This window comes from Brienomyrus brachyistius, chromosome 17, assembly GCF_023856365.1.
Source record: "Brienomyrus brachyistius isolate T26 chromosome 17, BBRACH_0.4, whole genome shotgun sequence".
NCBI lineage: Eukaryota > Metazoa > Chordata > Actinopteri > Osteoglossiformes > Mormyridae > Brienomyrus > Brienomyrus brachyistius.
This window is the reverse complement of record NC_064549.1, coordinates 2072110-2139254: the sequence shown is the minus strand read 5'-3', so window position 1 is coordinate 2139254 and position 67145 is coordinate 2072110. Positions and strand designations below refer to the sequence as shown.

Genomic DNA, 67145 nt, shown 5'->3' with positions numbered 1-67145 from the left:
ACGTGGAGTGGGGGCACGGGGAGAGGGGGGCACGGGGAGTGGGGGCACGGGGAGAGGGGGCACGGGGAGTGGGGGCACGGGGAGTGGGGGCACGTGGAGAGGGGGCACGGGGAGTGGGGGCACGGGGAGAGGGGGCACGGGGAGTGGGGGGCACGGGGAGAGGGGGCACGGGGAGTGGGGGGGCACGGGGGAGTGGGGCACGTGGAGAGGGGGCACGTGGAGTGGGGGGCACGGGGAGAGGGGGGCACGGGGAGTGGGGGCACGGGGAGAGGGGGGGCACGGGGAGTGGGGGCACGGGGGAGAGGGGGCACGGGGAGTGGGGGCACGGGGAGAGGGGGCACGGGGAGTGGGGGCACGGGGAGTGGGGGCACGGGGAGAGGGGGCACGGGGAGTGGGGGCACGGGGAGAGGGGGCCACGTGGAGAGGGGCCACGTGGAGAGGGGGCACGGGGAGAGGGGGCACGTGGAGAGGGGCCACGTGGAGAGGGGCCACGTGGAGAGGGGGCACGGGGGAGAGGGGGGCACGGGGAGTGGGGGGCACGTGGTGTGAGTGGGGGGTGGGGGGGGGGGCCATGGGGAGAGGGGGCACGGGGAGAGGGGGCACGTGGAGAGGGGCCATGTGGAGAGGGGGTACGGGGAGAGGGGGCACGTGGAGAGGGGCCATGGGGGAGAGGGGGCATGTGAGTGGGGGGTACGGGGAGAGGGGCCATGTGGAGAGGGGGCATGGGGAGAGGGGGCATGGGGAAGTGGGGGCATGTGGAGTGGGGGCACGGGGAGAGGGGCCATGTGGAGAGGGGGCATGGGGAGAGGGGGCATGGGGAGTGTGGGGGCATGTGGAGTGGGGGGCATGTGGAGAGGGGGTACGGGGAGAGGGGGCATGTGGAGAGGGGCCCATGGGGAGAGGGGGCATGTGGAGAGGGGCCATGGGGAGAGGGGGCACGTGGAGAGGGGCCATGTGGAGAGGGGGGTACGGGGAGAGGGGGGCATGTGGAGAGGGGCCATGGGGAGAGGGGCATGGGGAGAGGGGGCATGTGGAGTGGGGGTACGGGGAGAGGGGCCATGTGGAGAGGGGGGCATGGGGAGAGGGGGGCATGGGGAGTGGGGGCATGTGGAGTGGGGGCATGTGGAGAGGGGGGTACGGGGAGAGGGGGGCACGTGGAGAGGGGCCATGGGGAGAGGGGGCACGGGGGAGAGGGGGCACGTGGAGAGGGGCCATGTGGAGAGGGGGTACGGGGAGAGGGGGCATGTGGAGAGGGCCATGGGGAGAGGGGGCATGGGGAGAGGGGGGCATGTGGAGTGGGGGGCATGTGGAGAGGGGCCATGTGGAGAGGGGGGCATGGGGAGAGGGGGAATGGGGGAGAGGGCCATGGGGAGAGGGGGGGTACGGGGAGAGGGGGGCATGTGGAGGAGGGGGCATGGGGAGTGGGGGGTACGGGGAGAGGGGGCACGGGGAGTGGGGGGGCACGGGGGAGAGGGGGCACGGGGAGAGGGGGTACGGGGGAGTGGGGGCATGTGGAGAGGGGGGTACGGGGAGTGGGGGGCACGGAGAGAGGGGGTACGGGGAGTGGGGGCACGGGGGAGAGGGGGGCACGGGGGAGTGGGGGGCACGGGGAGAGGGGGGCACGGGGAGTGGGGGGCACGGGGAGAGGGGGCACGGGGAGTGTGGGGGCACGGGGGAGAGGGGGCACGGGGAGTGGGGGCACGGGGGAGAGGGGGCACGGGGAGTGGGGGCACGGGGAGAGGGGCCACGTGGAGAGGGGGGCACGTGGAGAGGGGGCACGGGGAGAGGGGGCACGGGGAGTGGGGGGTACGGGGGAGAGGGGCCATGTGGAGAGGGGGCATGGGGAGTGGGGGCATGTGGAGTGGGGGCATGTGGAGAGGGGGCACGGGGAGAGGGGGCATGGGGAGTGGGGGCATGTGGAGTGGGGGCATGTGGAGAGGGGGGTACGGGGAGAGGGGGCATGTGGAGAGGGGCCATGGGGGAGAGGGGGCATGGGGAGAGGGGGCATGTGGAGTGGGGGCATGTGGAGAGGGGCCATGTGGAGAGGGGGCATGGGGAGAGGGGGGAATGGGGAGAGGGGCCATGGGGAGAGGGGGCATGTGGAGAGGGGCCATGTGTGAGAGGGGGCATGTGGAGAGGGGCCATGGGGAGAGGGGCCATGGGGAGAGGGGGGGAATGGGGAGAGGGGCCATGGGGGAGAGGGGCCATGGGGAGAGGGGGCATGGGGATAGGGCTCACATTACAGCCCCCAGGGCTCATTTAGTATTATCATTATATCTGTTATCCCTCGATCTACCACATGGTGGCGCCCATGAGCAAATTACGTGACTCTGCTTAAGATGCAGCTTCCATGCAGCCCCCATAGCTCCTAACCAGGTGTAAATCAGATGCAATCCAGCCCCCAACCAGCATCCAACAGCTTGGAGCGTGATGTCAGGTCCTAATGGAGACACCGTCAATGCAGGTGTTGAGTGAAGTGAGGAGGTGGCAGTGTGTAGAGCTTAATCACCAGGGCTGGTTCACCGCCTCATCTGTCGGCCTGCCTGCCTGTCTCGCCTCGGCTCTCTCTGCCTGCCTCCCTCTCCTCACGGCTGTCTGCCAGCTGTTTACAAGACCCCCACCATCTTCATCGTCCTTCTGCTCACCTGTTGCACCGCCAGCTCCGCTCAGAGTGGGAGCACTGTGCCATTAAGTGACACCCGTTTCCATATTTATGCTTATGGAGTGACCGTGGTGCTTGATCACTTTACACTGTGGTTAAAAACCTCACTTAAGTGTTTTTTTTTTCTTTTTAACAAGCCCAGGTTAAGAGGAACCAGCCCAGCCTGCTCTGCCCAGGCAAGTCTCAGAAGGCGGGGGGGGGGCTGGCTGGCGGTGCGGGCAGGACAAGTTGCAACAGAGCCATGCAATGCGGTTAACGCAGCAGTTGCACGCTTCTGATGAATGGCGGCCTGGTGCTCAGGGTCTGGACGGTCAAGGAGTCAGCGGAGAAGGGGGTAGGCTGTTGGACTTTTGAGCTACATACTAAGGCCGTACCGCTCAGTGTACAGTGCAGCTGTATAAAATTTGGATCGAGGCGTCAGATGATCAGACAGACGATGACACACACAGACATGCACAAGCTACGTTTTCCTGGCCACACACAAATATCCGGGGGCGTCCCTGAAGTACACATCACTTCCTCCCCGTCACATGGGCAAACAAGATTATGGAAAACTGCCGGACTAAAGGGTCAGAGAGGAACAGGGGCTGTGACCTGTGGGCGCTCTATTGCACACCGACGTGTATATTTGGTAATATTTCACAGCAGTGGTAACAGTAGTGTCTAACTCCCAGTCTTCCGGTGCTGGGAAACCACACCATCAGCCCCAGCAACCCAAACAACCGGCAGGAACAAAAGTCGGCATTTTAAACGGGCCGTCGGATTTCACGTCTCTCTTCCCAACCCCAAAGAATGGCTGAAATCACAGCGAACGGGTCGGCATCAGTCCTCGTCCCCACTGACGATGACCCAGGATGTCAGTGTCCTACTCTAAACGTGCTTATTTAGCTAGAAGTATTTTTGTAATGTGTGCTTGATATGAACGTTTTGATGTCCGTTTGAATTGCTTGTTGACGATTTTTGATATCTGATGTTGCTCATAATATTTATGGGGGATTTAGTTTCATAATTAGTTACCTTACTTTAAGTAACGGTGAGGTGTCTTAAAGGCGTTGAGACGGCCGTTAAAGATGGTCTATGAAGTATCGATCGGAAAGAGCAGCTCTTCCTTTCATTGGTCCCATGTGAGCGACTATGTGACTAATGGATTATGGGTAAGGATTTCCACCACTGTGCCTATCAGTACGCAGCTCTGATGGTAAAAGGGGGGCAGTGGATGTGGCCATTTGCTGCTAGAGCGGTCTTACATCCAGGAACCGTGGCCACTTATCACACCAGAACCCCCTGCTGGAGGATTAGCATGACGCCACTGAGTCGTGGCCCTTGGTTCACCCGCTATCTCTACGTCACACATTTCAGCCACATTTCAAAGCGGTACGTAGGGACATGTTTACACTGTGCCTGTGATCGGAAGGTTGCCGGTTCAAATCCCAGGGTGGGCAGAGTGATGTCACTATTGGGCCCCTGAGCGAGGCTCTTAACCCCAAAGGGGACTGGCTGCCCTGGCAGAATAAATGAAATGCCGTAATGGAATCCTGATGGAGCCCTCAGCGTAGAATATAAGTAGACTAAGCGAGGAAAACTGAATTCAGTCAAAAGAAATAAGTAATATTACTTTCCGTGCGATAAAGGAGAGAACACAAATATTCCGATAACACTTCTGATGGGCGAAACGAGGGTTCTAGGATTCGAACCTTAAAGGTTTTTGCTCCTGGGAGGAGCGGCGTTCACCCTTGTCTGTTTTTCAGGTGGGGGGTGGTATGTCTTATGTTTAATGAATGGTATTAAAAGCATTTGCGATTTATTAAATTGTTAACTTCATTAAATATCAGAAAACAGTACTTATACGTGTTTAGAGGTGATTATATATTATACTTTAATGTTAATGTTAAGTAAATTACATTTGCCATGCTGCCTCGTGGGGCGGCATGGGTGGTGCAGTGGTTAGCACTGTTGCCTCACACCTCTGGGACCCGCCTGGGTCACATGTGTGTAGAGTTTGCATGTTGACGCCGTGGAGTTTCCTCCAGGTACTCCGGTTTCCCCCCACAGTACAAAAACATGCTGAGGCTAATTGGAGTCGCTAAATTGCCCATAGGTGTGCATGTGTGAGTGAATGGTGTGTGAGTGTGCCCTGCGATGGGTTGGCCCCCCCATCCTGGGTTGTTCCCTGCCTCGTGCCCATTGCTTCCGGGATACTGACTGGTTCTGACGTTTGTACGCAGCGTTGTCAATTGGCTGGCATGCGATTTTCAGTTCGAGATAAGTCTGCACACTCATTTACGTGCATGCAACAGTTTTATTACCTTTGTGTTTGGTCCTTAGATGTAGCTAATTTTAGGTTTTAAAATGGAATATTATAGATTTGCCGTAGGATTTCTTGCGCGAGCGTCACGCCAGATGCGTTGGAGTCGGCGGCCCGGGGCGCGTCACCTGTCGGTATATCGGCCGTGAACAAACTCAGCAAATGAGCTTATTGACCGAGATCATTTCCATCACTTGAGAGATTAATATAATTCTACTCACCTCCAGCATTCACACAAAACTTTCATCCACATATATAAAAACAGATGTAAAAAAAATAGTATGAGACCAAATGCACATTATTAATCACCTAACAGGCCAGTGAATTTACCATACGCGTCTGGGGAGGGAGACTGGATGAGACCACAGTTTTGCTAGGGAAATGCATTAGTGCAGTTTAATGGTCTCCTCAAATGTCTCCCCCACTTTAGAAATGCTGCACGACTGGTGTAAACGCATGGAAAATCAACCATTCGCTAATTATATGACATATCTAATCTAACGCACAATGCCAAAAATACTGGAATTCTTTACAAAACTGGACGTTTTATCGTAGACATTAAGCGTCAGTTTTCTTTTTCTAACCAACAATGCTTCGGTCACGGTCTCAATTCAGGTAAGGGTGACAGGGACTGCTTGGCACAGTTTTCATTCAGCGCGTTTTATCTCAGGCGTGGGTTATATTATGATAACCCAGCTACCTGCAAATTTATCCTTAAATCTCATGATAAATTTAAACATCGTCTAGTTGACTAATAAGAACAGGAATAAAAATCTTGGCCATTGAAAATTTTAACCTGATATTATTACATTCTTTCTTAAATGATTTTTCAAATAAACATTAATTAATTGTTTAATAAAAAATCTATTAAAATACATTGTGTACTATGTGCCAGCCAACCCCAATCCCAGCTGCACTCTGTGAGCTTCGGGATACCAAGTTGACATGACATCGCAGTCATTCAGATCTTAACACAAAATATAGCTAATCTCCATCTCTCTTTGGTACAATTAAATTATTGTCGATATTTCACGCAGATAGATACAAAAACACAAAGTGATAGCCACCTTAGCAGTGAACATGCCTCCCGATTTCTTGACAAGAGGGATGTGTGTAGTAGTTTATATGGACACCTCTTATAATGTTGTATTTCGTCGAAAACTCCCTCTACTAACTTAGAGATGATCGTCGTCCCAAACACCGGTCTCGCCAAAATATGACAGTGCCAGCAAACAACAAATGCCGCGTATAATTTCTTAAAAACGAATAAATGCAACTTTACCGTACTTTTCGATAAATGAGAACTGCGTCAAAATATGTTTTACTAGATTTTTTCAAAGGATTACGTTTATGCACGTTGCATTTTATTTGAAACGTTAGGCAATGTCACATTTTTATGCTTTAATGTGATAGGAAAGCTCCGAGTGATACTTTCAGTATTTCCTGCGACTTTTTGGCAAACTAGCAGCTCGATCATCCAGACATTTCCTTCTTGCACGCGATGTTAAGTCAGGCACATTCGGAATATGAAGCACCTGGATAAACCAGCACTTATACACGCATAAAACTTCACGTCCCAAACCGTCCTTCCCAGCGCTAGTGAGGGATCGCAGTGCGGCCGCATTAATACACTGTGATCGACAGCAAAGCTCGTTTTGAAACGATGCTGCCAAGTTTTCTACACAGCGATCGCGATCTCTACCTTACATTGAATATCTGCGCAACTTTAAGCAATAAGAAGCCCCTGACTTACCTCCGAGGTGGGTTATAAATAGCGAGCAGTGACACCGCGCCGCTTCTCTAGTCCTCGCTCCCCTTTTAAAGCAGGTGCCGCGCCACAAGTGAAACTGGAGCCAGGCGGGGAGCTTTAAAGGGGGAAAGTGCACATGGACGGAGCTGCCCCGATCTCCCAGACAGACGGCTGGCTGGAGCAGGGGAACATCCTGGGTGTGGACTGCAGGACCCACTGCTTAACCCAAACCCACATCGGCTGAAAGCCTTTACCTTGTGCCTGCGACGTAAAACATCACGCGCTGAGTCATTAGATAAACCCAATCAAAGAGCGAGTCTATGGGAACTATAATGTAATGCGTAATGAATGTATTTAGATGTACAAACGGAGTCGGAAGAGTAGCAATCGTACATTAGTATTTGATGGCCGGAGATGGTAAGGGCACAGAGGTCTAGAAAGTTCTCAGGACTGGGTTCTGCTCTCCAAGAAGGCCAACAAGCTGTGATTCTTACCCCCAACAACGCTGACAGTCCCTCATGCAATACTCACTGGAATATTATTTCTTTTATTTACTTTTTTTGTGAATAGCGTTTTAGACGAGAATCGCTAAAGCAGAAAACTTTTGTTTAAAAAACATTTAATTCACGTTCTTTTCTGGTTAACGTAAATGCAGAACCTTCGTATCCTAGGCGCGCGAAGGTACTTTGAGCTCAAGTTGGACTGAGCAATAGACGTTACTGAAGTTCTATTGGTAATATCAGTAACTGTCAGCAACAACAGCAATCTTTTTGGAGAAATAATCATGTTGCCTCTGAGCCATTGTGAGATAGTTAATATAACATTGTCTTAATTTGCTGAAGCACCTCGGCACCTCTACTTCCAGCGCTACTGCTTCAGAGAACTGTGAATATAGACATGTTTCAGCAGGGTTATTTAAGTGCCTGTGATGTGGAAAGACAAACACCGTAAGCCGAACCCTACTGATATGGTAGACAGACTTTTGCAAACACAGATCTGAATATGGTTGGTCCAGGTCAGTGACGGTGAGGAAAGTCAAGTGATGTGAATGATTATCTGACAGCAGCACTTTCAGGTTATGTTCAATATCTAACCGGAAAACCCAGATTATTTCACTTTCTATTTGAACAATTCCTCATGTGCTGGTAGATGTGAGAAATCCAGTGTCCGACTATACTGTAGGGCACACTCACACACCATTCGCTCACACATACACTCCTACGGGCAATTTAGCAACTCCAATTAGCCTCAGCATGTTTTTGGACTGTGGGGGGAAACCGGAGTACCTGGAGGAAACCCCACGACGACATGGGGAGAACATGCAAACTCCTCACACATGTGACCCAGGCGGAGACTCGAACCCGAGTCCCAGAGGTGTGAGGCAACAGTGCTAACCACTGCACCACCATGCTGCCCCCCTTAATTACCCAAGTCTGGATATGTATCACTACATACATTGTTTTGTATGTGTATAAACTTTGGTTTTATTTAGGTTGGTCTCTGTCAGTTTTGAGCAGTGATTGGTCTATGTTGTTTTATGCATCAAATAAATCTGTTTTGTTTACTTCTTGGTTGTCTGCACTTGCTAACACTGGTGAATTCCTAGATGGTGGCGTGACCAGAATTCCTGGTTATAATGGGTAAACAGCATTGCTGCCTTTCCTGATTAGTCGTTTGACTTGGTTATGTAGCATTATAGCCAAAGATAAGCTGGCATCTTGCCGCCGAGTTGAGTTTATCAGACATGCTACCATTACACTGGTCACTGGACTAACTAATCGACCATGCTGGTTATTACATTGTAGCCACTGAGTTAGTTCCTGAGCTGGTGAATCAAACATGGATTGTCATGGGCTTTCCTCTGGGTACTCTAGTTTCCTCCCCCCCCCCCCCCCCCCGAGTCCAAAAACAGGCTGAAATTACCTATTGGTGTGTGAGTGTGCCGTGATGGATTGGCACCCCATGCTGGGTTGTTCCCTGACTCGTGCCAATAGGCTGTGGATACCCGTGACCCTGAACAGGATGAATGGTTACAGAAAATGGATGTCCCACGGTGACCAGACATTCCGTCATGCTGTGCAACCCCTGAATTGTATCACTAATTCTAGGTAGTCCTAGAGCTAGATAGACCGAAAATGCCGATACAGGTTTTGCCCTAAAGTCTCTGAGAGGAGAGTAAGCCGATTTTACACTGTGGCTGAGGATATCGCTGCATCAGCCGGAAGTGGTTCCCACACTGAATTACTGCCCAGGCTGAATGGGGTTAGTCAAGTGTAGAGGGAGCCTAGAGTTATATTCCAACACAGTTCCTAAAACAAAAAGTGGAGCCTTTTGCATAATAGGGTAAGTGACGTGTCAGGAGCGCTGGGAAGGACCTACACTCATTCAGAGCCTTAAGCTGACCAGTTACATTCCATTGCAAGTAAGAGTTTGTTGCAGCAGCTCTGTGCTCGTCTGCAGTTTCTCTGGTTGCATCACTCGAAACCTTGAAGACGGTCCTCTGCGACGCTTCCAAAAATGAAGCCATTTCCCGCCACAGCGTTTGCAGAACGGAAACTATATTTGTGCAATTACCGCGTCTGTCCATCTCCGCTGCTCTCCTCTCCTCTTCTCTCGCTTCCCGTTTTCACTCGGTCTGTGCCTTCTGCACATGCAGAGAGTCGTAGCAGCATGGCCATGTCCTCCTCCACAGGCGAGCTCGCTTTCTCCTCAAAGGTCAGAATCCCGTGCACTCATGATGGAAATGACTGAACGTGATGTCATAAACTGCATGGACATCCCTTCTGGGGGACACCTTCGGAGGTTCGTGGCGGAGCAGTGGGACTCTGTGTGCCTCTGACTCCTACGTGGCCTTAAGATACGACGAGAAGACAAGAGCAGAACTTCCCTGATCAACAGGAAGCTCGTTTTTCATGGAAGGTGTTGAAGAAGTTCTGCTCTCTGCTGCTTTTTCTTCAAATGTATATAATATGTAGATTATAATGAGTAATAAATAATATACACCAATCAATGAACCAATGGGACGTGGGATAAAGTCTTTCTCCAATCACCGTTCTTCCTGTGGGATGGGAGCGTGCTACCATCAGTAAGAACAAAACCAGTTTGAGTTCAAAGCCTCCCCATCCCAAAGAATGGTGCTACAGGCCACTCCCTCCTCTCATATCAGGCTCATGAAGCATACCATCCCGAGGGAGTGACCTCATTACAGCCTCCACATCAGCCCTGCATTTCCCCCTCGCCGTGCGGTAAAATTACATCGGCGGTCCAGGATCCTTGCAGCAAGACATTATCCTGATAGCTCATGAAACGCAGGCAGTGTCTCCGGAGTACTGAGCAGCATTCGACCGTTTATGTGGCCCATCTGGCCGCAGAACACGGCGCCGTCAGACATGGGCTGGACCTGGCCTTTTGGCGTATGGTGCAAAAGGAATAAACATTTACAATTTACTCACCCAGCTGACAGCTTTTCCTCCCAGAATAGGCCATGAACTTTATCTGCATCCAGACCTTAAAAAGACAAATCTGGTGTTCTGCTAATAATTTGGATGACTTTGCAACGATGTCAGCGTGTTAACATCAGTTTGGGTTAGTATTGCTAGGAACCAAATATGCCCCGATTCCTCTGCCCCCCTAAACACACATGGTATATAGGACTATTCAGATCACGGTCATCAAGGTCCAAGCCTGGCTGATTTTCCAGCCTTCCTTTACCTGGGAACCAGGTATGAAGCCTCTCGCCAATCACAATCAGTAATTATTAACCTAACTACCTGGGAGAACTAAAAACAAGGTTTGGATTTGGAAACGAAGGCCAGATTTGAAGAGCTCTGTGGTTGACCCACAATACTGGTAGGGACGTGACCCTACCAACCACACCCAAATGTAGGCGCGTGTGGCAGTGTGGGTTAGGGTTAGGGACATTCGTGTGGCTCAGTTGGTTAGGATGGCTATGCTTGTTATGAGAAGCTTGCTGGTTCAAGTACCTGCATCACGGTTGGGCTCGTGATCGAGACCCTAACCCTCCACTTGCTACAGGATCTGTCTGACTCCGCCTTCCCAGTGGCACATTGCTTTGGATAAAAGCATCTGCTGAATAAATGAAATGCACATTGGATCAGGTTGGGGGTGAGCAGGTTACTTATCACACATCTACCGGATGTTTTTTTTTAGATCGTCTCGAGCCGGTTCCGCTTTCTCAGCGCAGAAATCCGAGGAACGCGAAGTGAAAGCCCCCCCCCCCCCCCCAAAGGACTTCTCCGTTCTTGGGCCACCTGCATGTGATCCACAGGATGCTCTGCTGCGTCTGACCACCCGCTTTCTTTTCAGGCAGCTGCGTGACACAAAAGCCATTTGCTACATGATGCTGTTCCATCTGTGGCATCTCCGCAGGAGAGGAGGAGTGCTGGGCTTCCCAGAAGCTATCCGTGGTTTGACCGTACGCGTCCCATCTGACTTTAGGAGCATGTTTAATGGAAACTCATTCTGCTTTAGAAAAGCATTTCTAGACTAGTGACTAGAGTTGGGCAATTCAGGTCCGGAGAGTATAAGTCCAGGCCAAAATTTAGTTTCAACCAACCAGTTGAGCATAAAGAGTCACAGTCACAGAGGACTCAGCTGGTTGGTTGACACAAAATCCCAGTCTGGACTTTTACTCTCTGAACCTGAATTACCCAACTCTGATAGTGACACATATTTAATACCCACATTTTGATTATTATTATTACTATTATTATGAATTTGACCGTGGTGCTGAGCTTTAGTGTCTGTGGGGAGAAGCATTCCAGTGTTAGACCACGGTGTGTGTAAAAATGGTGAAAATACGTGATCCAGGAACTACAAAGAGATGACAGGGATCCAGTGTGGCATCTGTGGGCTTCATGGTCTTGGGGGGGCTGGTTAAATCAGGCCTGAATTTTTACAGCTTTTTTTCACGCCTTACTCACACGCCCTGAGCGTCAGATAGTACCTGTGCAACACTAATCGCTGACGCTACAACTGGCCGATTTCCCATAACTAACATAAAGACTAAAAACAACAACAAAAAAAATCTTACTCTCACTTTAGCAGGACAGCATGCAGTGAAAACGGTAGTGAAACATGGTGGAAGTTTCAATTCTGACACAAGGGAAAATGGAAGTATTAACCAGGCACGAGTGACCACAGAGATAGACAGCCCTAGCCAAAGATACGCACCCGCACTGACCAGCCTCCCAGGGCCCCCCCGTTACACCAGACAGGAAGCTGGTCAGCATGCTGGGAGTGGCACCCAGTGCATGCTGGGATACCACATCCCTCAATGTTCTGCTCGCCATGAGACACCAGGCATAAGGAAATGGAAGAAGGTCAGCCAAAGCATTCTTTTTTTTTGGAAAGATTTTAATAGTTACTGAATGATCTACATCTTACAGTAAATATAATACAATTACAAACTTGGCTTAATTCTGTCACTGGGATCACTAACTGATCCTCCAAAATAATACGAAATGAAATGAAATAAAAAAAAACAAAACAATAAAAACAATTTCACTTCATGTCCACAAGCCTGACGCGGGTCTGTCATGGAATCTCAGGGCTCCCATCCAACACTTTAAAAACATCACAACAATATTGCTGTAACGGCGAGCTCGCAGCATCGCGCTGTCCACCGAAATGTTACAGGAATACCGTGCGAACGCTGGATGCTAGCTGGGTGTTAAGTCTCCATGTGTTGGTTCTGTGTGCTAAAAATCACGTTTGGAAGACGAGGAATATTACGCCATTATATTAGTGTTCGAATCATAACACAAACACAACAGGACAGAATTACAAGCTGCATTACCTGAAAAAACAAAATGTAAACCTATTAATTCCTTTACTCGCTGGGAATGAACCTCCCCCCAACCCCAGACAGCCCAAATGAGAACACACACCACACACGTTTGAGCATTTTGTGTGTGTGTGTGTGTGTGTGTGCAGACACAAACAAACACCTGTCCTTGTGTCTGTTCAGAGACACCTCACAGACAAGTGGAAAACTTTTTAACCAATAATTCTGAAGAAAATTCGGCCAATGGATGAGTCCGCTGTGACTGGGATATACCTCACTGCGTTACTACAGGGCTCATATTACTTCAGGGGGTTGAGATGACATGAGGGGGCGGAGGGGGGCATTCCCTCCGAGAGTGCTCTCCACTTTCCACACCATGCAGGGAACCTAGGTGACAGCACGCCATGACAGTATTCCACTGTAGGGATTAAATTCACCGACATCAAACTAAAACACGTAACAAACGGCTTAAGAGCAGTTTAGGGTGGATGTTACAGGTCTCTGAACTGGGCCTCGCTGCTCACAATGTGATTTTGGTACCCAGGGTTTTGAGAAGGCAAGAGTACTGTGGACGAGGACTTGAATGAGGGCGATGCCAAAATTCTGGACCAAAAGAAATCCCAAACATCACTTCCTTCTGGAAGGCGCTATTATAACAGAAGGGAATTTAAGGGGAATATGTACAAGGTAGCGCTAGTTATCCTGCTCTCTGAAGACCAGCCAGAAGTGTCTGCATTCTTGGCAGCCGTCCAGAGTGCTCTGCTCTTCTTGATCCCGAGCATGAAAGCTGACATAACAAAGTATTTCATTGGTGGAGCTCGAGCCAATGGGGAGGCAGCTTTCTAAACTATACTTTCTCTTGCGCCAATGTTGCATCTGACAACTAAAGACACATATATACTGATATAGAGATCATACAATAAATATCAGAAGATGAAATAAATGCAGTATTATGGTAAATCCATCAAAGGCTAAATTAACTGGAAAAGAGTCAGAACTCGAACTGTAAACACTGCAGAATTTGTTTTTGTAAACCATTCGCTTAGTAGAAGCTCGCTGAAGTCATCCGGTCGACAGTCTCACGCTTTGATATCTATTCTCACTGGTAGGATATAAAATTAGCAACAAGTAGTCTTCTGAAGTCTCACCCTGGGAAATTGCTTCAAGTGCCAAGTTCAGCTATTAAGTTCAAAGCACACAATGCCCCCTGCATGACGGAACCCAAAAGCACTGTGTGGCAGTCCGGGACAGGACCGACCCGAAAGCCTGCAGACTTGTGTTCTGAATTGCTCCCTGAGGAGCACAGGAGACTCCAGATCAGCCTGAACATAAAGATCTATGTAAGAATAATAAACATCGATCAGCAACACAACTTAAATAACACTTATGGTAAAAAGCACTTAAATTACATATCAGAAATGATCTTTTAAACCTAGCCATTTTAATTCATTTATTAAGCTTTTTTTAAAATTTTTTTTTTTTTTTTTTATTAATTTAAAATCCCGAGGGCTTCTACTCACACAGGCACTGCACCTCTGGAGTTACTGAACTCCGACAGTCCGGCCATGAATCTAACTCCGGTACCAGGCGCTGGACCTTGTGCACCAATTCATATGCATCGCATTACATTGCAATCAATTTTTTTTTGCAAGATATACAATAAAAGTGTGTTTAGAATTTGAGCAGCACTTGATGCTGTTTGTTCACTTGGGGAGTGGGATCACACCGCATATTACCCCGTATTAGTGCCCCCCCCCCCCACTTACACGGACAGGGACTCACACACCTGATGCTGATGTCAGACAAACAGCAGCCTGAGCTCATTACAAAGAAAAATGTCAGCCCTGCAGTGGAGGGGTGGGCGGGGCATAGTCCTGCTCTAACTACACTAGTGCCTGGCTGGTTCCGTCTGACACAGTATCAGCGAGACGTGGAGGGGTGGGCTGCCACTGCTCAGTTGACATGTTTCATTTTCCCGTAAATTCAACATCTGGACAGCAGAAGAGAGCCCCCTTCTACTGGACTGAATTACTGGCTGTACCATATCAAAGTCAGTGGCAGGTGCTGGGTGGCTGTGGACCTTGCAGTGCCTTCCATCGCCCCAGCATTGCCATGACGAGTTTTCACTATGGAAACCACGTGAGCAGGAACGTGTGGGGTGCAAGGCGGGCGGGCTGTAATGTAGCCAATCGGCATGCAGCAAACGCACGAGTAGGTGAGAGACGGCCCCCTGGGAAATGCGGGATTTAATACGCCGACCAACAGCGCACGGCCTAATGGTCTGTGGTGAGTGGCGCACTGTGGTAATGCAGTGCCCCCCCACTCCGTGCTTGTGGACATGACTTGAGGCTGCGTCAACGAGGCAGCGTGTGGGATCGTCTCCATATAAACATGCGCTAATTACTGAAACACTGATGGAGGCCATGAGGTACCATATAACAGGGGGTGGCTTGCCCACACGCAGTCCATCCAATGAGGGAGCAGCATGAGTGTTTACACAGAGCTCTCCGAAAGCAGCCATTAGTGAGGTCACCCTGTTGTGTGGTCACTCATTGACCACCATGGTGCAAACGGATCGCGTTACGCCCCCGCCCCCAAAGAATGCTGACGGAGGACCTGGATACCCGCACGTGCACGGGGGAGTTTTTTCGAGGAGTGTGAGAGTGGGTGTGGTCCTGCTCGCATATATCCGTGTGCTTCCATGTTCCCCGTTAATAGAGGGGATTAAAATCGCAGCTTCCAGATTTCGGGGGAGTGGGGGTCGGGGGGGGGGGGGGGCACTAAAAACAGAACTGGCAAAAAAAAAGGAGAGAACTTTCTGATTCCTTCCTCAGGACGTGATGGTTTTCCAGGCCATGGGCTGGTTGTTTACAAGAAGCTCCCCCCACTAAGTCTGGGGTGGGGGTAAAGGAAAAAGACAACACCTGCAACTCAAACCCCTCTAACGTCCCCCTTAAAATCTCACCTTCCACAACCATCTTTCCCCCTGACCCCCACCTCAACCTGGAACTACAAACAGGGCCGGTCCAGCCCCCTTTGGGGCCCTTAGTGATATCTGAATCGGGGCCCTAACACACCTCAGTCCTCAGTGTGTTTCTGGGACCCCGGACGCTGTTGGGGCCTTAGCAGCCATTCGGATTACTTATGCTTTTGGACCGGTGCTGACTGAAATTTATTCCCACAATAAATGGCAAGTGTTGGCAAGTGGCAAACGATCAGATTAAATTACCACTAAGAACTGATAAGTGCCTAGGGAAGAGCAGCCCTTCAGGACAGGCTCCTGAGAGGATTCTGCCCTCAGCCCGACGCTGCAGCATGGAGATTAACTGCTTCAGGAAGTGCAGAGCACGTGGGACTGGACCAAACTGGACTGGACTGGGCCAGAGCTATAAGGCTCATGTTACAGTTTCACCCCCCCAAGCCCCTGTATCACCCCTCTATCTTCTTGTACATCTATGTTTCATACTCACCCTCCTGCTCTATTCTGTTCCGTCTCCCCCCAACACTTACTGCTAACCTCAATGTCCCCTTAAGTTGTCGTCCTGTTCTTGAATGAGGCCCGGTGACACACCCCCACCCCCCCCACCAAATTGGCACGAGACAGATTACTTTCACATTTTGCTGCCGCACCCGGGCCCTAGTCAATGTGCAGTGCAGCACCCGACTGCTCGTGTGAGCGGTCGTGTGAACGTGCAAACACACCAACACACTCACACACACAACTATATACTCAAAATCTTATAATTGCTTACTATATCCTGATGAACAGGCTAATTAAGTAACTGACTTGACTTAAAATGTCTTCTACATATTGTGTAACTAAGATTATTGGAGCATCCTTCTCCTAGCAAAGGGAATACCACATTTATACTGTTAAACAGTGGATATATTCATTACAAGTCTATCTAAAACTGCTACAAGCTGGAAGACAACCTTTGTTACCAGTACTGGAAGGAATATTGAAAGGAAATCCATTAAAATAAAGTGTGAAATCCGAGGGACTTCGGAAATAATAACAAAACGAAAACAGAACCCGTCCTAATATCTAATCCTGTTACAAAATTTGGCAGCATAAGATGGAGGTGAGGGTGGAGATGAGGATGGAGTCGATGTCATGGTTCTGGTTCTGGCCTGGAAAATGGGCCCACACTAAGACAGAAGAGGATTCCTATCTAGTGTGGAATGTCAGTGTTATTCTGGAGTTTCTGTGAAAGTATTAATGGAAGGAAAAAACAGAGGAAAAACGAACGATGCAAAAAAAAACCCAAAAATGAACAAACAAACAATTACAAAGCAGCTTTTACAAAAACACTAGGAAATGCATAAAGTGACCTTTGCACTTTGCTTGTTCTTGCAAACAGACTCGGTGCTCCCACACTGAACATGGAGCTTCCGTGTAAGACTTGAGTAGTTGCATACGATGTTTAAACTCCAGATCTGAAAGGCAGGGGAGGACAGGGAGACAGACAGCAATGGCGTGAGGAAGGTGGGCGAGAGAGCGGGCCGGTCCAGCATCCCCTGCCAGGCCTGCCTGCACACGCCTGTCCTGACATTACTGACATGCCGCTGATTCGGGGATAAACGCCTGAAGAGGGGAATCGGCTACTTTCAAACAAAACACTGCTCTTCTAAATGAGACTCGGCACATTCCACTGCATTCCATCTCCATGGAGACAGACCACTTAAAGCTACACAGACAGGAAGTGACGTCAACAGGAAGTGATGCGGATGGCAGGTGAGTGCCCTGGGCCCCTGCCGGCAGACACGCCTCCCGGAGGCACAGCGAGTTGGGGCTGCATGCGAGACGCCCGGCAGGCTGTGAGTGTACGTGTGCATGCACGTGCAGACTTACATGAATCGGCCAGTGGGTTTACCAGTGAGGGGGCACGTAGCTGTATCCGGGTGTTCCTTGAGGCCTGTACGTCGGCACGGTAACTGGATGTGCCCCGATCGTGTGGTGCTGCGGTGTGGTCAGCAGGGTGCCTGTCAGGAGAGGAGGTACAAATTAATGCACTTAATAGAAATATTTGAATTATATTTATAGCCCTGAATCGGGGGCCCACTCTACACTCTCTGGAGGAGGGGGAGGGGCTCACCGGCAGACATGGCCATAGTGGTGCCTGCCACCATCCCCATGGCCATACCGTTGGAGCGCGGTGTGGGCACAGGCGCAGGATAGATGGCTGATGGGATGCTGTTGGGCTGCACCACCGTGGTATGGTGGATCACATGGGGCTGGGCAGCATACACCGGCTGTGTGTAGTACGCCCCCTGGTGGAGAAATCTGTGTCATTACATCTGTAATCGTCATCATTATTTTACATAGACGGAGAATGGTTCCTCCGGATTGGTACCTGGGCGTAGAGGTTCTGCTGGGGGTAGGCACTTCTGATCGGGTACATGGCCGTCTGGTAGGGGCTGGGAGATGGGGAGTAAGGCGGGGGGGCCCCGTTAGTCTGGGTGGGGGGCACTTTGTAGGGGGTCCCAGTGGTGTACCCTGCAGGACAAGAAGGTAGGGAGGGAGCGAGCAACATTTTAGCGACAGCTGAGACAGCAGCATGACAGGGGATCAATTTGGCATGGGGGGGGGGTGTGTGGGATGGAGGACGCCCCTGGCTGGGACGCCCCTGGACGGCCCCCTCTCTAGCCCACAGTGTCTGTGCAGGCACGTGCATCAGTGGGGTTGAACATGCCCCCCACTAGACTGTGACGAGGGACATCCCCGGAGAATCCGAAATAAAAATCTGAATAAACCTTCAAGTTATCAGCAGGTTCTTATAAAAAACGACGAGCAAGATGAGCATTTTCTGCTTATTCGTCCCTTTCTGCGAGTCGCACTTCTAAACGATGCCCTTATGAAGCACTTCATGGTTATACAGCGAGTCCCTCTAGGGGCCATATGACAGAACTACAGCCTTTATCAACACCAATGTCAAAGACAAGGTTATGGATGCATAGCTGCTGCTGGACGATATGAAGCACAGCAAACATGGACCATTTCATCTCTTCAAACAACAAAGGCAGCAGAACAACTGGGAAATGCACCACTAAAACCAGTGTGAGCCCAGGAGACACCGCTTTATGTCTTAAAACTGGGCACAGACCTCCTGCTGAAAATATGCTTTTTGCTTAACAGGACAGTTGACTTTGATAGAGCAAAAAAGGCCTTCAGCTGGACCTCATCTACGGTGCTGTGTGGGAGTCTGTGGGCATCCTGGGGGGCAGGGGAATGTGTGGGAGGGGCTGGGAGTGCATTGGGACGTACGGGGGAGGGGGGTCCGGCTGCCTGGATGTTAGAGGACGGCCATTCGCTTTAAGGGGAAGACCATTTTCTGCAGCTAAAACACGCTTTGCATTATTAGCTAAAAGCATAACTCCCCACAGCCTGGGGGAGAGACAATCACATAAAACATAATGCTAGAGGAAGCGGTGTGAATTCTCACTAATGACCTGACCCACCCCCCCAGAGACCTGCCTCATGAGAAATCTAAACAGACGCCGCATCCTCAGTTGTGCCTCCATTAGACCAACACGGCGGTGCGTCCCCCCCCCCCCCCCACCACCGCACTGCAGGACAATCTCGTTCTCTAGTCTGCTGGCAAACTGGCCTGCAGTATTGATCACGTCCTCATGCTAGAAACAAGCACGCCTCCGGAGGGGCGTAAAGGTGGGAAGCAAGGCGGCACCTGATGAAGCAGGAACCCGAGCGGTGCAGAGAGAACGGCTGAAGTGTAGCACATCTACCGAAGACGCATCTATCGGATGACTGCTAAACGCTAACTGCTATCCGTTAACTGCTAACTGCTGAAGTCACACGCAGGCTCTATTCTGTCCTCCGCTGTAAACGCTAGCGTGCTGAAGAGAGCTGTGCTCTCCTGTGGGTGGCAGAGCAAGGAAACAGTATAGCAGGAACCAGGGCACTGCAGAGTGAACCACTGAAGTGTCCATTCAATGATGACCAGGGCCACCAACTTTTATCACCTGGCTGGCGGGGGATTTTCAATTTGTGACAAATTTGCACACACATTTACATGCATGTTAAAGTTTTATTATCTTGTAAATAGTTGGTAGGGTTTGCAAACTACCCCAACCTTTTCCACGCAGCTAATTTTAGGTTTATAATGGAATAATCCAGATTTGCTGTAAGATTTCTTGCGTGAAAGTAGAAAGTATGAGTGTCACGCCAGATGTGGGACAGTTGGCAACCCTGTGATGAGTACTAACCGCTATCAGCTAACCGCTATCAGCTAACCGCTATCAGCTAACTGCTATGAGCTAACCGCTAATTGCGAACCTCTAACTTATTTGCCAAGAACTAAACACAAAGTGCTATCCGATAACGGATAACTATACACGTTTCTCTTTACCATTTGCACACTAACCCACAGTGCACCTGAAAATAATGATCAAAGTCAATGTGAAGGACATCACCTCACATTCTGGCATGTCTGTACGCCAGTACACACCCCCAACAGCTGCCATGTTGGCGCACTAACATGGTGACAGGCTGCAACTTGAACTTAAATGCGTGTGTCTGGAGAACATTTTCTGCCACTGGAATATTCCAGCACAAGCGCAACTGACCTCTAACAGAAATACACCTTGACGCTAAGGCACTTTCATGTTCAGGAAAGAACTTAATACCTCTTTGCTGTTCACTTCTTGCACAAATCTGGCCATAAACAGAAATACCACTAATCTTAAATGAACACATTTAAACATAAACACAGAAACACAGACACATACACACTGCATATCATCAAAACTTGCATATCAAAGCTGCATTTTTTGGCATCTTCATGGGGAACCAGACGCAGCGATGTCAGCCTGCTGGCACTTAAGCGTTTCTAACTGATGAATTGTTCCATGCTGCTACGTCACATGTTTACACCCTCCAGTGTGACTCCATGCCAGACAGCTAAATAAACAACATTTTCTCCAACTGCAAACTCCTCTTGTTTACTTTAAGGTTTTAAACAATGTATGAAAACCACGCATAGTTGGGGAGGGGAGGGACTTGACCCAACCCCTAATGCCAAAACCCGCCCACCAAAGATCTAACTTCCTCCTGCTAAGACCCGCCTCCTTTTCTGTATACCACTTCCTGTTTTTCCCTTGCATTAGAGACACGCCCCCCCAAACCCCGCAAGGTGCGCGTCAGAAGTGGGTGGGGTGTGGGGGTGGGGTTGCAAATGTCCAGAGAAGAGGAGGGATATTTACTGAAGGCTGCCGTCGGGGCCTGGTAAGCTCTGCCCTCTGACCCCGCGTCCACAGCCAGCTCATAGGACCCCTCCGCAGCCCCTGCCGTGGAGCTCTGTGGCCAGCCCTGCTTCAGCAACAGCACTGCCCCGGCAGAGAGGACAGAAGAGGGGGTGGGGTGTTATACAGACATACACACACACACACACGTTCATGCACACACACAACGATCCATGGGCCACAACAGTTTACCCACAAAACAAAACCCTGATATCCCCTTCCAATCCCTGATAAGCCTCCAATTAGTCCACCCCTAACCAAAAGCTGCTCTGATAGCCCCTCCCAATTCGTGAAAAACCTCTAGTTAGCCCACCCATAACCCAATGCTGCTCTGATAGCCCCTTCCAATCCCTGATAAACCTCCAGTTAGCCCACCCCTAACCAAAAGCTGCTCTGATAGCCCCTCCCAATCCCAGATAAGCCTCCAGTTAGCCCACCCATAACCCAACGCTGCTCTGATAGCCCCTCCCAATCCCAGATAAGCCTCCAGTTAGCCCACCCTTAACCCAAAGCTGCTCTGATAGCCCCTTCCAATCCCTGATAAACCTCCAGTTAGCCCACCCCTAACCAAAAGCTGCTCTGATAGCCCCTCCCAATCCCAGATAAGCCTCCAGTTAGCCCACCCATAACCCAACGCTGCTCTGATAGCCCCTCCCAATCCCAGATAAGCCTCCAGTTAATTCGCCCCTAACCCAATGCTGCTCTGATAGCCCCTCCCAATCCCAGATAAGCCTCCAGTTAGCCCACCCCTAACCAAAAGCAGCTCTGATAGCCCCTCCCAATCCCAGATAAGCCTCCAGTACTGCAAGTTCTTGGACACTGTATTCTTCCCACACGGGTCAAATGTTCCCAAGCCGGAATGAACTGGAAGTGTTTGCAAATTCCCTCCCAGCTCCAGCGAACATTATAACCGTGACTGCACCCCCGCTTGTGTTAAAAACGTCACCCCAGCCTGGCTCTGTCATTTTACCACCTAACACAGCCGAACAAAAGCTGCAACCCTAAACAGACTGACAGCTGGGAATTCTGGGATGTGACATGGGGGGGGGGGGTAATGCTTATACACAGCTGAGAGTCTCTCAGAATTTCCACTTTACTCTCCTCAAGCTTCCTTAGTTCAAACCCTGGAGGTAAAACTCCAATGTAATACGTTATTCACAGAACACCCCAGGACTCCTGTTACGTGCCTTCAAATGAAATGTTAAATGTTTCATGGCAGAGGCTGCTAGATATATAGACTGCTAGATATATAGACTGCCTTTGGGTCTCCCTGATGTCTGTCTCCTTAAACCTGGCCAGTACTTTTCACTTTAGCTGCACCATCAGTTAAAAAAGCCCAGTCACTGCTGCTGACCAAATTAAATTCCTTTGAAGAGTCTTGTGCTCTGAATAATACACATTAACACCAGTAGGGGGCGCCAGACAGCTGTGAAATTCCTGTCCAAGCACACTGAAGGGTACTGCAGAGAGTGACACTCTCTTTCTCTCTCAGTCCCACATGCACATGTACACGCACGTTTGTATTCAAATCTTTGTGGGCACCGTCCATTCATTTCCATGGGGAAGACCCTAAAGCCACCTATGACAGCCTTAATCCTTACCAAGCCCTAACTTTAACCATGAGTAACAAAACAAAATACAAGAATTCTGAATTTTTTTTTTTATTGCAGTCACAGATGTTTAGAAAATTAAGTTTCCCCTTTGTGGAGACTGAAAAAATGGTCCCCACAACGTCAAAATAACAGGTTTTTATCACACTGTGAAGACATTTGGTCCCCACAATGTAATACATACCACCCACGAACCCACCCACAGCTGAGACACTCCTCTGATTCGCTGTTAATTCAATTCCCAGTGGAACATTAAAGTATTCTTCGTAATCCATTAAGAAGGCACCTCATTGGATGAAGAGATTTAATTACACCATGGATAAACAATGGGAGTCACACCACCCCAGATTGCGAGTTACAAAACAAACTCCCTCCAAGAGTCATAAGCTCGAGTCAGACTCCTGTCTCTCTGAAGCACAGATGGCGAGTCTCCGTTGTGCTGATAGTTTGCCGGAAAAGTTTGCTGGTATTTTAAGATAATCAGTGTCAGTCTAATAATCCTGCTAGAACCGACTTACTAAAGAGGACAAACTCAGTGATAAAAATGGATGACAGACAAAATCTTAAAAAGAGCTGTGCAAGTTGGTGTTTCTCAAGACTCAAGATTTAAGCGGCTTCTTTGTCACATACACAGCTGTACACATCCAACATGTAGTGGAACGTAACCCTGGTCACTCCGGGCAGCTGTGCATGATGACAAAGTATAAAGAAAAAATAAGGAAAAATAATAATATGATTAAAAAAAATACATACAATGTTCAGCTGCACATAATCTGTACATAAGTGACATGTCAGAGGTATTTAGCTGTGCAATATAAGTGCAATGTGCAAGAGGCCTGAGGTGTGTGCTGATACCGTGTGAAACATCAAGTACAGCATCGCTGCCATCCCCTGCTGGGCTACCGTGCCCACCCTGGGGAGGGGGGGGGGGCTCTCCTACAGAATGGGCTGTAATTACCCAAAGGAAGTGCTGAACATCAGTGACAGAGGCAAGAAAGAGGATAAGGAACCACACACACATGCGCACGCACACCCATGCAAACACACAAACAGGCACGCACGCATGGGTGTGCGTTAATGCACACAAATGCGCGCGAACACGCACACTCAGTGATGCACACATGCACGCAGACGCACACAGACCCGCACTCATATCTTTGTGTGGCCTGTCCATTAATTTCTATGGGCAAAATGCTAGTCTCAACAGCAATGAGAACCTGAACCCCTAACCAGCCCTGACCTTAACCATAAGTAACCAAGCAAAGTACAAAGCTTCTGGCAGATTCACATCACAGTCACAGACTTTTATAAAACTGAATTTCCTCTTGTAGGGACCAAAAAAAAAACGGTCCCCACGACATCAAAATAACATGTTTTTAGCACATTGTGGGGTCATTTGCCCCCCAAAATATAATGTATACCTGGACAGCACACACACTTACGCACGCAATCGCTACTAACCCAAGTAACCCAGCACTGTCTTCCTGGCTGGGCAGTCCAACTCCATCAGACCCCCCCGTTACATTACTGCCAGGTGGCTTCTGGTGAGTCTAATCATAACTGCGCCGTAAACTGATATCTGAATGTTCACCTGCACAGGAGTCAATTAGTGCGGAGAGCGGCAGAGAGGAGGCCGGGCTCTGGGATACACCTGCCACCTCCCGTTATGGGGGGTTGGAGGAGCGGATCCAGGCAGGGGCGGGTCTGTGAGGGAGGAACTGGTACGGGGAGCATGGAGTGGGGGCAGGCAGGGGTGGGTAGCGGCTGGAACGGGGCGTGTCTTACCTGGGGGATACCCTGGACTGCCAGTCTGGTAGAGATTGGGGGTGTACGTGGGAGCGGTGGTGGGATACCCTCCGGGATAGCCTGAGGAGGAGGAGAACACGGCTCAGAAGCACGTCAGGTGGAGAGGGACCGGCAGCCGCCTCAGGACTGAACTTGGCGGAGCAGCATGCCGTGTCTGCCGCCATCCACGTTTAGCCACTTCAAAACCTGGCATCAGCTCCTTCTCCCAGAGCAATTAAATCTAAATGAAAGCCCCCCCCCCCAACCCCTAGAAGAAACATCACTGAATCTTCTCAATCATAAGGCTCTCGTTGGCCTTTGGGACATTTAAGTCATCCAGTCCTGACCTGCCACACGGACTTTATGAATGAAAAGGTGAAGCAACACGATGGTGACACAGGCGGTGGAAAGTCGTCATGACACATGATGTAACGCTCTAAGAAATGAGGAGGGTGGCCGGAGTTCCTCCCCACGTGGAGATGATCCACGAGGGCACATATATGCATCTGTACTCCAAACCAGAAGGGGGGGGGGGGAGCTGTGACATTCCTACATGTTCAAAGCAATTGGCCAGTTTCACTGAAGATGCAGAGATTCCCTGTTAAACGCAGACGGACAGACTCAGTGCTGTAGAATCAGCACGTAAACATTTACGCTTTATTAAAGAGCCAAAAGGACTCTGGAATGGAGGTGAGCCAGGAGAGCCACATCGTGTCAAATGTCCTGGATCTGTGGCCAGAAACTGAGTGTACACCTTCGGGGATCCACACAATACACCGTCACGGCTCTCCGAGGCGCGGAGGACGGTGTCTGAGCCTTTAATTACCCTGCACTGGCACCACGGTAATTAATTAGCATTTAAATCAACGTAGGGCGACTTCCATCCCAAGTTATTAAGAAAAATAAAAACCTCATCTAATCCCAGTGGAGCTGTAGTCTCACAACACTATAACGGAGGGGAAAAAGATAAACATTATGCAGAGGGCTGTCCAAATTCCTGCTGGATCCCCCCCACGGCATAAAAAAAAAAAAAAAACAAGACGGCATTGCTTATTCAGTCCTGTCGCGTCACGTTGCGCTTTTACGACCCGACTGACTCCAGGGCGAGACCTGAAGGAGCTGCCACTGGTCTCACGCCTGAAGCTTGTGCAGAATGTGAAGACCGGCCAGCTTACCGAGGAGCCCTATGCCCTCACCAACACAGAGAGAGACCCAAAGGGAGCCGGGGGACAGAGAGCGTGGTCCCCAGTCACTGCGACAGGGAGCCAGTGATTATACCAGCAGAGTGTGTGCACACAGACACACACACACACACACAGGCACACACACACAGGCACAGACACACACAGATACACACACATACACACACACAGGCACAGACACACACACACAGATACACACACACAGGCACACACACAGATACACACACAGATACACACACACAGATACACACACACAGGCACACACAGATACACACACACAGGCACACACACACACACAGATACACACACACAGGCACACACACACACACACACAGATACACACACACAGGCACACACACACACACAGATACACACACACAGGCACACACACACACACAGATACACACACACAGGCACACACACACTGGCTGCATCTTCAGAGGCACCTCCTCATGATTTAACTGCAGCCCAATAATATAGGAGCGTGTTCGAGATTGGGGGGCACAACCTGATCATTTAAATACAACAGTCTGTTTACTGAGAGGATAAATGAAACCAAATGATTTTTTTTTAGGAACCGATGAAAACAGATTATATTTTGTTTTTTGAAAAAATGAACTTGATGAGAAAAGCAGGAGTTGCGTCTCCTCTCTCGTTCGCCGGACAAACGCAGTGAGATTTTTTCCCCCATCTGGCGTCAAACTAAAACGGCGGCTCTCATTACATTTCCATATTTTTTTGTCATTTTCCAGGTTTATTTAGTTGATGCTCTCATCCGAAGTTCTGGTGTGAGGACAAGAATGTGAGTGACGCAGAACGATCCCGAAAAACCAAACATACTCGCCAGGAGATGTCAGGCTGGCAGCCGTTTCAACATTTAATGCAGAGAAATATATAAAAATGCGTTTTGGGTCTGACTGGCGAGGGGACCCTACCCACCCCCCCAAGTTCTGATGAAATACCCGTAACAGACAGCAGCTCCGCATACGAAAGCATCAGTGACTGTATGCGCTGCGCCGAGATTGAGACCCTAACCCTGCATGCCAAATGGATTAAAAAATATCTTCGTTGCACAATACGCTGCCTCGTAACCATGGCAACATTCATAGCAAAAATACCTCCTTCAAACACCTGGACCAGGCCTTTTTAACACACTGTACCCGTAACGGGGGCTCCGCTCAGTGCCTCTGGGCAGCTCCTTCTCTCTGGGTTCTGGAAGCAGTTGCAGACACTGGCCTAATCGAAATGTTTCCGAAAATATAAAAACGCAAAGCTATTACTCACATTGATATGAAGCGCTTTCCTACCAAACGTTTGCTGGCTTGTGAAATCCAGGTCACGCTGTGAGCAATGAAGCTGTTTCAGAAGGCAGCATGTAAATATAGCAGTTTGGGTTGAACTCAAGGCTGGCTTGGTGAGACTAGTGTTCTAGCCCGTTCCTGCCCAAACTGTACCACCAGTCCCTTCTACCCGGCTGGTTAAATATTCAAGCAGTCGCCTCTCTCCTGTGGACTGACCCATAAACACTTGCTAATCCAGCTCATGTCCACAGTCCAACAGGTGCCCTTCGCTCTTCATTTGAAGATTCAAAGAGACCTGGCTAAATGTACATGCTCAGCAGTTCGCAACATCAAAGCGTGTCGGCCAACATGTACTATAGAACACCATAGTCAGTGACCCATCATTAAGCACCTTCATCCTTAAAGGGGTGTCTGATGTGAAACACTTTCTCAGAGATACTGTTCAATTTTCGACTTAAAGGTCTAATCAAATGATCTTTGCTGGGGGGTCAAAACACCAAGGAATAACGGGAGTTTAAACCGGACTGAAGCCAGCAGCCTATGTACAGCACTCCTAAAGCTAAGCAAACTCAGTGTGGAAAAAAGACAAACCTGAAACACTGATTTAAGTCCCAATTCTGCTGTTTCGGTCTGAATTTTAATTAAAGCAAACAGTAAATCGCTATGGTTCTGTGGGAAGACAGATAATATTTGCACACATCTAAAATAAAGCATGATAAATGGCAACCAAATTGCTCTGACAATTTTCTCTGCAAAGTGATCGAAATCATTCGCAAAAGCTTCCATACGAGAGGGTGGGTAAATGCACAGCTTTGAACTCGATCTATCTCCATTAAAAAGCATTTCAACTGAATTACTCAGACGGGATGTACACATATATAAGTCACCTTCCTCTACAGATTAAAACAACTGCCATGCTAATTAGTATGAAATTACCACAGAGCCAGCAAGTGAAGTCATCTCCCAGCATTTTTTGCCCTCCTGCTAATTAGCTAGTGTGATACCCAGGCGAGTCTGCGGAGAACGGTGCTGAGAGACAGAATTAGAAGAGCAACACCCGTCCAAATTACCCAGAATTACCTTCCCCGAGACAGCGGAGAGCCAGCAGAACGAGAACAGCTCAGATTCTCTCCGGCGGACCTGCTTCGCACAATTACACGGCTGTCACACGCTGTTGCACATCCCAAATAAAGGGCAAGAAAACACACGTGTAGTGAAGCACAACATACTGGGATTTATCTGTAAAGAGCCAGCACCTGTTCTCCATTTATGAGCTTTATCATCATTTACCATGCGACGTGAAGCAAGGATATAAGATCACCTACCAAATCAAATTTCAGAGGGGGTTAGTGGCTATGGTAAAAAGAGTGACTTGTTAACCAGGACCAAGGAAAAGGTGAAGAAGGATCAAAGACTGGGAAGAAGACCAGGTACTAGAGGATAAAGGATGGTAAAGATGACCAGGTACCAGTGGTTAAGGGATGGGGAAAGGGAATGACGAACAGGGCAGAGGACTCGGAAACTGAGGATGAGGAGTGGGAGAGAGGACCGGGTAGCGGAGGATGAGGGATGGGGGAGAGGACCGGGTAGCGGAGGATGAGGGATGGGGGAGAGGACCGGGTAGCGGAGGATGAGGGATGGAGGAGAGGACCGGGTAGCGGAGGATGAGGGATGGAGGAGAGGACCGGGTAGCGGAGGATGAGGGATGGGGGAGAGGACCGGGCAGCGGAGGATGAGGGATGGGGGAGAGGACCGGGCACCAAAGGATGAGGGATGGGGGAGAGGACCGGGCACCAAAGGATGAGGGATGGGGGAGAGGACCGGGCACCACAGGATGAGGGATGGGGGAGAGGACCGGGCAGCAGAGGATGAGGGATGGGGGAGAGGACCGGGCAGCAGAGGATGAGGGATGGGGGAGAGGACCGGGTAGCAGAGGATGAGGGATGGGGGAGAGGACCGGGCACCAGAGGATGAGGGATGGGGGAGAGGACCGGGCACCAGAGGATGAGGGATGGGGGAGAGGACCGGGCACCAAAGGATGAGGGATGGGGGAGAGGACCGGGCAGCAGAGGATGAGGGATGGGGGAGAGGACCGGGTAGCGGAGGATGAGGGATGGGGGAGAGGACCGGGTAGCGGAGGATGAGGGATGGGGGAGAGGACCGGGCACCAAAGGATGAGGGATGGGGGAGAGGACCGGGCACCAAAGGATGAGGGATGGGGGAGAGGACCGGGCACCAAAGGATGAGGGATGGGGGAGAGGACCGGGCACCACAGGATGAGGGATGGGGGAGAGGATCCGGGCACCAAAGGATGAGGGATGGGGGAGAGGACCGGGGTACAAAAGGATGAGGGATAGGACCGGGTAGCAGAGGATGAGGGATGGGGGAGAGGATCCGGGCACCAAAGGATGAGGGATGGGGGAGAGGACCGGGGTACAAAAGGATGAGGGATAGGACCGGGTAGCAGAGGATGAGGGATGGGGGAGAGGACCGGGTAGCAGAGGATGAGGGATGGGGGAGAGGACCGGGCACCAAAGGATGAGGGATGGGGGAGAGGACCGGGCACCAAAGGATGAGGGATGGGGGAGAGGACCGGGCACCAAAGGATGAGGGATGGGGGAGAGGACCGGGCACCAAAGGATGAGGGATGGGGGAGAGGACCGGGTAGCAGAGGATGAGGGATGGGGGAGAGGACCGGGCACCAAAGGATGAGGGATGGGGGAGAGGACCGGGCACCAAAGGATGAGGGATGGGGGAGAGGACCGGGCACCAAAGGATGAGGGATGGGGGAGAGGACCGGGCACCACAGGATGAGGGATGGGGGAGAGGATCCGGGCACCAAAGGATGAGGGATGGGGGAGAGGACCGGGCACCACAGGATGAGGGATGGGGGAGAGGATCCGGGCACCAAAGGATGAGGGATGGGGGAGAGGACCGGGGTACAAAAGGATGAGGGATAGGACCGGGTAGCAGAGGATGAAGGATGGGGAAGGGGACTGGGTACCATTGGGCTAAAACACCACCTTCCTTAAAGGTTTAACATTTGTTAGGAGCAACTATAGCCCTGCACTTATAAGCACCTGCAAACTCATGAATGACAGTATGACACCCAACAGCAAAGTCACAGAATCAATCATTATAATTCTTCTCATTTTAATCATGTAAGCCTGTCCCCCCACAGAGAACAGAGTCTTTTTTCTTTGCAAACGAAAAGGTTTTCTGGGGGGGGGGGGGGGGTGACAGGTCCATCTCAAATGTTATCACCTGACTTTCAGTGCCACCTCATGAGAGACAGGCTCGCTGATTCTCTCGTCAGTAATTACTTTTCAATTGCTTAGCTTGTGCATTGATATTTCAGGCCCAGTTGCTTTACATTCATTTTGCTGTCCTGTGAAAGCATCACCCGGGGCACCTTTACATTCATTTGCTTGCATCCACCGGCCTTCATCAATGCCCATCACCATAGCAACAGCCACTCCAGCTCTCTGCTGGAATGCTAATGACCGTCAGCGCCCCCGGCAACGAGACAATCAGAGCAGCAGAAACCCTTTCCTGTTCCTCGTCCCCCCCCCACCCCCCGGCGGGAGACAGAGTCCCTCGGAGGGGCTGGTTACAAACGAGCAAGGCGACAGGCTCTTCTCGTGTGTGTGTGTGTGTGTGTGTGTGTGTGTGGGGTCGACTAGGGGAGTGCGTCCTGCTGGGGGGAGCAGTGCTTTTAAAAGGCCCCCCCCACCCCCAAAGGGAAAGTCAGATGTACAGAATGGATGTAAGACCTGTCAGGCACAAATGAAAGGTGCGCTACACCTTACGCCAAGAAGGATTACACATAGCGTTACACCGCCTTAAAAATACATTTTAAAAACCGCTTTTAAATTCTTTAATCTCACTTCATCATGCTGTTCACCATCCATTCCGTATACCACCCTCCACGGATCGCATTTCCGCCTTTGTGTGGCGATATGGACGACCAGCTACAAAATGAGGATGGCAGTTGCAAGTTAAACATCCCATTTCCGTGTCCCTCCTGGAGGGGCAAATGGCCCCGGGGCCTTTAGGGACCCCCAGCACAGAGGGTAAAGGCGCGTTTAGGCCCTGCTGTCTGATTCCATTCGTTACCATGTTCATTAAATCGGCGTAAAGCACATGTTCACAAACAGCGCAGCGCCTCGGGGGGGAGCCCCCACTCTGCAGACACCAAGCTGACGAGCAGGGCACAGGACAGGGCAGGACCATGAATTATTGATGCCTCTATTTTCCCCGTGGTGTTTGGCTGTTACTGTTCCCACTCTCCGACTTGAATCAGGCGGCTATGCTAACGAAAGCATGCAATAGCCAGCTCCCCGTAATGTTTTGTCTAACTGCTCACGACGATATATATATTTTTTGGAGCACTTTCACAAGCTTGCTTAGGAGGAAGTAGGCCGGCGCTGACAGTCTCGGCCCTATAAATAAACCTCGCATTAATACTTTTTTTGGTGAAAGCTCTGGGATTGATTAACAGGGCCTTGTGTAACAGGAGCCTCATAATGGCCGGCACGAGTGTCGCGGCCGCCATTTTGGCTCCGGCTCTTTCTCATGAATATCCCTTTCATCCTGATGCTACCCCGCACCCACCCCCCAGGCAGAAGGACACGGTTACAAATGTAGACCAGGGTCTCATTGCGTGGGAATGCCCCCGATCCTCAAAGGACGCTGAGATCGCCACGCATGATGCGTTAAGATGGGAGAAACATGATAGGCTGGCTGAAGTAAGGTGGGCCGAGGCTCTGATTGTCATTGGCCACTGCGCTGACAGGGAAGGGGAGGGGGGAGGGGCTCTGCATGACAACAGGAAGGAACAAAGCAAACTCCTGCACCTCACCACAGGATGCTGCCTGGGGGGGTGAGAGTGGGGGGGCAGGGCAAGACAGGGCAAACAAGGAGCTTAGTGGAGAGAAAATGAAAAATGAGGGAGGGAGACGGGGCAGGAAGGGTGGGGTGACAGTAAGAGCACGCTGTCCCCCCCTTCAAAGATGTTTGGGGAAATGGGGCTGGTGAAAAAGTTTATATCATGGACGAGTCTGACAGAGAAGATAGGGTGGGGGCAGTGAGCCTGCGGGGGCGGGGGGTACTATATGCTTTTCAGACAGATGCATATTTTACTCTGCCAGTGAAGGTCAGTGAAATTAACCCGATTCAAGGGCACAATTACACTGGCACAGGAAGCCAGGCTACCATATCTGCAGAAGCCCATCAGAGAACAGCCGGAAGGTCCTGGGGGGCTCGGAAGAGCACGGTCTCTGAGGGATGGGGGGCCCATGGCCCGTGCCGGTGACGCCCGCCCTCTGTGCAGGTCCATGAATCCATTAATCACCAGTCGGCCCAAAAGCAGAGGTGCTGCGAGGCAGCTGGCCGCCTGGGAGCCGATGGGGGGTGGGGGAATGGGAGCAGGCGGTAGGCAGGAGGACAGCAGACAGCAGGGGAAGGAGATGCAGGTCATAGAAGGTTTAGCAGCGAGCGGAGGAGACACAGGGTGAAGGGGGAGGTGGACTGACAGAGCGGAAAAAAGACAGTGAGAGAAAGAGAGATGAAAGAAAGATTTATGTGGGTGACGAGTGGCTCAGGAAGAGGCGGCGTGCGCTCTGCTCCCCCACGTGACCCAGGGAGTCTGACACCTGTCACCTGTCCGCGTCACTCCCCATGCAGCCACCTGGCCCCCGGGCACCACCGGGAAGCGCAGACCTGCCACCATGACCCGCCACAGGCCGCTGAAGGGGGCCCTGGGGCCCCGAACAAAACACACGCGCAGCGAAACACGATAGATAGAGAGACAAACGATAAACAGGTTTAATGGCTGCTTGTGGAAGCCCCCTCCCCAAGAGAAACACAAAGGCAAGATCAGGTGGCATATATGTAATCTTTCAATAGCGGACCCCTGGAACAAATTACCCTAATTTTATTTTAATTAACCCCCCACCCTGACAGAACACTTTATTAAACCAGGGGCCTAGGGGCTCCTGACAAGAGGAGATAATGTAAGCAAGCTTCATCTCCATGCATTTCATGGTGGGGGGGGGGTGATGAATCTGACAGGAACCCTGAAATGCCCCCCCCCCCGGATCATTTGCATCAACACCACAGTCCATAAAAAGATGTTCACTAGATAACAAACAGCAAGAAACCGGTTCAGCGGTTGCAATGAAAGACATTTTAAATGTTAAACGCATAGCTGTCACCCTGTGTGGGCTTCTGACTCAGGGGGGTCAGGACACATCGCTGTTTATTGGAGATTTACAGAAGCTGGCAGATGCCTGGGCGAGCATCTGCCTTTAGTAACGGCTTTAACCACCAGCCAGACTAACCCCACTGGCTGAAAGCTATCGCAAAGCCATAAAATGAAATCAAGCCAGCCAGGATGCAAAGGCACACAACTGGACAGAATCACATCTTCCTCCTCATCCTCCATCTTCAGCGTCTCTATTGAGGTCTCCAAACTCAGGGTGAAACCGGAACCGGGTTTACTGCGAGCTGTTCTCCTATCATGAGCCGAACATGCTGTTTTTGTCTACGTTGTGCCCAAGTTCACTGCAACATTCCTCGGAAGAGACGCGCCGGCCTGCATGGCTGACTTTTCGTAACATGGAAAGCGGCCCGGAATTAATCGAGCCCCGTGTGGTGTCTGGGTGAATGGGGCTGGCATCCCCAGGGTATGGACAGCGGAGGGAGCCATCGATTCCCGCTGATGAGACCTTCAGAGTTCCTAAGTTGCACAGTGGTTCCCAAAGTGACATTTCCTACACAACCAGATTACAGTGGATCCGGCAGTGTACTAAAAGGCTCCCTGTTGATGTGGGTAGGACACCCTGTGGCAGGACGGCTGCAGAACCCTGAGCGGAACCAAAGAGCTGGGGGTGGTGTTGCCGGTGGGAGGCGTTTGCGCGATACACCAATGGCCAGCAGCCAGACATTCTGTGGTGAAACCTGATTAATTACAAGGAGGTGTGGCCTGAGGAAAATAAAAAGGGCAACAAACCACAAACGTAAGAGGAAATGCCGAAAATTTAAAAAAAGCTGAGAGAAGAAAAGAGGACCAACGTAATAGTCAGAACGCAGGAGCAGGGAGGAATCGGCGTTCACCTGCAGGATGCGCGGAAGAGCAGCCGGCGCAGCAACAAAAATAGGAATGAAGGACACGTGGAGGACAACGAGCCCATTTGCAGAGAACCCTGCGGCCTCAGACGAGTGGCTCTTAATCCCACCAATCAGAGCATAGTGCCGCTCGTTCCTGACCCCACCCCCCAGCCCCTCCCGCAGGCTTACCTGTGTATGCCACATTCTTGGGGTTTCCATAGGGGGTCCCGGGCTGGACGGGACTGTAGACCGGGTTCATGGCGGAAGACAGTCTGCTCTTACTGAAAGACAGAGTGAGGATGCATGAATGAGGTGAGAGAGGGAGGGAGAGGGAGAGAGAGAGGGAAAAGCATTTAAGATAACAGGAGAAAGGTAAAGACTCTCATGAGACCATGTGTACGACGCAGTGCACAATATCCCGGTAAGATCCGTCATGGTCAAAGTCAAAAAAACGCAAAAAGACAGAGGGGGACTTTCCCCACTCGAACCCATTGCAGAAATTCTGCTTGGTCTTCAGCCCGTTCTGAAAGACAAACCCAGGCAGCCTTCAGCTCCTCTTCCCGTCCGCTGTGACGGATGGTGTGATGGTAGCAGCGCCGGGCGTGAGAGGACCCCTCCTCCCCGTGGAAGGCAGCTCCGCTAACTAGCTTTTGTTATACGGACCCCATATTTCACACATGCATTTCTCTCCCTGTGAGAGGACGATTCTGCCAGAAGATGAACTGCTCTAAAGGGACCTGCAGACGCGCACTGGAGCCTGGGTGTTCGCAGAGAGGCCGGGACACGCCGAGGGTTAATTGACTGTGGTTAACTGACTTCCGCTCAAGGTCACGGGACGCCATCTTGGAAGGCGAAGCAGGGGCTTCTGGGAATTCCTCACCGAGAGCCAAAATGGCATTCATTTCAGGACAGGCCTGATTATTCGCCAGTGTTCAGCTCACAGGCCGACATATAAACCTGCACAGCTGATGCTGTGGGAGCTCTTGCTGTTTCTGATAGATGTAGATAAACAGGCATAAACAGAAAAGAGTCTCACGATAACAACAAAGGCTTTCAGAGGACTCTCTGCTCCCCCCCCTCCCCCCGGCAGAAACGCCCCCTAGTGGCAGCTCGGAATCTCACCCCAGTGCGCCCAGACGCCCTGTTCACGCATGCATGACCCAGCCGATTACATTCGCTCCTCCCGCCAGGCCACCCCGGCCATGAGAGCAGCCAATCAACAGCGAGCCGGCTGTTGTCTTCCCTCCCCCATCTCTAGGGAGAAATACTCCCTTATGAAAAACTGGGGGGGGGGGGGTGATCAACAGACCACCGTCCTTTTCGCGGGTATCGTACTGGTCAAGGAGCCACCAACTTTGGTCCTACAGCAGTGTTTATGGTCCCGGCGCATGGGCAGGGGGGTGTTCTGGGGCTCAGTGCGCAGGCCGGCCCACACACAGAACCACGCGGCTTTGAAACACACCAGGACACCATGTGACGGGCCTGTCACTGGCGTGCAGAGAGCCACTCCCCCGAGAGACAGCTGGCCTCCGCGATCCTGCGGCCACCCACATGGGTGACAGGTGACACACCAGTCAGTAAGGAGACACCCCTCCGCCCCCCCACGCCGGATGTGAGGAGAGTGCAGCTTTCATTTGGTCCAAACCAATCAGAGATACAGGACACACTGCAGAATGCGTGCGTGTCACACTCACTGACCTCCATCTGGCATAATAACCCACAAAGTCTTGTGGGACAGACTGCGAAGGGGACGTTCCCCTCAAAATACAACCAGGCGATGGCTAAAAAAGTCAATGAGAATGTCTCCTAACACACCCCCCCAACAGGAAAGGAGCAAGGCATGTTATTAAAGGACAACAAAGCAGAGACAGACAGACAGGCAGGCGGGCAGACAGACAGGCAGGCAGGCGGGCAGCATGCAGGTGGTGAGATTCAGTTTATTCTGTACCAACACCGGAGTCCTCAATCAGCACAGGGCAGTTTAATGGCGGTGTGGTATGGGGCAGTTATCCGTACACACAGTTCAGCTAGAGGTAACATTTAAAGGTGGGGTTTGGCGTGGCCAGGTGGGGGGCGCCGAGCTCGAACCCGCGGCCCCGCCGGGTGCCGGGCCGGGAAAAACACACGGGGCGTCACACTGACCTCTTCAGGTTCTGACAGCCGTCGGGTTGATACAAGAAACTGAATTTGTCAGTGGGTAGACTGCTTGCCATTCTGAGGAAAGCTAATATGGGAGAATGGGTAAGCGATCTGCAAAATAATACAGCGAGAGGTTATGATTAAAGCGGGCCGGCCATGCGGAGCAGAGCAGAGCACAGCACAGCACAGCAGAACACAGCATAACACAGAATAGCACAGCATAGCACAGTTGAGCACAGAATAGCACAGCATAGCACAGCTGAGCATAGCAAACCACAAAGGGCGTAGGCCGGGGGGGCGTTAGCAGTAAAGCAAAACACACAGACGCACACACAGATACACACACACATACACAATGAGACGCAAAGACACAGACATGCACAGACACACACACAGACGCACAAACAGGCACGAGGGCGTAAGAGCTCATACCAAACTGCAAATATGGATTCCTGTCCATGCAAACACACCACAAAGACGTAACACAGAAGCACAGTTATCTGGGGTGACACAGGACCCTACACTGAAGGCACCTAAAGACGCTAATACAATAATACAGAATTAAGTTATACTCAACATTAACACCTATCTATGTCACAATGCAGGATTCGGGGGGCTTAACCCAACAAAATTTAAGAAATGATGGGAGAGAGTGGGGGGTGGTTTTTGAGGGGGGCCATGAGCAGCGGTGGGGGGGGGGGGCACCATAAACCATGATCCTTTCCTGCCTTAAAAAATGGCCCTTTTATTAATTAGCTTGCATGTGCAGACGCAGCACACACACACACACACACAGTCACAGCCCATGAGTGTGTGCCTCTGTGAGAGTGTGTGCCTCTGTGAGAGTGTGTGCCTCTGTGAGAGTGTGTGCCTCTGTGAGAGTGTGTGTCTCGCCTTCCATTCTTCACACTCCCTTGTTCCTGTGCTGCAGTGCCCTTGAGCACCATGGATGATGTGGGAAATTTGCTGCTACGTTACAGTTACGTAACACCTCCATGTCTGTGCTGGTCATGTGATACTCTCTGGAGCTGGCCTGACACACACACACACACACACACACACGCACGCACGCACGCACGCACGCACGCACGCACGCACGCACGCACACACGCACACACGCACACACACACACACACACACACACACACACACACACACACAGACCCCTCCCACACCTCCCATTCTGCACTCTCAGCTTAGCCTCCTCCTGATTACCGGACACAGTTCTAACGAGCGCTAACGAGAACAAAAGCCCCCCCCACACATGCGGTAATGGCGTCTATCCTGATCTGTGCCACACCACGCCGCGCCACATTAACACGTTACAGCCCCTTGTCCCCCGGCCCACAGCCATGCAGGACGGTACTCACACCATTAACCGGACAGACGTGAGGTTCACCGCCATTTAAGGTGGAGCGTAATCGCCCTCGTTAACACCCTGCAGTCACTTCACAGCAGCACTGCCCTCATCCCTAACGTCGGCACCGTGTCATGGCATGCAGCATGCTGCTATACCCCCCCCCCCAACCACCACCAAGCTGGCCACAAACCGCCACCAAGCTCAGCCCTCTTGAAATATCCCAGCAGTGTTGCTACGGAAACCCGCCTGCATCACAGCACACAAAGATGCAAAGACAGGGTGATGCCGTGTGACTCCTGTTGGTACCACAGAGTGTGGATGTGGGTCTTCCTGTAGAAATGGGAGGGGGGCTCATTAGGACAGGGGGAGGCGGTCCTCTGAAACAAAGAGCCTGCAGCACCCCCCCAGGCCCTGAAACACTGTGGCGGGCTATCAAGGAGGCGCGGCAAGAGACCAAGGCGACCTACTGTGAATGACACGCAATGTGACAGCAGGGTGGGGCCATCGTGTGGCTCACGATCAGGCTAAGTGGGAATCGAACCCCCTCCATTTACCCAGGTTCTGGAATGATCTTTGGATGTGTGTGTGTGAGGGGGGGGGGGGGCTCCCGTTATAAGGGAGGGAGCTTTAAATTATTCAGGTGTAGATCGGCAGAGGGGAGCCGGGGGGGACAGTGATCACAGGACAGGCAGCGCCCCCGGCAGACCACACAGGAGCGACGGGGCGAGAAACCCGGCAGGTGGCCCTGTCACCGGACCAGCAGGGCAGCGAGGGAGAGCCAGACCGGCTCATTACTGGGACGAACACGCACAGGCACACAGAGGCAGAGGCGTATCAGCACGGACACACCAAGAACACACGACACACCAAGAACACACGACACACCAAGAACACAGACCCGCACACATGACACGACAGCTGTTGCCTTCCCGGGATGTTTCATCCTGGCTTCAGCATGACGCAGGCCGTCTGGTCAATGCAGCTGACAGGCTACACTGATGCAGCAGAGCGCAGCGCGTGTGGGGGGGGGTGGGGGTATGAATCTTAAAGCAGTGGCTCGGTGCTGCCCCCCACAGGACACTCTCGGCATGACGGGCAGTCTAATGGGAGCAGCACTGAGACTCCATCCTCAGGATTAAACTTGCCCTCACCCTCCGCCCACATCCCGAATGCTACCTTCTCCACTTGAAAAGCAACTGTTTTCATGTTGAGTCACTCGGCTTTGGCCTTTGAAGGCCATATTTCCGAGAAAATAACGCAGGCCTTCCTTCTCCTGGAAAACGACACACCCTTTATAATGAAAGACATTCACACCTCTTGAGCTTGACACCCGACGACCGAGGTTCTATCTAGTCCCCCGATAGTCAGCCGATCCCCCTGTGGGTGACGGTGCTGGCTGGAGAGGCATCCGCAGTTGGCCCAGTGGACACTAGGGGGCGGTGTCCATACTTCTCAATGTCCACGTACATTAAACTGTTATCCAACAGCAGGATGACTTGCATAGGAGAATATAAGAGCAGCGCCCTGCAGTGGCAGCCGGCAGCCTTCTGACTGAGTACGTGTGCTTAAGCACTGTACCACTGCTGTCCATTAACTCCCTAAATGAGGTCATTTATCCTCCTAAGTATTCAAAGTGGTGAAGATACACTGGCACCAGTAAGGGGCTGGAGTCGGCCTCATCTCAGCAGGGCCGCATGTGTCAGGACACACACACACACACACACACACACACACACACACACACACACACACACACACACACACACACACACACACACACACACACACACACACACACACACACACACACAGCTGGCGCCCCCCACATTCCTTCAAATTCACCTTGGCGATCTCTCCCCATTTCAGAGGTATTATAAGACCTTTCGAGTCACACGGCCATGAATCAACTCCCATCATGCACCTGTGCTTCACTTCGACGTGACAAAGATCCCACAGCTGATTGTTTTTTTTTTTTATTCACTCCCTTTTCATTTGGCCGACGGTAAATCAGAGAGTCAGTGCGTTTTGGGTCTAAGATGCGGAAAGCGTACGCCGGCAGACTGCAGGGACGTCCGGAGTCGGTGCCGGGGGTGGGGGGATGGGGAAAGAGAGGTGTCACCATTTTAACTGGGAAAATGGCAATGGCAGCTTATTCCCGCCTTATAAAAAGCCCATTCGGACTGAAAGCTGGGCATTCATACAACCATTACATCTGTTTTGAAAAGGTCATTATCTCCTGAACAATTGGGCAAAACCAACATTTCAGTGCACAGCCCAAATCCCCATTCACTCGTCCCCCAAAGTCCTCGCCTTCCTGAGAAAATGAGGGGGGGGCTGTCTTTGAGGTGGCTCCCACTTTGTTTTATTCATCTTTCATTCTTTTGGAAAAGCACCTGTTTCTAAAGAGAATAATGCAATCTTCTCCCCAGACCACGTGACCACCCCCTCTCCTCCCCTCCCCCATCTCCCCAATGCCCAAATTTGACGCTTTTGCTTGTGCATTTATTAACGGTCCCTAGCAGATTACGCAATTCCAAACGCACAATCCACTTCATTTAGATAAAGGCTGTTTCTCTCTGGCCACTAGTGGCTGGCCTGCCCGTTTATGACTACGTTCCAAAACATCATAAATCGAATTTAATTCCGCCAACCAGCAGTTAAGGTCTAAGGTCTGCTGTCTCGGGCTGCGTGGCACGTGTGTGGGTCCGTGAAATTTCCGTCGCAGTCCCAGTGTACCGTCAAAAGAGGCGGAGGGCCCGCGGAGAGCGATCCGGTTATCGACGGAGACACCATCCCTCCCGCTAGTCTGGACCGAGGGATAAGAGCCACTCATTCTGCTGCCCACAAACGTCAAACACCAGATAAGTTCCCCACCTGAATTTCAATTAAGCGCACCTTTATAAACATGGCCCACAGCATCAGGTGACGGGGGGAAGCGCAACTGCAATGCCCACTTATCACACGAGATACGGTACCATTCAGACTCCCTTAAATCTACATAATAACCAAAACATGCTTTTCCAGATAAGGAATTATTACGTCGCACCAGCAAAATATTGTGTCATTTCAATTTAACGAGGCTGTGGTGCAGGAACCGAACTTCTAACATGAAGTTTTCTGGGCCAGAGGCAAATTTATATCACAGAAAAAATTATTTAAATCACAAAAAGCACCATCACGGTGTCAGTATATCCCTGCATGGTCATTAAAAATACCGCACAGGCCTCCTCCGATACACAAATCGCCGTGAACAGAGCCGAATTTGCCGGAAGTTTCCTCTTCAAAGGGGTGCAGAAAGCAGCATCTCCTATCTGGACCAGGACCAAACCCGAATCCACAACAATAGGAGCATAACGAACCAGACTGAGCCGACCCGCTGAGGTGGAGGCAGACAGAGTGGATACGGGGACCTGAGCATTACCCATAATCCCCCGGCTCGTTAACCCCACACACCCACCTCACACTGCAGAGCTGCTCTGGAGAGCGGCCACACCGAGCTCTGACGCCACAGCAGAAATTAAAACCCTGGAGGTGGCCTGATGGCGGCCACACACGTTCCTGGGGTCATCAGTCAGGAGCTCCTGCGGTGCTCGGATGCCATGTTGGGCTCACTTGTGGTACAAACAGGGAGCAAGTGGGGCACTGAAATTAACCTGGTAAGACTGAGTACTCCTCAGTGAAAAATCATCGGTGACAATCCTCCCACTGGCGATTCCCACATTCTGGAAAAAGCTGGATCTTTTACAGGGCAAATTCCTGTGGCTGTGGTGCCCTAAAAGGAGGGATGACTCCAAAAAATTTGGAACGTAACTGGATTGGATTTGGGGGCCATATCTGATATGCTTTCTTGGGGCCCTAAATATCTAGCAGTATCCCTGCCTGTGGCAGGTAGTGACCGTTTATCTTCAAACGTACCAGCAGAGACCCAACCACCCTAACTGTCAGGTCCAGTGCGTCATACACAGGCCCACCTGCTGCCCCACACATCTGAAAGGGTGAGCATCCAACAACCCGAATCCGGGCCACAAACGTGTCTCTTTCTCATATCTTGGTAGATCGAGGTCCTCAGTATCAAATGACTCCCTATAAAACCAATCTCCTGAATTTAGTAAACTCAGTCTGGGCATAACACTGTAGATAGCAGGATCTCTGTCTCCTGCCTGGGCTTCAGAGCAGGAAACCCGACTTCAGTGATCCCACTGGACCTCACACTGGACCTCACACTGGAGAAGCAGTGCTGGAAAAGAGGCACGGTCCCCAAGTGCCCATGATGTGCCCATTCAGGTCATCACTGGTTATCAACACAACAAACCCATCAAGGTGTCATCGGAAACTTAAAGGTCAAGTTTGAAGAGCAACCGTTTACAGGTTGGAGCAACGGACCAAGGTGAATGGAGCCAACAATACGGGCAAAAATCTAATACTACCTATAAAAAGGAATAGTGCAGTGATAATTCTTCATCTGTACGGCCTCCCTGTCAGCACAAACCAGAGAAGGGTGTTTAGATAGATCTAGAGCAGTGTTTTCTAATCCATATTTTTGCTCCCTCAGAGCCTCCTACCAGACAATCCACATGTTGGTCCATACAGGGAAGTGTGAGAGAGCATTAATGTGTCTCTGGATCCCAGAGGACCGGACTGGGAGACACGGATCTAGAGAGGTTATTCCGAAGCGAGCACGATATCTGCACACAATTCAAGTGTCTACACAGCTAACTCTGCACACAGACGTTTTAGAAGCGCGGCCTAGTGCACTGTGCAGGTGACAGCAGCTTTCCTCGCACAGCTCCAGGCCAGACAAAGACACAGGAACATCCATTAGTCACGTGTGAGTGTGAGGAACAGCAGCGGTGGAACATTGCCTGCCTGACAGGTCGATGTGAGCGATGTCTGAGGAGCACATTGTCTGCGGTCTATCAAGAACGACACACAAGGCAGCCCAACACGTGGCTTCCTGCTTTGACGAGCTCCTGGACGGCTACCCTGTCTTCTGTACTCACCTCCTACTGGACAGTTACACTGAGCTCGGACCAGATTAAGACAGACAGGCTATGTTGCAGGAACAAAAAGCACTTACTTTGACAGATACAAATACGTGATTACATCTGACATCAATTCCCCACCTAATATCAAAGGAGGATAGATTTTCGTGAAGATTTTCGTATAAACTAACAATCAAGGCAGACAATTATCAAGGCATTAAACTCCAATGACTGAACAGTTAAGATATACGTTACAAGATATCAAAATGTTACATTGTTCTTACACATGAATAACCAGGAAAATATGAGGAAAATAACTGTTTTATTTTAAAATACCTACATCCGTTTTGTTTTTTAAACAAACATGTTCGGATAAACTGCAAGAATTTGCGCATCTTCACTAGGAGTCCAAACGGCTGGTTAACATCGTCCCTAGTCGTTTTCCGAACATTTCGCTTCAAAGACTCCGTCTGTAAATTCGTTTCCCGATCCTTGCCTATCCTGTTACACACCTCCGTGCCCAGATCCATGGTTTTTTAATAAAATGTCGCACTCGGAAATATTCCTCCGTTTTAAAACGGTCACACTCGATGTCCCGACACCATTTTGGGAAGCGCTATTCTTTACTGCGCTGTATGAACAGGAAAAAGGTACATTTGGAAAAAAAAGTAAGCAGAGGACAATCCACCACACGGGCACACGCACACAGACACAGAGACACACAGAGACAGGCACAATGCGCTTTTAACATTCCCATCTACAGCTTTCTATCGCCCTGATGTGACTTTGTTGAATAATGTGTCCAGATGTGATGGATGCAGACTTAACATTACACCCCCGGCCGGATCAGTCTGCCCCCAGCCCGTATTGTTATGCTCGTCCTTCACTTACCTTCCTTATATTCTTGCCTAATATTTTCCAGCTTGCATCAGAGCATTTACAAAAATGGTCATGAAAGAAAAAAAATAAAACCAATAAATGCAGGAAGGAAGAGTCGAAGTGAGTTGGCCCTACCTGTTTAGTCCGGCGGTGTGTGGTTTTTTCGGTGACTTTCTCTCCTTCTGTCTTTTGTTGTCCTCCGCACACTAAACTGGCCGCTTCCTCCTCCGGCTCGCTGCGCTCCAGCGATTCCCAGCCTGCTGGCGGCGTCGGGAACGCGGGCGGGCGGGAGCGCGCAACAGTGGGATGGGGGATGGGGAGGACTGGGGGGGGGGCGCTCAGAGGGGCAACGGAAAGAAAACGGGGGCGGGGGGAAGGGTGGCAGGAGAGAGCTCGCGGTGGTGAGCTTGGGGGGGAATCGTAAAGCAAAATTGGAAAGCAGCGGACCACACGAGTGACAAATATTTCATGAATACGGGACATAGACTCTCGCAGCTAGGCCCGCGTCCGCGTCCACGCACGGCACCGCTGGCTCCGACTCGCCAGTGAAGAGCAGCCCAGCCAAAGGGAGCCAGGCCGTTTTTCACTACAACCACAAGTAGAAATAAAACTACAACTCCCATCGGCACCCAATCCCGTTACCGCACACATTGATGACGTCTCTGGCGCAAGAAGAAGCGATTATGAATAGAAATACTTAAAAAAAAAAAAAATAGACATGAGTACATCGTTTTCCGTCTGTATACCTCACAGCTGCTTCCTCGGAATCCCTGTCCGTCGCAGTGTTCTCGACAGAATAATATTATTATATTGTAATTCTATATTATTATTATCATCATCAGTGGATACACCTGGAGCATGACAGTTTTAGAATTACATTTATATAACATATTTACCGTACAGTTTTGCGACGAACACGTGAGGAAAACCTGAGGTCAGAGCGCAAGGTCAGCCAGATACTGAATCAGAGGTTGCTGTTTTCTAATTATCTCATCGTAACGACAGATCATGATTACTGCAGCTATTCTTAGGAACCGCACTTTCTCTCAAAAGCAACGACTGTTAGAATGAGGACTCGGGTAAAATGTATAATATGCATTCATGAGGTTTCACCACTTAACTGTCGCCTTAGGACGCACCTTTGCAGTTTCACTCTTTTCTCAAACCGTCCACAAAGCGAAACGCAGCGCCCTCTAGTGGCTGTAAGGCGAATCACGGGCAAATGTCGTCCTCTATCAACCGAGTGAATAATTATATTAAATTACATCACTGCTAATACCAATAAGAAGAACAGCTGCAATAGTAATAAAAGTAATAATACATACTTATAAATGTATGTCTTCCTGACATGAAAATGATGTACAGCACCCAAGTGTTCAAAAACAATATCAGTGATATTGCTTTAACTATAATATTGGTTGGCAGAGGAAGCACTCGCTTCTTCACAGAGCCTTTTGGAAATAAAGATATTGATTTTCATCTGGGTCAGCAAACGCTGCCAAAATGCAAGCAGGAAATGGATGTTGGCGCTGAACTGTATCCAGCTCCTGGTCACTGGTTTTGAAAATCTTGCCTGTCTTCCGACCCTGTTTATGGGTCTGGGGGGGTGTGGCCAAGGGTATGCAAATGCCTCCCACAATCTCCCAAATAAAAATGGACCCCTCCCCCTGGCGAATTTTGTCGTTGAGGACTTGACTGGAGGGTGCTGGTAGTCTTCCTCATTTCTTCCCACTGTTAGTGATGACCTTTACTACAACGTGACACCGCAAATAGGCTTCGCCCTTAAGGAATTAGCGTAGGGTTATTAAAGGTACGCGTTTCGCATGCCTAGTTTCCTCATGGCACAGTCAAAGTCAATATTCTGGCTATGCTGGAGGTATATGGTTTGTGATACACGTATAGTACGTATACTGGCGACCTGTATACTTTACCACGTTTCTTTGAGGTTTATAGTGGTTGTTGTGGATCTCAGTTTATTACTGTAAATCCCAGCACTGCAGTTTGGGTCTCTAGTCTCAGTCATTACAGATGAACTGCAGGAACTGGATCCCTGGTCATGTGACTGCAGCCAGGAAATAGGACAGAATAACAGTGATTGCAAAGATGATATTAAAGAAGGCCTCTGTTACACGGACAACTTATGCTTGGGTGACAGTCAGAGTCAGAGATTGAAAGTAGTTCCTTGACTTATTAGGAATCCTTAAATTTGCTGAATTTAATGTGTACATTTTTGTTCGAGTCTGAACTTGACTGACGCTCTTGTGGTTGATGTATGTAGAGGACATCCTGCCCTCTATAGGGCAGATTGGGAATAGCACTGAAGAGCCACCGCCTGTGGTGGCTGTGAAATTGGGGGGAGGGGGAGGGATGTTCAGGGCACGCTGAAATTTGGCTATTATGCAGAAGGCTGGATTTGAAGCGGCAGCCTGCTCAGCACAGGTAAAAAGGCTTAACTCGATGGGCCGCCACACACCAGCCTTTTGAGCTGAAGGTGAGGGAGGCCTACATTCACCTGTGAATTCTGTGAATTCTGAGCTGGAAGGGGCGGGACAGCTGGATGTGAGGAGGTGTGATGTCACACGTGTTGACATTGGTACGTCAGACACATGAGGCGGAGGTAGACGATGGAGGCGATGGCTTTGGGTTAATCAGTCTGTCAAGGATGGCTCCCCCCACCCATCAGAAGGAGCACCCCCCACCCATCAGAGCCACAGAAATAACATTTTATCAATTAATTTATGCTGTTTTAAAAGAAAAGTACTGAATGCTCAGCTGACCAACTGAGTATAAAGAGTCACAATCACAGAATACGCAGATGGCTGGTTGAAACATAATCTTGTTCTGGATTTGTATTTCGTGGATCTAACCCTTTCCACCTCTGATCTTCAGTGTGGTGTTTCATTGGCTGACGGATGAGCGTAGCCTCTCCCTACCACCGGATGATGAATGTGGACAGAATCTCCATAAGTGCTGTAGATAATGCAAGAACCTGACTCATGTATCACAGTGCTACATTTATTTCTTAATTTTTGTCTCAAAGCCCAATAAATTTCAAGCATTAAAATATTCTTATCTCTCTCTCTCTCTCCCTCTCTCTCTCTCTCTCGTCTCTCTGTTTCTCACTCTCCCTTTTAATAAAACAGAATATTTCAGGACATTTAGGATTTAAACCTTATCATCTGCCTATGGGTCCCATGCCTGAAAGCGGCCTCATTCTTTGTGACATCAGTGTGATTATATCTGCTGTGCTTCTTCTCACGCTCGTACAAAGTGATTGTATACGCTGTTATACAGTTTTGCTCTGTGGGAAATAACTATTATTAACTCACAATTATTGCTTAGATTGGGATTTGAAGCAGGAGCTTTTTACTCAGCGCTCCAGTCTTAAAGCTATGAGTCTCCTCATATACTCCTGTATTCCTTCTGAATACCTTTAGGAGCCGCATGAATATAATTCTTGTGATGGCAAGTCGTCACCCGCAGGGGGCGCAGTATAAATGGAACACAATGAACGTGTGATTACCATATTAAACTGGAAATAACGCGCATAACACAAAACGGCCATTAGAGGGTGCTAAAGATCCACAGCAGCCAAACCGGTTTTTAGTAATGGGTAATTGAGAGGACGGGTAATACATTCTTATCCAGGCATGTACGTAATTCATAGTTATAGATAACAGCTTTTGTGCTTGTCCTTGTGCATCAGAAAAAAGAGAGAATTCATATCACAAAAAGCAACGGAAAACAGATTCTTTAAGGAAAGGTACGCTTGGCCTTTTGAAGCGGCGGGTGCGTCTGTCCTTGACTCCGCCCACAGCCCCCTGTTACACTTGCATCATTCTCGTTCGCTTCAGGGGTAAGGACCCGAAAGACGATATTCTGAGGGCCCGTGGCAATCGCGCATGCCGTCTGCGATTTAAACGGAAGCTCGCTGTCCTCTGTTTTAAGCCCCCCCGAAGCGGAGGGGAATATTAGACGCCCAGGGCTGAAAATTGCCAATTTGAAAACTCATAAACTTAATCAGCGGGGCACAGAGATAAATTCCCTGATAGCGTTATATAATTCGAGTGCGTTTCCAGCGCCCCAAGCAGGCGGATTAGCTGCTGGTTCAGCCCTCTGGAGGATGGGGAGGGGGGCAGAGGGGGGCTGTGGCAGCAAGGCTGCATAAATTCAGACCCTCTTAATTACTGCTGGGGGTGTGAGTGGACTCACAAGCTCTCCTCTGTAGGCACTCTCCTGTCCCTGCTTGAAGGAGTGAAGAGGTCCGTGCATTCAGACGCCTTTTTCTTACTGTGGTGTACATAGTTTGGTCAGCAGGGGGCGCAGTGGTTACAGGACTGGGCTGAATGTCACCTATCTATTTTTACATTTGGGTTTGACTGACACAGGACTCACACAGTGGTAACAAACAAAACTGTTTCTCACGATCGGCATGGGGGTGGGGGATGTACTGTGCTGTGATGTACTTTATGAGGACATTCAGAGAGCCCTGAAAGGCATGCGTCAGACTCGTGTTTGTAAGGCAAGTCTAAGGTAAAACCAAGTTATTCTTTTGTTCTGAAGCATCAAGGTTTCTCAAAGGTCTCCCTGGTTATCTGCGCGAGAGTCGGACATTTAAAAAGAGCTGAGAGTTTTTTTGGTGTCCTCATACCACCACACACACAAACGTTTGTTTTTATGTCTTTGTGGGGACTCTCCATTTATTTCCGCGGCATAACTCTAATCCCAACATGACACCCTTAACCCCCACCCAGCTCTAAGTAACCAAACAAAATACAAGACTTAGCAATTTTACTTTTTTGATTGTAGTCACAGATTTTTATAAAATTGAGTTTCCCTTTGTGGGGAGTGAAAAAAATGTCCCCGCAAGGTCAGAATAACAGGATTTTATCACATTTGTGGGGACATTTGTCATGTCTTCATAAACCACCTACCCACACACACAGGTGACAGCGGGTTGTGTTAATTGTTCACTTTGCAGTGTGCATCACTGCAGATTGTTACAGAGTGACACTTCCAGAAGTCAGGTTCCATGTGATTTTCTCTCCATACTGTGACTTCACTGCAGTCAGTCATCTGAAGAGAAAGGAGCCTCCAGGAAAGGCTGGGGACGGATCGGCCAAAGAGAAACACGCTTTTAAGAACATGGCTCCTAATCTTATTTTTCAGCCTAATGATTTTTTCCAGTAATTCAGGCAATTTTTCAAATGTCTGGAGGCAGCAGTGAGGAAATACAGTGGAAATGACACAAAAAGCACTCCAGCCCCTAACATCCAGAAGTCCATCCTTCCAGGAATGACATGAAGTTTTAATTTGCTGTCCAAACAAGTTTGACTACATGAACACTGAAGTGATTCTTTTTGCATGCCTCCACCTTCTTCTTATTTGAGATATTTGCACAAATAGAGGTGCAAGTAAAGCGTGGGGTCTAAGGGGAGGGTCAGCGAGGATTTGAGCCAGCAACCTTCAGATCCTAGCTTCAAAGCTCGAACCCTAGAGCCACCCCACAGTGACTCAGAGGGGAGGTAAAAAGGATCACATACACACGTGCAAGAAGCTTCAGACACATTGTTGGGAAAACCTCTCAGACGAGGTTCACCTGTAGCCGGAAAACATGCTAGGTGTGTTAGCTAAGCTGAACATGGACTTACTTTAACCACCTGCTTATTATCCATTATGTTTTTTATGATCTACCAAAGGTTAAGGTTTAAAAGAATCATTTTTACAGCAGAATTCAGCAGAACTCTGTCCTAAAATGTTGCTTTTGACCATTTCCTCTTCACTCTTTTGACCATTTTCTCTTCACTCTTTTGGCCTGTTTCCTCTTCACTCTTTTGGCCTGTTTCCTCTTCACTCTTTTGGCCTGTTTCCTCTTCACTCTTTTGGCCATTTCCTCTTCACTCTTTTGACCATTTCCTCTTCACTCTTTTGACCATTTCCTCTTCACTCTTTTGGCCTGTTTCCTCTTCACTCTTTTGGCCTGTTTCCTCTTCACTCTTTTGGCCTGTTTCCTCTTCACTCTTTTGGCCTGTTTCCTCTTCACTCTTTTGACCATTTCCTCTTCACTCTTTTGGCCTGTTTCCTCTTCACTCTTTTGGCCTGTTTCCTCTTCACTCTTTTGGCCTGTTTCCTCTTCACTCTTTTGGCCTGTTTCCTCTTCACTCTTTTGACCATTTCCTCTTCACTCTTTTGACCATTTCCTCTTCACTCTTTTGGCCTGTTTCCTCCAAATCCTTTAATATTTCAGATGCAGTTTCATGACAAGACAGGAAATGCCGCGATAAATTATTGAGCCCCCGACACCTGTAAGCTCTTTGTTTATTGATCCTTCCCCTTCCTGTCTTTCCTTCATCTCTTATATGTACCACACCCCCCTCTGCCTCCCCCCCCCCAAACACACACAAAGAAGCAGCTGAGTGTAGTTTGATCTCACTTTGAAACGGGCTCCATGGAGACCGGCTGTCCCGGAGTCTCTGGTGTGTTGGGGATGTTTCATTTACATTCACGGGGTTGCCGACGACTGCTGCCGTTTGGTGCTGTTCTCCATCTCCTAACCTTCCGGCTCAAACCGGGGTGGTAAAGCGAGGAAACCTGTTTGAAAGCAGGATCCTTTAATCTCTCTGCATGCGCTATACCATAATGTAATAATAAAGATGATTCTAATTGCCTTCACGCTTCGGTGGGGTAAAAACAAGAACCCCCCCCCCCCTCCCCGGTTTGGGGGCTTCGTGAGAAGAAAAAGCACACTCAGGATTTTTTTTTTGTCAAAAGGAAATTGAGTAATCTTATTTTGGGGAGATTCTAATAAGCCTAATTTGCCGTATTCTGCAATATCAAGGTAATTTAGCAGCTTTTACAAATACAGCTTTGGATTAGGGAACGCATTTCGGGCACCATTATTATGAAAATGCCCCCATAACATATTCCCCCGGGGGCCTAGGGGATTTTAATTCCCAGAACGGAGGGTGCGTGATTTCCGGGATGATTTTAAAATGGAGTGAATTCTGGGAAAAAGCAAAATCGGAGGAGAATCTCATGCAGAGTATAAGAAACCCCTACATTTGTTTCCCGTCTGGCTGTAGGGCGAGTCGACTCCCGCCAAGTCAGTGCTGTGATGATCATGAACAGGCGGCTTTGAAAATGCTGCATGCGAAAAAAAAACTAGTTTAATGGTTCAACTGGGGGGGGGGGTTACGTTTAAGCCCAGTCGTCTCCCTGTGCAGCATCATGAAAAGGAAAATGGTGAGAGAGAGAGAGACCCGCACACACACAAAGCTGGAAGTGTTTAGCTAAGGACCTGTAGGGGAACAGACACCATCGCTCTGGGTGTCCTCATCACCAGGCGCCGACTGCTGCTCCAGTACACAAATTTAAGGACGGACTGCTATCGTGCTGCAGGGGGAGTTTTCAGATAAGGCAGCAGGAGGTGCCATGGTTAAGGTTGCGTGTTCAATTTTGTGCTTGTGAGGACTATACTTGAATCCTAATGTAAACTACATCGGGAAGTAATAATCTGAAGCAGATTTCAAAACTGGAATGAACTGGTAAATACATAAAGAGGTGTCTTTGTGAGAGTCCAGGAAATGATGGAACAGTGACGGGACATGTGATAGAACAAGCAAAGGAGCACGCAACAGAACAAGCAAAGGAGCAAGCAACAAAACAAGCAAAGGAGCAAGCAACAGAACAAGCAAAGGAACAAGCAACAGAACAAGCAACAGAACAAGCAAAGGAGCAAGCAACAGAACAAGCAAAGGAGCACGCAACAAAACAAGCAAAGGAGCAAGCAACAGAACAAGCAAAGGAGCAAGCAACAGAACAAGCAAAGGAGCAAGCAACAGAACAAGCAAAGGAGCAAGCAACAGAACAAGCAAAGGAGCAAGCAACAGAACAAGCAAAGGAGCAAGCAACAGAACAAGCAAAGGAGCATGCAACAGAACAAGCAACAAAACAAGCAAAGGAGCAAGCAACAGAACAAGCAACTGTGAATGCTTCTCTTATTAGTTAAAGTGATGCTCAGAAGCTGCTGCCAGATGACAAGCTGCCTTTAAAATTGCGAATGAGAATAAAATATCAAAACGTGAGGCGCGGAGAGCCACGAGCCTAATGAACAGGGCACTCCCCCGTTACAGATCACCCTGCTCCTTTCGCTAATTGCTAAAGGAGCCACAGCTAATTACATTTTATTTTTTCTTTGAAAGGATGCAGAAAGGAAAGCTACAGAAGAACTTCACAATTTTAAGAGGTAAACAAGATGGTATGAAGCCCATTAAGCTCAGCCTTCTCCAGCTCAGTTCTGTCAGTGGGCACGGGGACGCAAGACTGACGGAAAATTCTGACGCATCGGTCCATGCCTCCTTCACATTAAGGTGCTTTTTTCACCCTCAAAAGCTTTCAGGGTGCTTGTGATAGCTTGTGTGAACAGGTTCCAGTTTAATACGTTCACTGGTAGCTCTTCCTTAATGGACAGGGACACAAGGGAAACAGGAGCACAAAGGTCAGATGTTAGAGTTTCCATATAAAGGATGTTCTGCTCCACCTGGTCCAAATTCTGATTTCCCCGGATCTGTGAGTGAGACTAACAAGGGGAAGAAGGTAGGATAGTGGTGTTCTTGCCCTGAGTGGATGTACAACCTGGAGTTGCTATTAATAAAAAAGAAAACAAACAAACAAAAAGGGTCAAAACTAAACAAACAAAAACAAAAGGCCAAACCAAAACAAACCAATCAAACATACTTAATCCAAACATATCAAACAAGCAAACAGAACAAAAATGGGTCAATTCCCAAGAAATGAAACAAACATAAATTGGAGCCACATTTCAGTGATTTCTTTGGGAGGGGGGAATAAAAAGAGCCTCATAAGGTCCTTCCCTTGAACGTGCCTCCAAAGTTGGACTTGTGTCTTTCGCTCATGTTGTGAAATTGTTTTATTGCAGTCTGATTTCCAGGCAGGCGATGCATCCAGTCATTGCATTTTTTTTGATGGAGGGGGCCAGACTGGCACCAGTAAAAGAGTGTGGCAATCCAAACAGACCATCTGCCTATGATGGAAGGACAGCATACTGTTATCAAGGACAGAATCTGAAAGTTTGTGCACTGTGTTTTAAAGAAAAGTTTCTCCTGTGGATTCATCAAACTGCTGTGAAACGACTTCTGTCTTTCAAAAACACCCTTTTGTTTTGTGTTCGCTTCCCTATCGGGGCTGAAAGGTTGCTGCTCTTCTCTCCTGTTCTCACACGTTTTGAACTCCAGTATTCAGACGTTTCAAAGGGACTTGTGTGCAGTTCAAACTGGCTCACAAATCCTGTATCCTTTCATTAGCTCTCTCCAAAAAAAAAAAACATTTTAGAAACAGCATTGAGGAGTTTCGGAAACTGACTTCTGCATATATCTCATTGACTATCCTGCAATGTTCCTGTTTTTAAAAGAATCTCCCGCCAGACGGAAAAAGGTTGTGAAGATTACGAATTCGCAATCAGGAGGAGCGGCGGGAACAATTTTTGTCCTGATTGAATCGTCTTAATTCTCTGCTCCTTGTCTGGGCCCGAGGAACCGGATAAAACTTGACCGAAACTTGTGTGAGGTGTGAGTAGCTGAGCCCGACCCAGATGAAACAGGGAAATCAAATAAAAAATCAAATCAAAAGCCATGCAGCTGAATCCAGCCTGGACACGTCTAAGTGCTGTTTGAATGGAGGTGGAATGATGACAAAGCCCCCCCCCCACTACTTGTAAAAAACACAGAAAACAGGAAAGAAGGGCTATATGGTTAATAATCATCCAAGAAGGAGTGGCTCTTTTACAAGCCAGAACACCTGTGTTGCATCATTAAGAATAATGGCCATCCTGAGCATCACAGACTTGGCTGACATGAATACAAAGGAGTGGCTTCACCTCCTGAGCCACATTGTCTTCTCAGGCCGGGCTCTGCCTTCCGGATTCTTCCGGAAGCAGATGGAGGAACATCTTTCAGGGAGAAAGGGGGGGTGTTTAATTTCTGAATGTCAGATGGGAGGGAGATAGCGAAATTAAAAATAACTGAGAATATTCCGGAGCTCCCTTTGCGCATTTCTCTGCCGTCTGTTTGGCAAATTCCTTCACGGTGAAGTGCGGTTTCGGAAAAGGACAGAGCTGAAGAAAGAAAGAAAGAAAGAAACAAACAAATGAATCGGCAGGCAGAAAGGCCCCAGAATCAATAGGAAAAGTTTCTGTTTGAAGTTATATTTCATTGTTCAAATATTAGCAACAATAACGCTAAAGTCTCTTAGCGTAATGGTGCAGATTGCGGCGGGGAGTTGAATACACAGTTATGAAGATTCGGTACTGAGGCAGCAAACTTCCTGCAGCCGGTTTATCTGTCTACAGATTTGCTGGCCCTTGCAGTTTCCATATAAGCCTTCGGTTTCTTCTCCTCTCGTCCTCCAGCCTTGTGGCCATATTAGCAGGGACTGGAAATATGCCCTAACCCTCACATTTAGGCTCAATATCCTCACATAATTGAATGTTTTAAACGATTCATTTCTATGTAAATTGCAAACATGGCGTAGCGATTCTGCCGCTCTGATAAGAGGGTGAAATTCAACTAATTTATCCATTCCGCTACTCAACACACACACTGGGGGGGGGGGGGGGGGGGGACAACAATTCCAAAAACAAACTCAGAGGAAGTATTTTGTAATGGAGAAAAGTTAAAGCTAGATGACAGGAGTCACAGATGGTGAAGTTTGTTTGTTTAAGTCCCGTGTGGGGCGTGTTCCTTTCAGAGCGGATGTCCGTCAGCTAACGGGTGAAGCCTCCGGCACTGGCTCTGGGATAAATGCGATGCCATCAAGGCTGCGAGAAAGTAGTACAAGAGTGACCATCAGCCTGGAGCTGGCACTCCCGCAGACAAGCGGGTTCATCAGGAGGGCGGGGTTAATGGTCACATGACCCCAGTGCGTCCCAAAATGGCGGGAACCTGCACGTGTGGGAAAAACATGGGAAATGTGTTGAAAATGGGATCAATCTGCGTGATGAATTCATGTCGGGGATTTCAGATACGCCCCCACGTCCCCCTCCCATGTCTGAATCTACCCCCCATTTATTTGCCTTTTTGCTTCGGTTCATAAAACATTCCCTTTGATCGGGGGAGATGAATTATGAATAATGAAAACAAGAGGAGCTGTAGTAAGGAGGGGGCTTTGGGTATTTGGGTAAAGGGGACACAGTCTGACGAAGCCCTGGGGTACCCCTAGACCCCGCCTGCTCGCCATTTAGGCAGCTTTTTTGAGACCCCTGTGCTGTGGGTTCTGGTGCCGTTTGGCCCCTCTTCTCAGAATGGGCTGATGCTGTGGTACATGGTCCAGTTAGGGTGGGAGGAGGGGCCCAGAGTGCTGGCGTGTGTGTGTGTGTGTGTGGGGGCGGAGCTGGCGGGTGACGCACAGCCTTGGGTAGCTGACCTGGTATTGGTCCTGATGAAGAGATGCCATGGGCTTGGAGGTGGAGTTGTTGGAGGTGAGCAGGTGGAGAGAGTGGCTCCATCAGTTTTTTTGTCTGGGCTCTGGGGCTAATGTCCGTGTCATCGTGTGGTTCAAGCAGCGGGGGCTGCCTTCTGCCAGAGAGCACTTTGGGTGAAGATGAAGCAGGTTGTGAGACTCCAGAGAGATCAGCTGAGCTGTTTTATTAATGCCACTGTCCGTCTGTTGTGTTACCATCCCACACTGATTCACCCCGCATGTCGGGGAGGGATATTGCCGATGCTACTGATGCTATGTTTTATACAAACTCTACTTTATAGTGTACATCGTCTGTGTGGCTAAAGTATGAATGCTAGTGTGAGGCTGTCAGCATCATCTAACCATCCAAAGGTGTCTGTACTGCAGGTGTTGAAGCAGTGTCTGTGGGGGGGTTTAGTTTGGTTTTTGATGAAAGATGGTAACAATGAGCCTCATAAAAGTGGACGACCCCCCTGCGAGCTGTGACCTTGAGCATGTCTTTCTGTGCGTATCTATCTAGTCCATTACGAAGCCACGTTCCAGAGCTCACTTACTGCTTCTCTCCATTGGAGATATTGTAGCTGAACATCATTGTCATTAATCAGCGGCTTTATTAAAATCTGCACCGTCGATTTCAGCATGCGGCCTAAACCACTTTGAAATACTGTTTCATTCCGATACTCCCTTGATCACCACTTGGTGGTGATCGGGCTGCTGGTTTATAGCAAGACCACCATGTGCCGAATGGATTCCACCATTATTCTCAAACTCAACAAAACGCTTTTGAATTTGGAGAAGCATGTTTCTTCCACATATCGGCCTTTGTCAGACACCCTGCCACTTCATATTACACGTTAACTGTCTACCCGCTTTTCAGTATGTAAACGAACTAACTTTCCATCAAATCGACACAGACTCCCTCCTCGGTCAGGTAACGATTCAATACCATATCATTAGCTAATGATAAAGTTGGCCCCTCTCTATGAATTATGCCTCCTCTTCTGCTCCCCATCTTAAAAAAAATCCTAGAATCGCCCCAGCTATGTCATGATTGCTGGCTGGTCTCTGGACTGAAATAGCTGGAAAGCACAATATTGGACTTTCAGGTCAAGGTGATCAGCCTGTATTTTCAGGACAGATTAAATGCACAGAGCTGAATCATTTACGATGTGCTGTACAAAATGAATCCAGCCCATCAAAAAGGAAGACCTGTTTTAAAACCAAATTCATCTCACCTAACGACTGACCCAAAGTGCACCATGCATTTTAATTAAAATAAATCATTCATGTGAAAATAAAATTGTCCATTTGACTTTCTTTACCTGACAGCCTCAGATTGAAGCAGATTTCCCACCAGGGCTGTGGTAAATAATTGTGTTTTTGAAAACACAATAACAGAAAAAGAAACAGCTATTTTTTTTAGATGGGACATCATTACTGTCACTTTTTTTAGGATGAGAAAATTGCTGGCTGCAAATGCTAATTTGGTATTTATTCAAGCCGTGCTGGAGATGGATCCAGGCTGAGTCTGCTGGCTCTGGCCCCCTGATTTGAATGACAGGCCAGATCAAATGATCCCAGAAGCGATTTGACACAGAAAATAAAATTCATATGTGTATGCCTGCACTGGGATTCAGGCCTCAGTCTCACAAGATGGCTGCTGATCCGTTTTCAGTTGGGACCCCCGCTGAGGGAGAGGGAGCTGCATTGGGGTATGAGCAGGGGCAGGGGGGATTATGGGAAATGTTGAGTCGTGCCACCCTTCACACAGCGGTGAAGCTTCAGCGATGGAATTAGGCAGCTTTCTCGTGTGGGGGGGTTGAATATGTACTCTGAAATCAATATTTTTTTTTTCTGTTCGCATTCAGCACTATAGTTGAGATTTCTGAACCTCCCCCGATCCTCCCCACCATCAGACATTGCTGGAATATGTTGGAACGTGTATCCAGCTTCATAGGGATGTCACACAGCTAAGAAATATATGTAAAAATAATAGTTTTATTAATAATTACATTTTGTTAAAAAGTTAAAAGAGTTTTCCATGCTTCCTGGCCTGGAGGGGGTCCGAGGGGCACCCCCCCCCCTTCCATTCAGCAGAATTGGAAGTAGACCCTAATTCTTTGTTACACCCCTTCTCCTTCATAAGTCAGCTCAGTGGATTATGGCTCAGTGCCCGGAAGGGTATCGAATCAAATTCCGTGCCTGACGAAGTAGTGGTGAGTGCTGGATGCCGACTGACTCTGCTCCATGACCCCAAGCTTCCCTCCCTGAAATGCTGCTCAGGATGCAAGTGTCTGTTAAATAACATAAAGGTATGCGGTGTGGTGTGTTTGTACACGTGGGGAGCCTGCAGGATGTCTGGCTACAGAGTCATCACTGGACAGCTTTATTTATTTGTCAGGGGGTCGTGGGGCTGCATATTTTATAAGGAGAACCTTTCAGATAGAAAATGGTGTAATACTGAAGCAATTAATTAGAAATATTTAAACATGCCAGCAATGGCGGATGAGAAGGACGACTGATCGTTTACATCACAAATAACAGTCATGCATCGAGCAGCAGGAGCCTATAAACCAGCATTAATGAACTGCCTTTGTTTTGGTTTTTACTTTTTGTGAATCTATTCTGGATGGACGGGAAAACAGAGGGGAGGTGGTGATGGGCAGAGCAGGTAGCTGGAGCACGAGACCCACCCAGGCTGACCCCATCCAGCTGCCCGGGGGGGGGGGGCAATAAAAGTAAAGGTTGTCAACCAAATAGTCGTTGACTGGAAGGGGGCGTGGAGACATTAAAACGTAACACTTAACTTGAGGGGTCACAAATGACTTACTCATTTGCTACTCAAGAACAAATCGTGAACTAATACAGTTGCTGGATGATTAATTAATGAAGAACGAACATGGGATTAGTATGTAGCTAACACTTAGCTACTGATTAATTAATCCATTGAATAAGAATGTACTACTACATTATTTGTGCCCCCTCAAGTAAAATGTTACCATTAAAAGTTGTGACTGGGGGAGGGGCTACTGGTACAAGATGTCAAGCGGCAGGATAACACAGAATGCTGAAGACATAATCTTTCTTTCGTAGCACCTTTGGGTGGTTTTTGTTTTTGGGTGGGGTGGTGCTGGTGGGTGTTTGGGCAGTCTAACCCAACTCTGTTTATCTGCACAGAGAACTCTCAGCTCTTCTCAGCTCAGGCCGGGGGCTCTGTCTCGGATAAATGCTGTAAAAATGGGGAGAGCTTCTGCGCGACTCCACTGTAGATGGCAGTAAAAGCCAGCAGAGTTTGAACGTTTCTCTGTGCTGGCAGAGATATTTATTAATTTATTCTTCCATTCATTTATTTGTTTATTTATTTACCTGACAGCTGATCTTATCAAGAGTAATTACTCAGCGTTTCAGCCGCCATATATAAAACGATCTTGACAGGAGTGTAAAATCCTCAAATAAATGCAGGTGGGACTGTGATTTTACAGTCAGAATTATGGGATGTCTGTGTGTGTGTCTGCGTGAACCTGAATGAATCAGTGGGAGAAACCCCCCCCTCCCGGCCCAAAATCCTTCCAAAACTATCCGCTTCGTATTAGACTGGAGAAATTCTGTAATCTGCTCCTCTGGGATAGATTAGTCATGCCTGTTAGCGGTACTTCATCACTCACTGATGGCAGTGCTCTCTCCTTTTATTCTTGGGAGCGATTACACCCCTCCGCCGGCTTTGGCCCATTCTCTTTCTTTTGGCCCGTAGACAGGATGAGAAGGAACCTCTTAATGAAATGGACTCAATCTCCATGAAAATGAAAAATCCGTAACAAGTTGCAAGGCAGAAGTAAATAATGGTAAACTAAACTGAAAGACTTAGTTAGTGGTTAAGGTTAAGGGCGCTGTACCGTACAGCAAGGTGCTTAACCCAAATTGCTTGGGTTAAAATGGTTAAAAGTGTTCAAAAATAAAGTCAGATAAACATTGCACATGAGTGCTGCAGCACTTGGAGAGAGAGATGCTGCAGTTGGGAGTTTGCGGGGGACTCCTGTGTATCCCACGTCCTTGTCTGTGACTCCTCTGTATCCCACCTCTTTGTCTGTGACTCCTGTGTATCCCACGTCTTTGTCTGTGACTCCTGTGTATCCCACGTCTTTGTCTGTGACTCCTCGGTATCCCACGTCTTTGTCTGTGACTCCTCTGTATCACACGTCTTTGTCTGTGACTCCTCTGTATCCCACCTCTTTGTCTGTGACTCCTCTGTATCCCACCTCTTTGTCTGTGACTCCTGTGTATCCCACGTCTTTGTCTGTGACTCCTGTGTATCCCACGTCCTTGTCTGTGACTCCTCTGTATCCTACCTCTTTGTCTGTGACTCCTGTGTATCCCACGTCTTTGTCTGTGACTCCTCTGTATCACACGTCTTTGTCTGTGACTCCTCTGTATCCCACGTCCTTGTCTGTGACTCCTCTGTATCCCACGTCTTTGTCTGTGACTCCTCTGTATCACACGTCTTTGTCTGTGACTCCTCTGTATCACACGTCTTTTTCTGTGACTCCTCTGTATCCCACGTCTTTGTCTGTGATTCCTCGGTATCCCACGTCTTTGTCTGTGACTCCTCTGTATCACACGTCTTTGTCTGTGACTCCTGTGTATCCCACCTCTTTCTCTGTGACTCCTCTGTATCCCACCTCTTTGTCTGTGACTCCTGTGTATCACACCTCTTTGTCTGTGACTCCTCTGTATCACACGTCTTTGTCTGTGACTCCTGTGTATCACACGTCTTTGTCTGTGACTCCTGTGTATCCCACCTCTTTCTCTGTGACTCCTCTGTATCCCACCTCTTTGTCTGTGACTCCTGTGTATCACACCTCTTTGTCTGTGACTCCTCTGTATCACACGTCTTTGTCTGTGACTCCTGTGTATCACACGTCTTTGTCTGTGACTCCTGTGTATCCCACCTCTTTCTCTGTGACTCCTCTGTATCCCACCTCTTTGTCTGTGACTCCTGTGTATCACACCTCTTTGTCTGTGACTCCTCTGTATCACACGTCTTTGTCTGTGACTCCTGTGTATTACACGTCTTTGTCTGTGACTCCTGTGGCACTCATGAGTAACCTCCACCCAACATGTGCCCCCCCATTCTGTAATGAACCCAATGATTACCACTTACTACCTCAGGTGTGTTTTTCTGGGTGTGAGTATAGCTGTAAATCAGTGTGTGCTGCAGTCAGGGGGCCTCCAGTTTGTTTTTTTTAGGGGGGGTATTTTAGGGAATGTGGAGGGACGTTCCGCCCAGTGTGGCTTACATAATGGTTCTTGGTCTGCCCCCACATGCCGATTAAGCCCCACGCTGCATGCCGGCTGAACTCTGTTTGGAAAGTTCTGGAACAAGCATCCCTGTGGGAGGAGGAGAGTGTGAGTGAAACCCGAACACTGCCTTGCTGTGTCATGCATCTGTCCATGCTGGCTTTGGGATGAATGGATGGGGTTTCAATAGAGGAGGCAGAGAAGGTAGAAGAAATATCAGAGAGACAGAAAGACAGAACAACAAACAGAGAGAAAGAGAGAGTCTGTAAACCACGTCATCGTTTGTGAGTCATTTCAGTGCCAAAAGAATATTTAAGGCTTTGCCCTTATTGTCATTGATCTTCTCCAGTGGAACAGACACAGGGCCCCAGGTCACAAGTTCAGAAGGTTCCTCAAACACTGAGAAGAACCCCTAAACACTGAGTAAGTTCCTTAAACACAGTGAAGGTTCCTTGAATACTGATGAGGTTCCTCAAACACTGAGAAGGTGCCTTGAACAGTGTGAAGGTTCCTCAGCAACTTCCTCTCATGTCACAAGTTCCCCAGCAAACTCACAGTCACACACTTCAGCTTATTTACAGCACCAGGGATGTGTTCGAACCCGAAACCCCAAAGCATGCCTCTGTACACACATCCCTTCAGATTCGCCCCCAATCTGAAGATACAATCTTAGCAAAGTGCTGCCACATTCAGGGTCAGGGCAGAGACCCTGGTAGCAAAGCCTTAGCCAGATAAAAAATAAATAAATAAATAAAAATAACGTGAGTGCTGTATTTCATAAGGGCTCTTGAATTTGTGAATAGGCCCTGAATGTAGCATGAGTGCTTCTGACGAGATCAGATGGCAGGAGGGAGGGGAAGAGGTGAGAGAGGACAAGTTTGTGACGATATCAAAGGGCCTCGCAGACACTGGATGAAAGAGACGACGTTTAGCTTGCGATTTAACGTGTCTTGAAGGACGAACGTCATGAGCCCGATGGGGACCAATAAAGGGGAACGTGACCGCCATGCACGTCGCAGAACAACGATATCCCCTACCCCCTTCGATGCCCCCTCCCCACTCAGATATACCACACCATCACCTCCAGCTTAGTGGGCTTCCTCCCAGAAGCCTTTGTGGGCGATTTGAAACTTCCTGATTAGGGTGTATTTAAGGAATCATCTTGCACTAGTTAGAAAACAAACTTTTGGAACTTGTGGTTAAATTAGCGGAATAGATTTCCATAAATCAGGTGTCGTGTGTCTGTAACGAACAAACCTGGGGAGAACAAGCAGACGAGTGCAGGAGGACGGGTATAGAAATCGAACGCCCCCCCCGCCCCCCACTATCCAGCAGGCGTCCTTCCCACCTGACGAATGTCTGTCTGGGCATAACGAATGTGTAATTACCGACGTGTACCTGGGGAGGTCCACGGTGAGCGCTGGTTGGGGTTCTGCCACTAGGTGCTTGTGGATTTGAGTCAAAGACCTCGTGGAGATTGTCAGCCGTGACTGTGGCAGGTTCTCCAAAGCTCCCCGGAATGCTGGTGGGAGGATTATGAGGAGACGGATCTTGCCTGTGACAGCAGGAGAATAACACCGGTGTGTCATGTCATCGCACCGTCCCTTCCTGATTGATGAGAGACCTGGCTAACCTAAAATAGCCCAGTAGCTTGGCTGAAAACGTGCTTATATCGTGAGCTGCCCCACACATAGAGGATGTTGTGGATAAACCAAACCTAGGTACACAAATTTTGTGTGGTACATTCTGGGAAAATACAAGTGAAGTTTGTTTAGGAAAAGGCGTAACAGCGCTGATCCATGCTTTCTGGGTCAAGAGAAATTCTGTAGTGGGGGGAGGTAGGCCTCTCTCTCTCTGCTAGGCCTCTCTCTCTCTGCTAGGCCTCTCTCTCTCTCTGCTAGGCCTCTCTCTCTCTGCTAGGCCTCTCTCTCTCTGCTAGGCCTCTCTCTCTCTGCTAGGCCTCTCTCTCTCTCTCTCTGCTAGGCCTCTCTCTCTCTGCTAGGCCTCTCTCTCTCTGCTAGGCCTCTCTCTCTCTGCTAGGCCTCTCTCAAAAATGCTTCCAATGGTCGTCACCAAAATCAATGGGCTGATTCAGGGTCCGGGGTGTTATTCGGACACCATGGACGCATATCAAAGACTGCAGAACAGAACGGTGGACTCTGCCTCTTCGCGGTGCGCCTCATAACGCATCTTTTATCTCACATCGATCCGTGATGCGAGGTCACCCATTCAAAGCAGCTCCAGGCTGATTTGTTCTTTTGGCAGCAAAGTTTCCAGCCTAAAAACATTTATTCACCCTATTTTTAATTCTTCTTAGGCTCGCTGTGTTTATGCTGTTATTTTCTGTGTTCCATGCTTGGGATTGACGGCGGCTGCTGGGGTGAATTTCCTCTCCATCCACAAACGGGAGGCAGGCCTGAATCGTCCATGAGCCCAAAAACGAAGGGGGTAATTAAGAGGACTGATACTTTCCTTAAGAGGTAACATGAGCTCAGGCGCTGGAGGGAGAGACAAACAGCAAGTGTGTTGTGAGCTGAAGTCTGCATGTTCCTCCTCTTTGATATAAATATCAACATATCATTGGTAGAGGGTGTTTGCTTTTGCCTGGCTCCGCCCCCCTCCTTACAATGCCCTCCCCGTAAAGAGATGCTTTTCATCATGACCATGACATCATCTTTTATTTACATTCCACCCCTCCAACATGGAAAGCTAGCACATTCTCCATGAGAACCACAGAAAACATTATGATTCATCATGGGGGGGGGCATTTACTGTTGTCACGACAACAGTGATATTGTTATGATGGGCCCACAGTGTTAGCTTACCGGCTTAGTTGACAATGCTGGCCACCGACACACTGCAGAGTGTGTGTGCATGTCTCTGATTTAAAGCATCTTTAGAAGGGACTTATAGCAAAGTGAGTGTGACAGTATGGGGCTGCACACTTTTCAGCCAGAAATGAGAGACCACAGAATCACTGTACGTCATTTAGTATATCACAAGACAGGCTCTCGCGTGTTATTGGCTGGCTCTGGTGTCACTCTTGTCACTGAGAACCCATCCGGCGTCAGGCATTGGACGTCTCGGCTATGACATGCTTCTGAGGGTGCGCCTTCTCCCTCCTCATGGATTGTTGCTTTCACTGAGATTTCATGTTCATACTGCGATGTACTGGGCTGCTAACCTGAGCCTCTGTCTTATGAAGCGCAGAGGCGATGAATTTCAATTAAAGACTCGAGGATGTGGAAGAGAGAGCCGTCCAGGGGCGACGTGCGTTTTAAGTGCTGGCCTGTGGAGAAGGCAGGGGCCGGCGCCTCCGAGAGCACAGACACGTGTTTCGTCTAAGTGGCTGAGTTTCTGGGAACTGTGCGTCTGACGCAATCCCATGCAAGCCCACCGATCCTGTCATGCTCCCTCTGAAATGACCCCCAGAAGTGACAGTGTGCTTGTTTTGAACAGAGGTCCTGGGACCAAAGAGGGTCCAGATTCCTGCCAGTCCAGCCCCCACCTCCCACCTATCCCCGCCGGGGGCCCAGAGACAGCGATTGACATCCGGGATGCGTTTATACTGGGAATCATTTTAGAAACCACCCTGAAAAGTGTTCTGGGGACATGAGGGACAACATGTGACAGTCCTGTGAGATCGTCCCCATGGAGATGATAGCCCATGGGTCCACTGGGATACAGATTCCTGCCTGGGTCTGAGGCGCACTGTCCAGTGGCCACGAATCCGCTAAGATGCTGGCAGGTGATTCAGCAGAGGACACTGAGGCCGAGGGAGGTGTCCAGCGGGAGTGTGACGTCGGGACACCTTTATCAAGCACACACAGGCGGTTCCCCCCTCAAAGGCAAAGCCACACCCCCTCTCCCCAGCCTGCACAAAGACCAGCCAAGGGCACAGACCATAAAATCACTGGCTGGAAAAACCAGGCTTTCAGCCTCCAGTGGGTGGGACTATAGTGCCTGCCAATCACCTTTTTTTGGTTTAACCCCGTGGGAGCCAATGAGAGGACAGACAGGAAGTGTGTTAAGCCAGCTAATGACAGGCAGTGGCCTGTCCAAACAACAGCGATTAGGAAGAAAATCTCCACTCATTATTTATCACGTCCGGACGCAGCGTCATTTACGCGTCATGCTGTTTGGGATAGACAACGCGCCGGCAGTGGCGTTGGACCATCAGTGCTCTTAACTGCTGATTCACAGCATCATCAGTAATGTGCTGTACATCTTGGGAAGTGGATGTGGGGGGGGGGGGGGACAAAGGAACGAAGACGTATGTGACGTTATGTGCCGCCCGATTCCCATTTCTTTCCTGTTAACGATCATCCCAGATCCAACCCAGAATGCCTCTGCAGGTTCAAACCTGTCGAGGTCTCTGAGTTCAAGCATGTGCAGCTGCACAGTGATTTATAAAAACGTCGACCCGTGATTATAGATGCCTGTGAGGTATAATAGTTCTATTAATGCCTGAAGGGGGCGCCAGAATGCTGCTAGCATGAAACCTCCAGAGGCAGAGCATCCAGGTGAAATTAGCAGGCTGGTCGGAGAACCTGGGATGCAGGCTGAGTCTGGATTCGGGTGGGACTGTGATCTCGGGTCCGGACCGGATGCCTTGAACATCAGACTCAGCTAATCAAAGCACGGCGATGCTCTCGCAGGGACAGGCTTAACGATGGGGTTAGCATTAAACTTTACGAGGCGACCTTTAAAGCACAACTGCTAATAGGGTGTTAAAATAATATCGATCAGCACAACCAATTAGGAAATAATGAATGCTTTTTATGGCAGAAACGCTGAACTCTCCAGGTTTTGCTGTTAATTGATTTGGTCATCTTGTGGGATCTGAAGTTTTTAATTGTCCAATTACTGCATGTTTCTGCATGTCCGCAGAAGCTTCTCGTCGTGGCATGCTGCCGTTTTGGAAGCGCAGACGCGTTAGAGACACACGGGGAGTTGGTTTACTGGCAGTTTATAATTTATAACGCTCCGCCGTCTTATAATAGGAATCCATTTTGATCTGTTAATACACCATTATGGTGACTTACGGAGTGTTTAGTGTGCCGTTTACGCCGGGGAGGCGTGGCAGCTGATGAGATCACACCATTAATAGCATGAGATTGGACAGACTGCAACCCTGCCAATTATCATGCAGAGCCACAGGGGGCTCCTTCCAAAAGCCATTCAAGAACTGCGGGAAAATGCGATGCACGTTCTGGTTATAAGTTAATAGCTGGTTACTAGTTTAAAGTGCTTTTCGGATAATAGATTTGTAATTCATCGCTTCCCCTGCACGGCTGAGCCACGCTGCTCATCCTCTCCTTAATTAGCCATTCCAGCTGCAGGACTCATCTGACGCCTTTGATGACAGCGATAAATATCGCCTCCCTGGGGAGGTCAGGGAGATGAGAGAGACAGGAATGTACGATAAAAACCAGATAGCCGCATTGTTGTTTTCTAGTTTTGCCGAGCGCTGGATGTGATAACGCACACGCAAATAAATAAATGCCATTGTCACACCTCTTTTGGGGACCTGACCTTTGGAAGCGGAGAGTGTTAAACTGATATTAAGTCGCAGAAGGTGGAGTGTGGAACAGAAGATCATGCATGTTGAGGGTGGAAATAACAAAGGAAAACTAGAGGAACCACTGTGGAGGAACACCAACTGCTTCAGAGAGAGGAACTAGAGCAGGGGCATGCGGAGACCTTCAGAGAATGTTGGAGATCTTCTGGGAGATTCTGAGATCTTCATACAACTTCAGGCAGTTTCACAGATCTTCACAAATTTCAGGCGGCATCTTCACAGGGCTTCACAGACCCGCAGACAGCTTCAGTCTATTTCAGAGTGCGTCAAACTATTTCAGACAGCTTCAATCTATTTCAGACAACTTCAGATATTTTTTACAAGCCTTCAGACAGTTTACATCTCAGCATAAACCTGCAAATTACACACATTATTTCTCTGTGCGAATGAGTCGGCTTTTTGTTGCTGATTTTTAGACTCATTTTTAGTTATTTTCTATGGGCAAAACCCTAATCCCAGCAATGACACCCTAACCCCCATCCAGCTCTAACCCTAACCAAACAAAATACAAGGCTTTTGACATTTTTAGTTTTCTGATTGCAGTAACGGATTTTTATAAAATTATAAAAAGTTTTCTTTGTGGGGAGTGAAAAGATGGTCCCCACAACTTCAAAATAACATATTTTTATCATAATGTGGGGACATTTGGGGTGCACAATGTAATCTATATATTACCCCCCTCTCCTTCACACACACACACACACACACACACACACACACACACACACACAAGTGACACATTAAGAGATATTTTAGTATGATTTGGGTGGAGGAATGACTGATCACCACACTGTCCAAAATCTCTCACGTGCTCCAGCTTCTGTGGGCCCTTTATGAAATATTTAATGATTGACTGAGGCGGAATTCTCTGTGGACGGGGTTTAATCTGGGAGTGAGGATGCTGCAGTGTCTGATTTCTTCTGGATAATATTAAAGGACTCTCTTATTTGTGTTCTTTTCCCAGGCTTCTCCTTCTTCATCCTCGACAAAGCGATGTTCACGTTTGCAGGTACAATTCTTCAGATTCTGTTCTTACTTTCAAAGCAGGAATCGCCTATATCTCTCTCATGTCCTCTAATGTGGGCCTAAGGGCTGCAGCCAAGCCTCCAGTCCCCTAGAGGGCGCCCTCTGCAGATGGAAGAGCTACTGGGACTCAGTGATGGTTTGAGGTCAGGCTCCTTCCCTCTGGCTCCAGGCTCTGCCGGTAACGGGGCGGCCGAGCCAGTATAAACGCGCATGATGCGGTGTGTGTGTGTGTGTGTGCACATGTGCCGAGATTCATACAAAACACACAGCATGCACACATATGCGTGTTTTCATGCGCAAATGTTACACTGCACTCTGTATCAGCAGTAGTGTTACATTTCAAAAGAAATGTAAATGTTGCACCACTGAATAAATGCATTTAAGTTGTAACTTATTTTTATTAATGCTGGCGTTCCTGTCAATTGTTTCGTGAAGTGTATTTTTATTGGAAAAATAAATAAAATAACGGCAAAATCATAACATGAAAATTGGCTAATCAGTAATAGATGGATAGGTGATTATGAATAGGACCCTCTGGTTTTTGACACCTCTGAAAAAGCACTATGTCCTTTTGTCTATGGACACAAAGGGAATTTCATTATTTTACAGCAGGGAAGC

At 49.2% G+C, this 67145-nt stretch overlaps 1 protein-coding gene across 5 annotated transcripts; it reads right to left on the bottom strand.

The window, feature by feature from the left end:
* Positions 1-13925: 13925 nt before the first annotated feature.
* On the bottom strand, positions 13926-43464 carry fam168a (family with sequence similarity 168 member A). Of its 5 annotated transcripts, none has more exons than XM_048980666.1 (9): positions 43286-43464; positions 35933-36040; positions 33980-34071; positions 24178-24258; positions 20744-20866; positions 17878-18020; positions 17668-17794; positions 17376-17506; positions 13926-16960 (listed from the first exon to the last, which is right to left on the bottom strand). In XM_048980666.1, exons 2-8 carry the CDS (start codon positions 36001-36003, stop codon positions 17394-17396), a joined length of 750 nt encoding a protein of 249 aa, XP_048836623.1. In that variant the 5' UTR covers positions 36004-36040; positions 43286-43464; the 3' UTR covers positions 13926-16960; positions 17376-17393. The 5 variants fall into 5 exon arrangements, with proteins under 5 accessions (XP_048836623.1, XP_048836621.1, XP_048836622.1 ...); XM_048980664.1 differs by having other exon boundaries at positions 17620-17794; positions 43286-43460; XM_048980665.1 differs by having other exon boundaries at positions 17620-17794; positions 35933-36014; positions 43286-43460.
* Between the last annotated feature and the right edge of the window lie 23681 nt (positions 43465-67145).

Coding starts and splice junctions, on each gene's coding strand:
- fam168a (XM_048980664.1), bottom strand. CDS start 36,003: ATGGCAAGCAGTCTACCCACTGACAAATTCAGTTTCTTGTATCAACCC. Junction 34,072..35,932: donor GGCTGTCAGAACCTGAAGAG/GTCAGTGTGACG, acceptor TCTGTCTTTCAG/TAAGAGCAGACTGTCTTCCG. Junction 17,795..17,877: donor AGCAGAACCTCTACGCCCAG/GTACCAATCCGG, acceptor TTTCTCCACCAG/GGGGCGTACTACACACAGCC.